The 68,876-nt window shown below is 41.7% G+C and overlaps 7 protein-coding genes across 24 annotated transcripts in view; 4 read left to right on the forward strand and 3 right to left on the reverse strand.

Annotated features, from left to right (window-relative positions):
- The window catches only part of spi2 (Spi-2 proto-oncogene), a 2,449-nt gene extending 1,861 nt beyond the window's left edge, over nt 1–588 (forward strand). Inside the window, exon 5 of the mRNA XM_065951584.1 lies at nt 1–588. This exon is cut by the window's left edge and continues 3 nt beyond it. Coding sequence (XP_065807656.1) covers nt 1–305 — 305 coding nt within the window. The 3' untranslated portion in view covers nt 306–588.
- Nucleotides 589–3,140: 2,552 nt separating this feature from the next.
- mybpc1 (myosin binding protein C1) lies at nt 3,141–30,698 on the forward strand. Of its 17 annotated transcripts, XM_065951450.1 has the most exons (33): nt 3,141–3,428; nt 7,921–7,947; nt 9,837–9,908; nt 10,661–10,885; nt 11,813–11,860; nt 12,413–12,454; nt 13,387–13,428; nt 14,030–14,140; nt 15,003–15,151; nt 15,270–15,387; nt 15,473–15,524; nt 16,186–16,242; nt 18,987–19,153; nt 19,284–19,416; nt 21,083–21,091; nt 21,373–21,497; nt 21,604–21,709; nt 22,268–22,434; nt 22,547–22,712; nt 22,790–22,896; nt 22,979–23,115; nt 23,569–23,728; nt 23,813–24,106; nt 24,671–24,805; nt 25,206–25,373; nt 25,543–25,631; nt 25,711–25,906; nt 26,139–26,278; nt 26,356–26,515; nt 26,857–27,065; nt 27,547–27,733; nt 28,820–28,858; nt 29,910–30,698. In XM_065951450.1, the coding sequence occupies exons 1-32, from the start codon at nt 3,407–3,409 to the stop codon at nt 28,837–28,839; spliced, it is 3,840 nt and encodes a 1,279-aa protein (XP_065807522.1). In that variant the 5' UTR covers nt 3,141–3,406; the 3' UTR covers nt 28,840–28,858; nt 29,910–30,698. The 17 variants fall into 17 exon arrangements, with proteins under 17 accessions (XP_065807522.1, XP_065807516.1, XP_065807517.1 ...); XM_065951444.1 differs by lacking the exon at nt 28,820–28,858; XM_065951448.1 differs by lacking the exon at nt 28,820–28,858 and having other exon boundaries at nt 3,142–3,428; nt 26,929–27,065.
- Nucleotides 30,699–31,868: 1,170 nt separating this feature from the next.
- Nucleotides 31,869–39,888, forward strand: chpt1 (choline phosphotransferase 1). Its single transcript, XM_020646599.3, has 8 exons — nt 31,869–32,326; nt 35,032–35,179; nt 35,283–35,424; nt 35,849–35,933; nt 36,372–36,503; nt 36,599–36,757; nt 37,116–37,241; nt 38,248–39,888. The coding sequence occupies exons 1-8, from the start codon at nt 32,087–32,089 to the stop codon at nt 38,368–38,370; spliced, it is 1,155 nt and encodes a 384-aa protein (XP_020502255.2). The 5' UTR covers nt 31,869–32,086; the 3' UTR covers nt 38,371–39,888.
- A 796-nt stretch (nt 39,889–40,684) lies between these two features.
- On the reverse strand, nt 40,685–60,976 carry gnptab (N-acetylglucosamine-1-phosphate transferase subunits alpha and beta). The gene is made up of 21 exons (XM_065951091.1): nt 60,706–60,976; nt 59,894–59,979; nt 59,495–59,614; nt 59,072–59,122; nt 58,073–58,275; nt 55,976–56,040; nt 55,678–55,812; nt 51,112–51,273; nt 50,473–50,652; nt 50,199–50,369; nt 49,982–50,105; nt 49,668–49,883; nt 47,715–48,751; nt 46,946–47,145; nt 46,644–46,863; nt 46,434–46,547; nt 46,232–46,317; nt 45,740–45,838; nt 45,500–45,667; nt 44,680–44,770; nt 40,685–42,747 (listed from the first exon to the last, which is right to left on the reverse strand). The coding sequence occupies exons 1-21, from the start codon at nt 60,865–60,867 to the stop codon at nt 42,676–42,678; spliced, it is 3,762 nt and encodes a 1,253-aa protein (XP_065807163.1). The 5' UTR covers nt 60,868–60,976; the 3' UTR covers nt 40,685–42,675.
- A 1,824-nt stretch (nt 60,977–62,800) lies between these two features.
- pex26 (peroxisomal biogenesis factor 26) lies at nt 62,801–65,514 on the reverse strand. 2 transcript variants are annotated; one of them, XM_020626400.3, is made up of 6 exons: nt 65,418–65,514; nt 65,136–65,257; nt 63,887–64,027; nt 63,435–63,760; nt 63,196–63,336; nt 62,801–63,096 (listed from the first exon to the last, which is right to left on the reverse strand). In XM_020626400.3, exons 2-6 carry the CDS (start codon nt 65,246–65,248, stop codon nt 62,984–62,986), a joined length of 834 nt encoding a protein of 277 aa, XP_020482056.2. In that variant the 5' UTR covers nt 65,249–65,257; nt 65,418–65,514; the 3' UTR covers nt 62,801–62,983. The 2 variants fall into 2 exon arrangements, with proteins under 2 accessions (XP_020482056.2, XP_020482054.2); XM_020626398.3 differs by having other exon boundaries at nt 65,136–65,508.
- A 30-nt stretch (nt 65,515–65,544) lies between these two features.
- llph (LLP homolog, long-term synaptic facilitation factor) lies at nt 65,545–67,724 on the forward strand. The gene is made up of 3 exons (XM_029281161.2): nt 65,545–65,677; nt 66,691–66,919; nt 67,201–67,724. The coding sequence occupies exons 2-3, from the start codon at nt 66,703–66,705 to the stop codon at nt 67,362–67,364; spliced, it is 381 nt and encodes a 126-aa protein (XP_029136994.1). The 5' UTR covers nt 65,545–65,677; nt 66,691–66,702; the 3' UTR covers nt 67,365–67,724.
- Nucleotides 67,725–68,175: 451 nt separating this feature from the next.
- Nucleotides 68,176–68,876, reverse strand: part of hcls1 (hematopoietic cell-specific Lyn substrate 1) — a 6,958-nt gene continuing 6,257 nt past the window's right edge. Inside the window, exons 14-16 of the mRNA XM_020653774.3 lie at nt 68,744–68,876; nt 68,595–68,663; nt 68,176–68,506 (exon numbers count right to left, since the gene is read on the reverse strand). The exon at nt 68,744–68,876 is cut by the window's right edge and continues 126 nt beyond it. Of these exons, the coding sequence (XP_020509430.2) occupies nt 68,370–68,506; nt 68,595–68,663; nt 68,744–68,876 (339 nt within the window). The 3' untranslated portion in view covers nt 68,176–68,369. The remainder of the gene's footprint in view (nt 68,507–68,594; nt 68,664–68,743) is intronic.

The raw sequence follows: 68,876 nt of genomic DNA on the forward strand, positions 1-68,876 counted from the left end.
GAAAGGTGCGGCTCTTCCACTTTTTGTTTGAGATGCTGGAGGACCCAAACATGGCCCACTGCGTTTCTTGGGTGCCGGCAGCTGCAGGCGTCTTCCGCTTCTCCTCCACCAACAAGGACGAGGTGGCGGCGCTCTGGGGGCAGAGGAAGGGCAACAAGAGGCCGATGACGTACCAGAAGATGTCCCGCGCCCTGAGGAACTACGCCCGCTCCGGGGAGATCTTCAAGGTGAAGAAGAAGCTCACCTACCAGTTCAGCCGTGACACCCTGACCCTCCTGCAGAGGTGTCATAAAAGAGATATGTGAAAAGAACTAAATGTTTCTGTTTAATTTTTGTACTTTTTTAAGTCTTATATAAAACCGTAAATGTAACTTTTGTGAATTTCTTCTACCTTTCATTTTCAACTCAACTGATTTAAAAATCACTTTCCTTGAAGTTAATATGTATTTAGTTTTTGTTGTAAATAAGAAAACAATAAAGAAAAACTTTGGTAACACTGGAGGTCACAATATTCACTATTAACTAGTCACTTAATAGCACGCTAATTACCAGCATAATGGCTCCTTATTGGTCATTATTAAGCTCTTATTAGTACCTTATTCTACATGACCATAGTGGATAGCTTATAGGACATTAACTAAGAGTTTGACTTCCTATTTACTGCTTATTGATAGTGAGTTAGGAAGTTATTGAACTTGAATTATGACCTTAATATGCTTAGCTTACTTCTACCTTATAAAGGCCACACTAAGCTCCATCATCCATCCATCCATCTTTTTTTGATTTCCCTTCTGTCTTTCATCTGTGAAGCCCTTTGCACTGCATGTTTTAAACATTAAAGGTGCGATCTACATACAGTTAAGTCGAGGCTCCAATTTCCCCCTTAAGTCATAGTCATAAGTGTGTGAGTGTGTTTAACTTGATCGTAGATAAAGCCACTTTGCATAGGAACGTCTTGCATCAGCGAATGTACTGTATGTTTAGAGGCTATACAGGTGAGGTCCATTTATCAGTCCAACAGGGGCAATACAACTAACAGAAAAAAGACATGTATGTTATTGTAGCTTTATCTGTGGATTTAAATACAGCCTGAAGGAACAATAGGTGACCAGACTGTGAGCTTTAAAGCCCTGTAAAATACACCAACAGATTTAAGGAGCTGCATGCTTCTTAATCACTTTAAGCTGCTTAAAGTCAGCATACATGACACAGCCATAAACACTCTGAAAGTGGTAGTCTACAGAATAGAGACACAACTGTTAATACTTCTGTAATAAAAGTAGGATAAGAGATAAGGAATGTAAGAGTTAATGTGTGCAACTTTCTAGTTTTTCAACTTTTCCGTCTTCACAAACACTCAAAACATTATTAATAACAAGTATTCTTAGTGGACTTAAAGTGTCTCTACCCCTGTTGACAAGTGTATCTGTGCATGTGCTGTCCTGTGTTTGATGGCTGAGAGGAACCAGAGGGTGTCAGTGTAGTCCATCTCATAGCCCTCCAGCTGCTTCTTTTTTTCCTTTCCTGTGTGGCGTGACCTCATGGCTAAATCGCCTCAGTGATGTGCACTCACGACCGCCCAGGGTAATACCAAATGGTTTTGTGCTCTTTGTAGCAGCCCCACGTGATACCCCCCCTAAGCCTAGTATTTACTGCTGGAGCCCACTCCAGGTTATAAATGGGCTAACTGATCTATGGGTGTCTGTTACCAAGAAAGGCCACATACTTCCAAAACAGAACGGACCAAAACGGTCATTTAGGGAAAGAGAATGCTCTTCAGTAAAAGCTTCCACATTGCATGAAAGGTGTCAGACAGCAGTATGGATCCTACGTTGTTGTGACGTTGACTAATTTCAGGGATTGTCCGAGAAATTTCAGGCAGTCTATCTAAGCTGCATTCCTGCGCACTGACCACATCCCGTCCCTCGGAATAGGCCTTGTGTTTTGTCTTGACTTGCCTTGTTGGGTTGTCTGAGGTATCAATTGTCCATGTTTTTAAGTGTATTTCTATGTCAAGAGCATGACATGCCCAAGCAGTTATGAGTTCCTTAGATTCCCAGCTTTAAGCCTTCCTGTTTATTCTTCACAAATACCTCACACAATGAAAGATTTGTCACTTGTGTTTGACATAATAAAAAGATGAATTAGGACTAAAGCAGGCACATTAATAACACAATTAAACCATCTTTTCCCTGTCCCAATACACATGTCATATGTCAAGGTTTCTTTCCAAGTATAGGCCACATAACCACCGCCAAAGCATCTCTCCAGTATTTATTTGCCCGGTCGGAAAGCCGGCTGTTCTTGGACGCCATTCCCCGTGGATTAAATTGATGTCCGGCAACTGGCATTAAGTCGCTGCTTGTCATCCCAAACCTTTCTTTTATGATAAATCCACAACATGTTGTACATCATTGGACTGAGAGTATTACATCAGCCCCACCTGTGAAAATGAGGACACAGCTTTCTTTAATACCTCCCCTCCTGAGACCCCAGTTCCCCCCGACCCTCCTCCTTCAACTCCTCAACTGTAGTGCATTGAAGAAAGTCACCTCTGATGCCCTAATGACAATCCTCAGCCTGTTACTGAGGGGGGGAAATCTGGTAGTAATGATGGCAAATCATTAACGAATTACTCAACTCACAATAAGATACATGTCACTGTACTGGGTCTATGGTCGACATATGCTATAAGTTAATGAGTGAGATTTGAAAGTGCTGATAGGTAGAGCATAGTTAGCTGCTCTTCTTGCTTACAGTCTTTGTGCTAAGATAAGATAACTTGCTGCTAGCTGTAACTTCTACCCGATCATACACTTCCTTTAATCTGACATAGTGCCTTTGAATTATCACCCTGGCAGCAGAATGTGGACATTAAGGGAATATCTTGTAAAAAAAAAAAAAAAAGTTAATGAATGAAGAAGAAGTCCTCCAGCAATTATAAAAATGTCACTTATTTGTACAGTTTAACATTTCAATTGTATAATAAAGTATAATCATACTTGGTGTTTCCAATCTGGAAACTGGCACAACAGCCAGTGGGTAAGGGACAGTGATGCAACAGTGGGTCTAGGACAGAGCTGCACTGTCCACTACAGAGAGGAGGAGCATGCCACCTCCCTATATAAGGCCTGAAAGCCTGTCCCCCCCAGGATCTGTCACTGGTACCTCCACTCTTCCCCCACTGAGATTTTTCCAAACGGTATCCCCGTGCCCTCCTCATCTCCCATCACTCTGGTCCAAGGGGTCCCAGAGATTTTTATTTTTTTGCTCTTCTACTGTCCTATCATCACCTCCCTCCTGGTCTTCTTCTTACCTGGCCTCCTGCAGGGTCACATAAATCTGAAGGCAGCTACCTACCTGCACCTTTTGACTCCTTGAAGGTTTTCTTGGGACACGGCTCAAGATGCCAGAGCCCACAAAGAAAGGTAGGAATGTTTATCCAAAAGATGGGAATATAATGTTGCCTCTAGCAGTAACAACAAGCCATGTAACAACCACCACAAAATATCCAAAAATAACCTTTCTGCACTGAGTAATTGTATTAATTGATCGCAAACATTCCAGTTTTTATATTTTTGGCTGATTAGAATTCAATAGTTCTGTTAGTATTCCATGAGTGATGGTTTGCTGTCTTTGTTTGAGGAGAGTAGAGTCAGAAATCTCCATCGTTTTAAAGCTCATCTGCCAGCTTCATCATAGGAATCCTCAAAGTGACTTTCACAGTGGTATTGTATTACTGATGCATGCGTTTCGACCATCCCAGAGGGCAGGAGAAGATTTGAGGTTTATGGGCAGATACTATTGTTGCCAGAGGGGGTTGGCACACTGGATTGTTCCCAGTGATCCGGCTGGAGAAAGACACAATGATGAGTCGTAGATAAGGAATGTTGATGAGTGCCTTGTCGGACAAGAGTAAAGACCTGTGGAGGATAATGTGAGGTGTCATGAACTGAGTGTTTGATTTGTGTTTGTCTTCTGTATGATTGATGGGATCCTTTAAACCTTCCACCTGCCGAAAAGTCAGCTTCATGTTGTACTACATGAAGTATAATAACCCATCCCTTGTCCCACACCATAGCTTCACTCATCTGTACCGCCGTGTCCATCAACATTCCCCTTCTAATCCGCCCATGTCTGTCATTACGATATGATATTACCCACTCCCTCCCCATTAGCTCGGCTCGTTGGGGGTCTGCTGTCAACCCAGACATGACCATGTAGAGAAAATGGAACATTTTGTTGGGATCTTGGATGCCTTCCTAATGAGCGCTGATACAAGTTGTTTATATACTCATTATCCTCTGATCTGTCTTGGCAGTGCCGAACACACTCAACATGATATGCGCATGGAAACAATTATCAGTACATGAGACATCTATTTCTTGTATGTCTGTCTCGGACGAGGTGACACTGTTGCATTAACCTAGCAGGTTTTTATTTCAGCCTTTTGTTGAGTTTTTGGTTCCATGTCCAAACAGAAGGATGCTGAACAATTTGCAAGTTGTGAATTCCCTTGAGGCAGAATTGTGATTTCAGGCTAGATCGTTTTATTTCCTGAATAGGTTAACTTTCCTGCGCCTTTCGAAAAAGTGGACATTTCCGAGATTTGGTTTAGAGAAGCTATTTTACTGGCAATGATATCGGAAGATAAACCTTGCAAATTCCAAAATCCTATTCCGAGCATTCAAAGTTTATCCCAATCCTTTGTTGGACCATTTGTGGTCAAAAAGAGTAGGTTCACACCAGTTTCTGAAATAATGTGAAGCCCAGCTTGAGCTTTATCAATATGCCCTTTAGTACTGTAGATGGTGCCCCCAAAGTAATCATACAATGCCATAAACATCCATGAGCCCCTAAGAGACAAAGCTGAGGGGAATAAGAGGCAGCAGATTCCAGTCCGCTACATAAATAGCTCCATAGCCCATAGCAGCAGATAAATGAGGGTAGAAAAGTATTGTTCTTAAAATGAGTCTGAACAGCTGAAGAGAAGGAGGCCAGCTCTGTTGTTTTAGACACCTCACTCTCAAGCCTTTAAAAAAGTTCCAACCAGAGATGACGGGGCTGGCAGAGTCGCCCGCAGATCTTTTGGGACTTGGATTCTTGTCCCTGGAATAGTTCAGAATGAGCGCACTTTTAATCCCCATCCCTTGTTCCCCGCCATCTCCCTACACAGCCGTCCAAATCCTCCCGCCTCTCCCTGTGCCACACGCCAAAACAGACATCTCTCCCCGCCGCCCCTCACCTCATGATGGCTCAGACACCCGTCCATTAAACCTCTGACCCTCTGCCCTCCGCCTTACATTACTGTCCTTACTGCTACTCAGTTTGTCTTCACCTCATGATATTTACTGTCACTAAGACCCATCACTCTCCCTCGGCTCTGTCCTCTATGGCTTTAAGTTACACAATACCCCCTCATAAATCGGAGCCATGGTCAGACACAGGGGGAAGGCCTGTCAGCAGGTAATTGGCAACCAAGTACAGCTCTCACCTTACATCAGACACTTAATTCTGTATGGAAGTTCCTTGTTAAAGTCCTTGTCTGACCAGAACAACCATAACCAAGAGGTCAGATAAAAATAAGGAACCATAACAACAGCATCATTAATGAAGGCTTATGTTTATTAAAGCAATAAAGATCTATATAAGGAAAATGTAGCTGCCGGCAGATTGGCTCACACTGAAGTCTGAATGAGCCCTTCTGTCTGCACGCCAGCAGAGGCAACAGCTGAAAATACCTGCAACCCTGTCAGCTGCACTGGGAGTCCTCAGAGGTAAAACAAAACCCTTTCTCCAGTCTCATTATCTCCATGTTGATGAGACAGAGATGCAATTCTCGGGCCAATGATGTGACACTACAGGACTGTCGCCAATGGCGCATTGTTCTGAAGTGAGGTGGGAGTGGGGCTAAATTTGACAGAGAATGCTCAGAGGGAATCACTACGAATAGAGTTATCTGAAGGTAAGGAGCAATGGGAGATTAGGTCTGTTTAAAACTCTGCAAAGTGAAATGGACAGGTGGGAAATTAGAGCTGCAGTATTCATAGATTGGTTGCAAACAGCTGGCAGTGACAAACTGAGGATTTTTAGGAGTGAACAAATGATTCTCTAAATGTAAAAATGTTTAAGAAACAACTTTTAGGCTCAGGCTATAGACCATTGACTGTATATTAAGATGGACATTGTGTCTCCTTCTGTACAAAAGTGAAGCCATAATATCCTGCAGCAGGCGCTGGCATATGCTGGTGACATAAAAGTTTAAAAAAAAAACAACACAATAACTCCCTAACAGCTGAATCTCTTATTTGGGTGGCAGTAGCTCAGTCTGTAGGGACTTGGGTTGGGAATCAGAGAGTTGCTGGTTCAAGTCCCAGCACAGACCAAGTCCAGAAATTGACCTGGTAGCTGCCAGAGCACTGCCAAGGTGCCCTTGGGCAAGGCATCTAACACCCCCCACCAGCTCAGGAGCACCCACTGTGGGCAGCCCCCTCACTCTGAGACCTCTCCATTAGTGCATGTCCATAGGATCCTGTTTGTGTATTTCAGCCTATGTTTGTGTAGCATGCTAACTGGACAGAGTGTAAAAACTAATTTCGGATTACCTGTAATAGAATCATGATGACATATCATCAGTAGCCAGACACTTCAACGGTAATAATCACAGCATGAGCGACTTGAATTACATGGGTATAGAAGTAATTAATATGTCTTGTAGAGGTGGGGACAGGGACAAAATCCTTCTGCAGACACAGATTATTGGATCCATTCTTTGAGTAACCTCATTCCCAATGGTTTAAATGTGGAGATTTAATTTATCTGTTTCCTATCAACTGATTGTTGTCCCTATTTTTTTCTGCTGTATTTTTGTTTCTCTTGTCTCTTTGTTTGATTTGTTCCCGGAGGTACCTCTGCATTTAAATTGGCATGATAATAACTTTTTTTCCATGTCAGAATTTGGGTTTGACAAGAATGTATTTTGCGTGTCTGTTAGCATTATAGTTTGGCACATGTCCCATCTCTTAACATGGAGGAGGCAGCGTTTATGTGACCAATACTGCAGCCAGTCAGCAGGGGGACCTATAAATAATTTGGCTTCACTCCAGGGCGACTGTTGCTCCGTCTCTCCTCGTGTACTCTCCGTGGTTTAGACTAGTAGATAATCCCTGTATTTGTTGTTTTTCCTATTCTCATTCTTCTCACACATGCAAACCCCAAATTAGTCGTTGACTTAAGTTGTACCACTCCATCAGAGTTTGGTTTCATAGTTTTAAGGATGTACCAAATACGGAGAGATATTGGACAATCTAGTTGCTTTATAAACACCAAATCGCTTCTGTGTGAATTCTGTACATTCAATCGCCATTACCAAGGTACGTGTGTTAAAGTCTAATGATGGATTTAGTTTTCTGACATGAAACATCCCATTTCCTTAAGCATGACCCAACCACTTGAGTTGGGCTGTAGCAACTGCCACATTACTAGACAGCCTCTCATGACTCTTGTGCTCCACTAACCCACTGATAACAAAATAAGTTCATATTTTCACCTCTGTCATTGCATGCAAGGAGTCGTATGGACGCTTTGATCTGCTGAAGCCCTGCATTGAGTCCTGTTACAGACTCTGAATGTCTTATCAAGACACGGTTCTTCCTTACATTGGTTAAGTCTGGACGAGGCAAAGGGCAAACAAATGGTGTTTCATGGGGGCCTTCGTCATAATCAGTTAAGACTACATGGTGTCTGGGAACGAGGAGCCGATCATCCCACTCAAAGATGATATGGCTTAGCTGAGAATGGACATCAATGAAGAAGTCAATGTGCACAAACACAAATAAATGTTTGTTTAGCTGATTAAATGCAGGACATGCAACCTCGTCATGATAAACAGTGATGTGCTTTTGTCTCTGTTTTATTTAGATGAGACGCCAAACGGCCAGCCAGAAGGTGAGTGGACGACTTTACACATCTTATCTACACCTGTCGAGTAGATCAGAGCTGCTCAATGTATGCACAAGAGCAGACATTCATCATGTGTCAAAATGTATCTTGAAAACAAGGGTAGTCTAGTATGTGAGAAGAAACCAACATGGTCGCTTCAAGAAGACAATACCTCTGTCAAAGTGCACAAAGCATGTTTGCACTGAGGTTCACAGGTTAAAGCCGAACATGTCTACACATGTAATGTGCAGTTACAACTCTGAACTCGGCGTCAATGCGCAAACACAGTGTCATAGCAGTGTAAATGTGGAGCCAATAGTCGGCAGTATGGACATGCTGCCATGTTCCAGAGTGATCTGTAGTGAAGACCAAGCTGTCAGCATCTCTGACATTCCTCTAGCCAGCCAGCTGATCCCCCTCTGTTGGTTCAGCTGACGCCTCGGCCGCCCTGGTCGCCCCATGTGAGCAAGGTGCTGGCATGCAATTGGCTTTTTGCCGGGGCTGGGGTTTGACCTTGGAGCGGCAGCATCTTGAGGCTCCGACATGGCAAGGGGGCTGTGTCAGCTTTTTTAAGGGTTTAACTGGAAACAGTCGTATTGAAAACTATGGCTCGTGAGAGAAAATCACTCTTCTGATTTTACGGAGAGGCCGGTCACATTTTGGTGGTCGCTTAGGACAGTGTACTAGCTCATTAATAACAGCATTATCTCCAGAGTTAGGCAGGTAAGTAAAAAAATGTAACCCATCACACATGACACTTTACTTACAAAACAAGTATTTAGGAACAACACAAGTTTCATTATACATGTTGAAAAGGAAAGCAGTTGAGGTACTGAGTCAGTACGTTGACATGAAGGTAAGAAATTGATTTATTGTGTTAGTCCAACTAAAACTGGACTTTTTAAATAAATGTAGACTTAGTAGAACACCTTGGCCAGTTTGGGTCTGATTAAGGTGTTTACGGAATAGATCAACCGGGGGAAGGTCCAACCATAACTAGCTTAAAGGACGCATATTGCCACCTACAGCAGTGGAGTCAGATATACTTCTATCAATACATCTATTCCCCCCCTTTGCTTTTATACTGGGGTACGGACAGTAGTCCAATTAAAAGACCTTCTCAGTCTATAACCGTAGCTCGACTTAACTGTGCATGTAAACGTACTGACTGACAATCTTTAAAGAATTAACTGATTTAAAAAAACTGGACAGCAAACAACCCGGTCTCACAAAAAAGTCTAAGTAACAGCATTATCCAACACCTGTCATGACAAAATAAGCATAATACAATTTAATTGCACTGAGTACTTGCATTACACGATCCGGTAAAGCCATTTTCAGTGCAATTTCGATGCCGATGCAAGCAGAAAAGTTCAATACTTTAGGTGAGAAATTGACTGCCAAACAATTGACTGACAATGCACGACACTTTCAGCAAGTGTTGCGGTGGTGCCCCGACAATCAACATAGAAAATCCTACTTGTTGATGCCTAAGTACCCACAGTGAACGCACCACAACGCCTTGATGGAAGTAAAAAGTACGAGGTGACATCTGGCCTTGGTACTATTTTATGTTAGTGTGCAATTCTAATCTTGACATATTAACAGCACATTTATTCAGTGACTAGCACTACACTACAGTACAGTATAGTACAGTACAGGATGTCTTTGTTGTATGAAATCAGAGTATCTTCTGAAAAATATGATATCTTCTGATAACGTGTGAATTGGAGGAGGTGAGTGAGTCTCTGTTGTACGAGTTGAAAACTGTTTGTGTGTGTTTCATGTGCGTTTGTTTGAGTGTGAGATCGAGAGAGGCATTGCATATGCAGAAGCTTTTTGTGCTTTTAAAAAAGCAGCTGTTCCATCCACAACTATATTTGTCACTTGCTCAGAGAGTGTTGCCCCAGACAGTAATGGTGTCCTGCCCCTCCCCGAGATTTCCCTGAAGGTTTCTCCACCCCCAGGTGGGTAACCCCCTCCCACACTTGGGTCAGAATGTTTCACTCTTTTGCACATCAAACTCAAATCACGTGTTCGTTTGGTGTGTGCTGACACAATTATTATTTTTTTACTTAATTCACTCGGCCTGAAACTGCACTTTTCTTGCACAGGTATGACTCCAAATCACACTGTATGTATGCTCACACAAAATAAAGTTAAGGTTAATAAGGTTAGCTTTTAGGCAAACACACCGCTACAGTGCACACATCCCCATGCCTGCATTGTTTAACATGCATTTGCCTAAGGACTAGGAGCTGTAACTAACTTCTGCTGTGGCTGTCGTTGTATTTGTGTAACTATTGAATCATCATTCAGGAGGCTATAGAGGTATTAAGGAAGTTGGGTTTTCACTGACTCTGTTGCATGTAATGAAAGGCCATCTGTCTAAATTGACCTCTGCAAGAAATCAGATCAATTCATACTTGCTGAGTCGGGACATCCCTGCCTCCTTAAGAACTTCACTGTATAGATATGCAATGATCAGATAGATGCTGAATTGATGCACATGCCCAAAGCATGGAACTGTCCATCAAAATGGAAATGGCACAAATGGGCTTTTTCAAAATATTATTCCTTATTTAAATGTCACCAATCAGCATTGTGGCTATCTGGTCATTTCGCTATTTATACATGCCCAGTTTGCGCAAGCATTGTCTTGCAAGGCTGTTGTGCTTGATGCTTGCTGCTCCAGCCTGGCGCTTTGTCTGCTGTACAGAGGCAGTAGCAGAGGGGCAAGAGCCAGTAGAGACTGATGGGACGCAACCAGAGCATGCAGAGCCTGCAGAGCCTGAGCCAGTTCAGGCTGTGGTGGCTCAGGAGCCCATTCCCGCTGAGAACGGCTCAAATCAGCCACAGCCTGTCGAGGTTGGGGTGAAAGAGCAAGCAGAGTCTGGTAAAACTACCGAAAAGGGAGAGGGCCCTTGCTCTCCCCGACCTCCTGGTAAGTATGTCTTTTAAACATGAATCGGTCCCATGTCTCTCTGACGATGCATTCTTACCCCTTTGGTTTTTTTAAATGCTACTGAAACAAGCCCTGATCGTCCTACAAGTCGTTTTCATGGCTCAGCAGCATGGCAGAAAACTTTATTTTTTATCTGAAATAGTGATATTTCTGAGTTGAAACTTCAAACATTATTTACATTTCTGCTAAGGTGCTATGGACTCCAATTATTAGTTGAAGCCATGCATTGATGTTTTTCTCTGTCTTTGCTTGTTCGGCTTAATTTGCATGCAGACTTCAAAGAAAAAAAGACTACTTTCACCTTTGGATATTATGATGCAGTCTTCAGACATCCAAAGGAATAAAAACTAATATGGACTAATAGATGAAGTAGTCATTAGATTCTGAAATGGCAATCTGAAAGTGATGCAAAGTGTTAGCAAGGTGAGTCGGCAAACTAAATTCTTCATTCAATAATTCAGAAACAATGAATGTAAAAGGCAAAAAGAAAAACACACACATTATGCTTGATAGCTATGGCTTGCTCATGAGCATCTTCTGCAAATACGAGTTGTAAGCTGCTAATAAAGTTGGATTTTATGTTACACCTGTGTGTGTATGAAGACAAGTGAGCTTGTGCTTTTGTTTCTGCAGCTTGAGAAGCTTGCGCCATGTGAGCATAAAGCCTTCATGACCCCACACTTTTAATCAACCAGACATACGGTATTCAAGGTCTTACAGAGCACAAAGTCAAAGATTTTGATCTCATTCCTCAAATCTAAAAGCTGCATGTCATGTTCCATTCATTCAAGTCTTGTCCAGCATGTGTTCGACGGCCTTGTTGGCCTGCCAGTCTTGTGTCTTGTTGGCCTGCCAGTGGAGCTTTTTGATAGGTGGGTCTATTTGTCAATGACACCTTTATTCCAGATGAGGATGATGCTGCAGCCACAACCCCATCCCCAACACCCCGACCAGGTTGGTATCCATAACAACCCTCACTACTTTCCTAATGTATTCCTCTTCACATCACCCATTGAGGACAGTTCATCATGAGTCTGATCTGACTTAACTCCGATGGCCTCCTTAGTGTTTTGAAAGGTTGCTAAAGTACTCTTGAGCTAAAAGTACGGCAAATTGATGGTTGGTCATTGTGGTGTTAATACGAGATCGAAGAATTGTAAAATATAGCGTTTTATTCATTTGTCAATTAAACTCTTTGGTTTGTAATGTGGATTTGAACTTCACAAAATGATAAGGCGCTAAGCTAACTAACCCTCTGCATTTAATACTAATGCTAAGCTAGGCTAAATGCTGTCACCACTGTTTCTGAACATAAACATTTGCTCTTCTAATTTAGATCTGAGTATGACAGCAAATTGGTGAATTTACCAAAATGTCAGAGTATCTTCAATTATTTTATTTTTATCCTTATTTCCCTGCATTTGATCATTTGACTATAAAAGACCAAGCCATAAAAAAGTAGTTGTTTCCTTAATAACCTCAGTCTTAATTGTTCTTTTTTCACAGAAGAGGCCAATACACTCAAGAAACTCTCAATTGAACTGCCTAGTAAGATCCCTCCGTTAAATCCTACCTCCATTTTAGAACCAAACCAGTAGTTTACTCGAAATTACAAAAAAAAAGGACCGTCTGAATGTAGAAACATGTTGAAGACATGTTTATTTCTCAAATTTTTTTTTTGTGTGTTTTTAGAAGTTAGCTTTTCAATAGAAGAAAATTACAATGTTCAAATTATCCATGCTAACATACTAGCATACACCATGCCATACAATACATCTTGATGCTTGTTAGACTTGCTAGACTGGGGTTAGACCGTTGACTGTGTATTAAAATGGACGGAGAAACAACTGCCTGTGAGTGAGGCCAAAATACTTTTGAGCAAATGTAACGGCATGATCAACAGCTCTGTTGACAATAGAGGACGAAAGGTCATAACATTTTCCGAAATATTGAGTTTCTGTTCCGAACCAACACCTGAATTTGTCCTGCTGTTGACTATACCGACCTAAGGGATATTTTACATTTTAGCGGTAAGCTTAATGTGTACGTCATTTAGCGGAAACGTTAAGCTACAACAGCCAGCTCCCAACATATATGAGCATCTGTCCCGCAATCTTTTGGCTTCACTTTTGTACAACAAAGGAGAAAGAGGGGGGCTGTCCATATATATATATATATGTCCATTGATATACAGTCAATTGGTTACACGATCACGCTTTTTTGTTTTCTGTACACATAAATTATAATTTATGTGGTTACATTTGGAATTCTGATCATTTATCTGCTTATCCTAACAGTCATATCAAGTTTAACACACAAAAGAAAAACCATGGCATTTAAAAAAAAAACAGAGCTTTGATTCAGAATTCCTCAAAATATCTGTTGTTGCTTTTACTTTCTATGAGTGTGTGCTTGCTTCAGTGGACTTTACAGTACTATTTTTCACAATATGCTGTAAATTTCTCTCTGTCTTTGTTTAGATGATAGCGTCCCTTTGCCAGAAATGGGGAGAAAGGACTCAGGTAATAAAATAGAAATCTAAAAATGAGACTCATGTGGTAACTATGTTCATTTTTTCATTCAGTCAAGGAGGAATGGCTGTACCAGTTTCCCATTTCTCCGTCATTGCTGGTCAGTAGTTTGTTAGCATAATCCAAATCAATTTATCCCAGGAATATAATCCGCAAGATGAAATCGACGTGTTTATCTGACAAATCATAGCCCTGACCTCTTGTGTCATCCTCACTACATACATGGAAACAATGGGGCTTTCAGAACTCTGATTGCACTTAAGACTGGAGCACCGGAAAATGAAGAAATGCCCAAAACAAAGAGTTGCTGAAAATGGAAATACCGTGTCCTTTTTGTGTTTCATGTTGTCTTTTTCATGCTTTCCATGTTGCTAAATGCTTAAATTCTGCTGCTGTATGAGTTGTGATTGCTGAATGTGAGAAACTGTGTCAGTGTGTCTGTATTACTCTCCTCTGGTACAGTAAGGTTAAAACTTTCAGATCAAAAGTGAAAGGTGGGTGTGCGAATTCCTCAACAGTAATGTTGTTTTTTTTCCTGCATAATGGAAATGTAGAGCCCTGTGTCATGTATGTGTTTCTCCTAACTGACCAGTGTGGTCACTGGGAGAGGGCCAGGCCCCCGAGGACCTGGACAAGCCTATTGATACCCCACCACGGTCCACCCTGCTGATAGAGAGTCCCCAGAGCGCCTCTATGCCTGTGGGTGAGTAAAAGCAGAACGAGGAGGAGTTAACAGATATATACAATGACAGTATATATCATATATGCATAAATGTAAATGTACGGAGCTATAAAGTTGTCCACCGTGTTTTTACCATTAAACATTCAACCAGTTTTCCGCTTTGGAATTTGTTTGTTGATTGTTTGGTAAGAGGTCATCTGGAAAAAGATCCAATAGGACCTAGAAAAATGATTATTCGCTTTCATGTCCAAAATTTGTTTAGAAGCTTGGTGCCACTCTTTCCTTTACAGTAAATACTTAGCTAAATCAAGAGGATGTTAAACTAGCTTAGTTTAGATGGTCTTATTTTAGGTAAAGTAAGGTTAGGTAAGGTTGGATTAGGTTTGCGTAAGGGACGACATTAGCCTAGCTCTGGATAGGAAAGTTACAAAACTCTTTCACCAAAACCTCTAATGCTCACAAACTAACAATATCCCATTACCTCACTTTAAAACCACACTTTGTTTTTATGCTTCAGTTTTGTCGATAAAAAAAGAAGCATTAAAATGTACGCTTTACTGCTGTAAGTATGCAAAATATGTGCCATCAGGAGAGAGTCAAGCTAGCTAATTTGCCCACCTTATACAGTCGTTAGGTAACTAACTAGCTAGTAGCCTTATCTGCATTCTCGCTTTTAGAGGACAGTATTGATCTTCCAATCTAAATCTGCATTGAAGACAATCAGCAAATTCCATAAAATGTTTGATAAGAAAAGTCTAAGAACAGCAATAGATTAATTTAAAGGCCCTTAATACAATAAAAAATGTGCATGTGTGTTTTACTAACCAAATGTGGTGTAGAGTTAATAGTTGATTGATGGGACTTTTGGACTGTTTGGTTTAAGGTGGAGATATATCCTTTGTTGCCAAGGTGGAGGCTAAAGATCTCCTCCGCAAACCAACTGTCAAGTGGTTTAAAGGAAAATGGATGGATCTGGCCAGCAAGACAGGAAAGCACTTACAGCTGAAAGAGACCTTTGAACGCCAGACCAAGGTATTGTCCAGCTAAGCACCCAACCGTCCCAGCCCCCCCTATACCTGCCTGAGCAACAACTAACAGTTACATGCTTATGGCGGTTTTATTTCCATACTTGTGTATCATCCCCTGGTAGATCCACACATTTGAGATGCATATCATCAAAGCCAAAGAAAACTATGCTGGAAACTACAGGTGTGAAGTCACCTATAAGGACAAGTTTGACAGCTGTTCCTTTGACTTGGAAGTGAAAGGTTTGTTGACATGTCAAAGTGCGTTCGATTCATTCCAATATCTCCACAGAATATAGAGCGTATGTGTGTTGTTACTGTCTTACAGAGGCTGAAACGGGCTCACAGAATATTGATATTCGATCGGCTTTCAAAAGAAGGTAAAGAAAGGAGTGTGTGCTGCAGACATGTTGATATTGCAAAGGAGTCAGCAATATATGAATTCAGTATGCAGCAGTACCGTATTTCCTATTTTCCCATCAGCTAAAAAATGTTTGGATGTCAGAACATAGGATCTCTGACGAATTTTTGATACTAATAAAAGATTAAGTGGAACAAATAAAAGTGCAATAAACATTTAATCTTGGAACTATAGCACAGTAAGTGTGACAAGATGGTTGCGATAATGTCATTAACCTTTTTTTGAAGGTAATTACAAATCAACCAACCGACTCAATGTGTAATCAAAGGCCAACTCTTGCCTTTTAAATCTCCCAACAATGTGTCCAGATAGCAATGCAAAGCATCCCGGTTCATCAACGTTGCTGCTTAGTAATGTTGCTTCAACATTACTACGGCAATATTGCCTGGGACCTCTCATGAAGTGTCTTACACAAAACACCTTGTTTTGAGTTTTTATCTGGAAAAGACAAAAAAAAAATGGAAGGGAACTTGTGTAAGAACCAATCGTGTGTTAGCTTAAAGCTAATCAAACGATTGACTTCTGAGCATTTGCTTTGTGTTGCTCCATTAGCATTGTTTCATAGTGTAACTGTTGTACGTCTGATTGAATCTTTATTAATCTCTCCTTGTTAACAACAGCAGTGAAGGACAAGAAGATGCAGGAGAGCTTGACTTTAGTGGTCTCCTTAAACATAGGTGAGAATCACATCCCCACCCTGAGTGGATTTTGTCCTTTTCAGTATGTTTAAGCCCATTTTTGGATGTGCTTCTTTTCTAATTTTTTCAGATATTCTGAACTCTTCATTGTAGGTTACTGTAAGAGTGAAGAGCACATACCTAGAGACACAATATCATACCACACCAGAGGTTTTCAGCTCATAGGCTGTACTTTGTTTTTACATTTTAGGTGAATTGGAACCATTTAAAGGCACTCAAAATAGCCACAGATGAACAGGTTACATTCTCTGGATTTCTTTTAGTCTGATGCTTCTATGGCTTGTTCCATATAGAAAATACATAACTTTCTATGATTTCTTCTTCCATTTGTGGATGTTTATTGTATTGGGACATTTGAGACAAGATTTTCCCTAAATGGAATCTGAAAATATTGGTATAATGTATTTGTTGACAGATTTGACAGTATAACTCTATGGAATGCAAATTTTGCCAAAAGTAGCACCGCCATTGGGCACTTTCTTTGCCTCCTGTTTCTGAGCTTTTCTCGTAAATCACCCTGTGCAGTTTGAAAACCTCTGTGCTATACCAAACTTACCAAGTAGGGTTCCAAATAAACACCATTACACATATTTTAGAGAATACAGTGCAGTGTTTTAGTCGGAGCAAAAATAGTCCTAGGCAGCGACACTGTTCATCAGCTAGCCTACATTACACATTTACTGTCGGCTTGTCTCTTCTCTCCCCTATATATTCAGAAATCAAAGGTTAGTAGAGAGAAACCAATAGGTTTTTAAACGGTTAGACCTTACTGCGGGTGAGTAATCCTGTAGAATCCCCAGCATGACGTGTAGCTTTAGGAACTGGACGAGCAAGAGTGTTGGCCTACTGTAGTACGGTAACACTTCATTTGAAGGCAGCATTCCTGACTGAACTGTGAGCAAACATTAACGATGAAAATGGGCCTGGAATCGTAAATGGTGAAGTAAAACGGCACCATTACGAGGCACCATTTTGGATCATTAATGACGTGCTCAGGGGCCGTGAAGAAATGATGCAGTAAAATAGTGTTATCGCTACATTGTCGTTTTATTTCAGTCTAGAAATACAAGGCAAATACAACCATGTTTATTTCAGCTTTCTCTGTAATTGCCTGAAAATAAACACATGAGAAATACAAACAATGAATAGAGTAAAACTTGACGCTATTTACCTCCAACCTTTCTGACATTTTGGAAAAAATGTCTTTCAAAGGAAAGGGCTGACTGAATGTTCTGTATTTACAGTAATGGATACATTCATGTCAAAGGCGACGTGTTTTTAACTGCTTTCTCACAAACCTAACATGTCTGAGAGACATTTTCATTATCTAACATTGTCGGAGCATTTCTGAAGTAATCACTCAAACCAACAACAAAGGGATGGGCCACTTCTGATGAGGAAAATGATGGAAAAATGATTTGTTTCAGTTTACTGCTAAACTCCTGCATGCTGCATATAAACATTTTAAGAAACTGGATTACGTTTGAACCTGCTTGTGTGATATTTCAGTCGTACATGACAGATCAAACCCTATTTTCTTGTAAAAGTGTCGAAACCATTGTTATGGTTTAATGGCAACCCTAAATATTTGAATACTATAACAGTCAGACTTAGCTCAAAGATTTTCTCACAATATCACTCAGTTTCCTTCCTAATTAAAAACATGTATGAAAGATGTTAGAAATACTCGGTTGATTTAGTTTTAACCAAGTGGCTAACATCAGAACAATAACAATTTACCAGAAGACAATATCTAATGACTTTCAAGAAATACATTTTGTTGGTATTTTTCAAAAATCTCTGCAATGGTAGTTTAACCATTATTTTCCTACTTGAAGTTGAGGACCTCTAGACAGGTCCTCTATAAATTGTAGGGCCTGAATGATACAGGATTTTGGGATCGATACTGATATCGATATTAAGGATTAAAAAGATTCTGATACCGATATATCTGCCGATAACTTTTCTTGGCTTTGTCTTTGATCTGTAGCGATAGACAGATATAGATAAACACATTTATTGTATTGATCTCTCAGTTATCAAAAACTTATGGAAAAGATATTTGATGAAGACAAGATGGTCGCTCAACTGGAATGTACGTTCCTCACCGTTTGACACTCTGGAGAGTGATGATGCTTGTTGTAATCCATGTAGCGAGATAAATTAGCTGATACCGATAGTCACAGGATATGCTTATATCGGCCGAAATTATTGGCTGGTGGATTAATCGGTCGGTTCTCGTAAATTGTGTTTTATTGAAAAATACCTACTTTGACCAGCTGTCCTTATTCTTGCATAACGTTTCTGTATCAAACACCTCTAATTAGACACTGGTGACACATAAGCAATAACGTCCACACATGATTAACCCTCTAAGCAAATACTGGGACATTTGGTTTTAACTGATTAGTGCTTCTACTCATTTAGTGTTCATATTTGTCTCCAGAGCTGACGCAAACACACAAGTCTACAGCTCAAAACGCCCATTCCTTTGTGTGACATGTCCTGAGGAATGCACTGCAAGGAAATAGGACACGCAAATCAAATTTCACAAAGAAATGAAAACGAAATATTGACACCTAAATGCTGATTTGCTTAACCTACCAATGGTTCAATAAGTTCCACTTTTTAGAGGTTAATGAGTTGTTCCTCAAGACACGTTGCAAAACCCCCTGCCTGTGACTCCTACCCTTACAATGTTCCCTCATACCTGGCACCACTAGGGAGCCAAAACAGGAGGACGAAGCACCTGATGTCGATGTGTGGGACATCCTAAAGAACGCTAGACCAGATCAGTATGAGAAGATTGCCTTTATGTACGGCATCACAGATCTGAGGGGTCTGCTGAGGAGGATGAAGAAGATCCCAAAACAGGAGAAGAAAAGCGAAGGTGAATCAGTAGTCGCCAACATTTTTTGATGTGCTACTTAGCAAAAGTTGCATTCTAGGGAAATTTAGAAGGTGAATCTGTGGTCAAATGGGAAATCTTGTCTTTGGTTTTGATGCTTTTCTTTTCAAAGCTTTCGCAAAGAAACTGGAACCAGCATATCAGGTGGACAAAGGTGGAAAGATCCGCTTGGTGGTCGATCTGGCCGACCCGACAGTTGAGCTGAAGTGGTACAAGAACGGGCAGGAAATCAGACCCAGTCCCAAGTATGTGACTACTTTTTCTTCAGTCTATTGTCTGTCGTCTCCCCTTCAACACTGCACAAATGAAAATCATTTTAACCCTGAAAATGCATTTCATTTGTGGTATTGCCATTCTTCACCAGTTGTCTGGTATATTGTGTTTTCATTTTGTCATCAATGAAAAACACAATGGTTCAACATGTTAAAGCTACAAATCATATGCAACATAGACCTATATTTACACAAATGTGCACATAGAAAGTGGCTTAGTGCGACAGTACTTTAATGTATCCATACATCAGGCACACAGTTTAATAGTGCTTTCTTTCTCATGTGCAGCCGGTTAAGTCCACTGAACCATTTCTAGTGAACAAACACAATGCTCTCAACTCTAATGTGGCCCAAATCAGTCCCCTACAGTCTCACACAAACATTTCAGTAACACTGTCAATATTTAGGACTTCATAAACATCCCCATAGCTACATTTGGCTGTAAATGTGGTGTATGATGTAGACTGTTGACTTTAATTGCCATTAACTATTGTATATGTCCTCCTCCGTACAGGAAAAAGGTGGTACCTCCTTCACAGGTCTTTAACTAAGTCTGGCTTTGAAACCAACTAAATAGATGCTAAATGTAAAAATCAAATACAGATAAAGTAAATTACCTTTAACAGGAGACACTTTTCAAAAACAATATGTTATCGTAAAGGTTTAACTTATTTGGGTGGGTTGGATCTACGATGGCTATAAAGGTTATGGGAAGTATTTTTAGTGCAAATCTGAAGCCTTACTGATGCTAAAACGTATACTCATGAATAGACAATGAAAGCAGCTCAACCACAACTTTGGTTTTATGGTTCAGTCAATCCACTTGTCCAAGTTAGTGTGAAAGCAGCAAGAGAGCACCAATAGTCTGTCTTTCCAAAACCAACTTATGGACAAAGAAAACCACTAGCTGTTTAAAAAAGGGACATCAATTTCCTTTAGCATTTGGTGAATACCAAAACAGAGCTAAAAAAAAAGGATATTTAACACATTCATCAGGAGGATGGAAACAGGACTTTGTCTTACCTGTATAAATAAGTTTCTCTTTATGTATATTATATTTTCATAATCTTAAAAGTTGCTCATTTATTTTAACAATATGGTGAAAACTCAGCCACACAATTATAAGGATTTTGTCAGTATGCACACAGACATATCCTATTTTATGATAAGGCGAATGATAGGGCATCTATGAATCTAAATAGAATTATTTGCTGGATGATAAAGCCAAATTATGAGACTATTTTCTGGCAACTAAATATGTTGTAACGGACGTACTGTAGATGGAGATGCTGTTTATATTAATATCCAGTTGAAGGTCTTAACTTACAAACATGCACTGAAACTTCTGTTCAAAGCCATTCAAAGTTAAAGCCATCTGGGAGGTTATTGCTGATTTCTGGTTGTGGTCTGCTTCGGCATTCCTGGCCGCAAGGCTTCCTGTAGTGAAGACTTCGCTGTCAAACACACTCTCTCTCTTTCTCTTTTGATCCTATTGTCGACTACATTTACCCCTCTTGGCATGATTTCTCTCTGTCTTTGTCTGTCTGTCATATCATGGTGCTCCTTCCTGTCTGCCATAATCACTTCCTGTACACTACCTGTGCTCCGGCCCCATTCTGGCTCCTCTGCTGACCTTTAGTCAACGGAAGTAAGTCAACCCATCCAAACAGTCATCTTTTCTCCATGTCAGAGTTTGCTGTGACCCCACTCCTCTTTCTACTCTGACCCTCGGGGTTTTGAAGTGCTTTTGATGCATGTTGAGTATAATAAGGATAGAGCAATTCTTTATAATATAAAAAGTGAACTGTATGACCTTAAGAATGTGTTTTGGGGTTGTTTTCGATTATCATTCATATTTTAGGACTACAGTATTTTGACTCATACCTAGCTTTGGTGACCAGTGATGTGATTAATGGACTCCTTGTCTAGGTATATTTTTGAGCATAAAGGCACACAAAGGATAATGGTCATCAACAACTGCTCCGTGAATGACGATGCAGCTTATTCCGTAGCTGCAGGAGACGAGAAATGTGCTACGGAGCTGTTTGTGAAAGGTATCTTGATTTAACTGGTGACCTTTATTTAAATGATAAAGAACTATTTATGACAAAGATGATTTGTTACTGTAGTTCAGCTTCTTCCCTCCCTCTTGTCTTGCAGAGTTGCCAGTTAAGATTGTCAAAGGTGTTGAGCCTGTGAAGACCACGGTTAATGAGAGGATCGAGCTGGAGTGTGAAGTGTCAGAGGAGGGGGCTCAAGTCAAATGGTAAGACTTTAAAGACTCAAAAACCTGCAAGAAAGCAAAATTTGATATCTTCCTAACGCACTCTCTTTCCACCTGCAAAATGCATTTTCACTTTGTGTCACTTAGTCAGGAGACAATGATGAAAACGATATGAAAAGATAAGAAAAGAAGAGATGGTACAATAGAATCTGGATGATATGAAACAATTGGATGGGATAAATAACGATACTGTAATATGTGACATAATACCATATGAAAAGAGGATGTGATCAAATACAATATTACTCTACAATACAGACAATATATTATGGCAGGGTATCATACGATCCAGACAAAATAATACAATATGAAATATATCAAGGCCACCTAAGAAAAGAACCAATAAAATACTTATGATAAGGTACAATACGATGGTCCTTTATGAGTCCAGCAGCAGGGAAATGTTCATGCTTATTAATGTATCAAGGTAACAATTGATGTAATTGATGTAACAATGATATACTTGAGTCTATGTTTAGCTGTTGATAGCCCATTAACACCAATAAAACGTTGCATTTCAAATGTTTTTTACTCCTTTAGGATGAAGAACGGTGTTGAGGTTCCAACAGGAGTGCGCTCCAGATACCGAGTTAAGAGTGAAGGAACAAAACACTTCTTGGTAATTGATGATGCCTCCAAGGAGGACACTGGGACGTACTCCATCATGGCTTCTGGTGGCACATCTGAGGCTCATGTACAGGTTGACTGTATGTATCGTTCCTGTCTTTTCTCATTATTTCTGCTAGTTTAGGTGCTTTTCAAAAGAATCACTGTTAATTGTTCTACACTGGTCTATACCCTTTCCTAACTCGAAATTAGTGAAACCATTGAAGATCTACCAGGACCTACAGGATATGAAAGTGATGCTGGGCCAACCCCTGAAGCTGCACTGTGAGATTTACCCAGGCAATGTCCCAGGTCGTTGGTACAGGAATGGACAGCTGATCCAGCCCAACGACCGCATCACAATCATACACAGAAATAAGTATGCAACTCCTCTCAAGCTTAAGTTCTTCAGAACCAACTTCACAGGTGCTAACTAGCGTCATATTGATTTTTCAGGGTCCATCGTCTTGAAATTGAATCCAGCTCCCTTCATGATGCAGGAGATTACACTTTTGTACCTGAGGGATATTCACAGAGCCTCTCAGCAAAAATCCACATCATTGGTACACAATTGATGCTTTAATTTATTAAACAATTTAGACAACATGTAGAATTTCTTAAGTAATCTGATTGAACTTTCTGCAGACCCACCAAGAGTGCACTTGGATAGTTTGAACTTCCCGGACAACACGGTCACCATAGTGGCAGGAAACAAACTACGCTTGGAGATCCCCATCAGTGGAGAGCCAGCACCTAGGGTTGTGTGGATGAAGGGAGAACGGGTGAGCTTCAAATCTTTTAAAAGATTAGTAATGGCAAAAGAGTCCAAAAACACATACCTTCTCACTTCCCTTTTCTGTTTCAGGCTCTCAGGCCAAAGCCCACTGTTTTATTTAGTTAAGACAAAAATCTTTAAACATTGGGCACATGTATGCAATGTTGGTTAAAAAAAGGCTAAACTATGTCTTAAACAGCTGGGCACTGACTGTTTATCCACTGTTGCTCAAACAGGATTAAACTGTCCATTTGTTGGGGACTATTTTCAGCTTCGGATTATGCGCATTTGGTGCTCCATTGAGTATTGCTTATAGTACAACACTTTGGCTCATTCATGCTATATGGCAGACAATAATGTTTTAAGAAAGAAATTGTGTTTTAGTTTTCCTGTGACAATCAGAAAATATTTTGGTCATGTTTAAGCCATGAATCCTATTTTTTCACCCTGTTTGCCATAGGTAATTCTTGAGTCTGGCCATCGAGTCCGAGCTGAAACCTACGGTGACCAGACGAGCCTGACAATTGACATCACAGAGCGGGAGGACTCGGGTAACTACAAGATAGTCCTGCAAAATGAGGCTGGTGAGGCCACAGCCAGTGTCAAAATCAAGGTTGTTGGTAAGTGATCACAAAACACAACAAAAGAACACACTGTAATCTGTTTATAGAATAACAAACATGGTTGTTTTCTGTTGTTTACAGACATCCCTGACCCTCCAGAGGCTCCACTGGTCCCAGTGGTGGGTGGAGATTGGTGCTCTATGACATGGGAAGCACCAAAATATGATGGAGGTTCACCAATATTAGGTTACTTCATTGAAAGAAAGAAGAAACAAAGCTCCAGATGGATGAGACTGAACTTTGACCTGATAAAAGAAACATCATTCGAACCCAAGAAGATGATTGAAGGAGTTCCATATGAAGTGCGGATCTTTGCAGTCAATGCCATTGGTGTGTCCAAGCCCAGTGAACCATCCAAAGCCTTTACTCCCCTCGGTGAGTAGCCCGAAAATCTCCATGAGCAGCCACCGACCTGGCCTGTGAACTGTTACTGCCAATACTGTTCAGGAAATCTTTAACAAAGCTTCAGTTTATCAAACAACAACAATAGCGCAGGATATTTCTAAGAATTGACCTCTGATAGTGCGTGTGTGATCTGCCCTTGGTACCCCGGCGACACAGCTGTTCCTCCCTAGACCCCACCATCCCAAGCATTCTGACTGTGACCTCCACTAGACACGCAAGAGCTTTAGAGGATATTAAATATGTCTTTATAATGGCTGCCAAATCATCTGCGGATTAGAGGTTTAGGAGATCAGGTCTGTCAGAGGGTTCAATAGGAGTAAGATATGATTCAGAATACAAGAATAGAAGGCGGGAGCAGGGCCTAATGAGATCTGAAATGGAGATTGATAGCATACCAGTCAGAGAATGAGGCGCCTTGCTCCCATGTTCCTGGCTTGCCAAAATGGATATTTTCCGCTGTGGTTCATACTCCTTGTTGAGAACAATTGAGTAATGATGACACTACTGATATCTAAAACCTTTATCCCCACTCAGCTGTGACCAGTGAGCCCACCATGCTGGTAGTTGACGATGTCACTGACAACACTGTGACTGTAAAGTGGCGTCCTCCAGAAACCATCGGAGCAGCCGGTCTGGATGGATACTTGGTGGAGTACTGCATAGAGGGAGGTGAGACAATCCCAAATCTTCAAAGCATTGTTATCCAACCTGGGGCCTGTATGTTTGACTAGTGTGGGAGCGCCGTACCGGTACACTGCCCTGGCACGGTTGGAAGAGGGGGGCTTCAGCACAGTACAAACAGTGTCTCTACAAACATACAAATTAAAATGAGTTCATGTTGCCAGGCTTACATTTCACAAGTTGTAACCACTTGAATAATTAAATCCTACAGTCTGAAAAAGATTGTGACAAAGATTTTTAAAGCCCATTCCAAACATTTTAAAATCCAAGTCCAATGAACCTCTAAGATTTATGTCCACAAACATTTTATTTGGACAAGAAACAGACAATGAACATACATTTCATTTAACTAGGAACAAATTCATTGGAGGGTGTTTTTCCCCAACAGCTAATGATTGGGTAGTATCCAACAAGGAGCTGACAGAGAAGACCAAGTACACCATCACTGGGCTGACTCCAGGGTCTAAAATTTTAGTTCGAGTTAGAGCCATCAACGCTGCTGGACCCAGCCCTCCACGGACCCTTCAGCACGCCATCTTGGTCAAAGAAGTTATTGGTGAGCTCTAAAAAAATACTGCTAGGATTCTCTTACTGTATTCAAGTGTTCTTATCATTCTATGAAGCTTTTATGGTTTCTTGTTGACCATTTACAAGGAAAAGACGATGCAAAAATGAACTATTAGATATTTCTCACAAACACATCTTGCATTCTATCTCCTCCTCAGAACCACCCAAGATCCGAGTCCCCCGACACTTGAAGCAGACATACACTCGAAGAGTTGGTGAAGCTGTGAACCTTGTAGTGCCATTCATGGTAAAGCAGTCTCTGAATCTATGCTGAATATCTACTGCGTCTCTGAGCAGAATATTAAACTCTTTGGTGATGTATGCAGGGCAAACCCAGGCCGAAGGTCACCTGGCTGAAAGAGGGCAAGCCTATCGAGCCTACACACGTCAGTATCCGCAACACAGACTGTGACAGCATCATCTTCATTCGTAAAGCCGAACGAAGCCACTCTGGAAAGTACGAGATGACTGTGCAGGTTGAGAACCATGTGGACACAGCCATTATTGACATACAGATTGTAGGTAAGTGAATAGATTATGCTTTCTCAGGGTATCTGTACCTGATATTCTCAAGTTAAAAGTCTTAAATATGTTGCAGTCTTTGGACTTATTGGCTCGTCCTTAGTGTGTTGCAAACTAGCTACAAACCTACAAAGCATCCCCTTAATATTTTACTTGCGTTATTGCTACTTCTAAATCTTGAAACGATAATAAGACCGAATTGTCTACTCAAGATCTGTTTTCTGTGTGTTAGACCTACCTGGGCCTCCTCAGTGTGTGACGATTGAAGATGTCTGGGGAGGTAACGTGGCTCTGGTCTGGACTCCTCCAAAAGACAACGGCAACGCCCCAATTACAGGCTACACCATTCAAAAAGCAGACAAAAAGACAATGGTAAAAGATCAGCTAAACAAATGACAAACAAGGAAGTTGGCAAATGATGCATTTACACACTTTGATTTGCTTTATAGGAATGGTTCACATGCATCGAGCAGTACCATCGCACCTGCATCACCATCACAGAGCTGGTAGTAGGGAACGAGTACTTCTTCAGGATTTACTCAGAGAACATGTGTGGCTTAAGTGAAGCCGCCACCGTAACCAAAAAGAGTGCCCTTATCGTCAAAGAAGGTAACCCTGACTGGTCTGTAACAGCGTGAATGTTTGATGTAGCTGTTATCAGTTCTGATGAGGGAAAATGTTTCCAAAGTGAAAACTTTGGAACAAATCACACAGATTTCACAAGTTGAAAATGTCGATTAAGTTCACGTTTCATTTTACTACCATGTCTTTCACAGGTGTTATTTGAAAGGTACTGTCAGTGATGTTTTCCACCCTGAAGTGAGCCTGTATTTACAGTCTCACTTTCAAAGCTAACACGGGTCGGGCAACGACTGACAGGCCTTGAACAGTGGTGTCGTGTACTCAGCCGTTGATAAACCAAAGCACATTGTCTTTCCCTCATCACATAGGGATTTCCCCACATGATACCGCTCAGCACCAGTATCATGCACAACCCCATTCCTTTACCCTTCCCCCCACAGGCATGCAGTTGAAAACACATGAGTTTAACGACCGAGACTTCAAGGAGGCGCCAAAATTCACCCAGCCGCTGATCAACACTTTTGCCATTGCCGGCTACAATGCTACACTCAATTGTAGCGTCCGTGCCAACCCAAGGGTAGGTAGGGGGACACCAGGTAATAGTAAAGATTACTCATTAAACAATGCAGGTAAATATACATGTTGACGAGCTTGCACTTTCATGCACCAATTCTCTTCCTTGTGTTCCAAAATAACAGTTTAAAGACTGCTTTTTATAAAGTTTAAAGCTTAGAGACTAATGTCTTGGTTCAATAATGATCAAATATAACTAAGAATAGGAAGTGAATTAGAATCAAATAATTAAATATTTGGCTGAAAGTGGTTCAGCCATTGGTGTTTTATGCCCTAATTTGGAATATCTACATATCAAACCAGTTATCCCGTTGAGTAATCATTACTGATAGAATTTCTGGTCAAAAGTATGAATTATGATCCAAGATGCATTAGTTTCAAAGAATGCTTGAAAGGTGTTGACTCCAATAAAATAACTAAGAGGGCGTCCCCCCTGCTGGATTATGATCATCATGCAATTTGACGTATCTGTTGTCTGACCACAGCCCAAGGTGATCTGGATGAAGAATAAGATAACCATCCTTGACGACCCGCGCTACCGTATGTTTAGCAACCAGGGAGTATGTACTCTGGAGATCAGGAAGCCCAGCCCCTATGATGGCGGCATGTACACCTGTAAGGCCATCAATGACCTGGGAGAGGCCCAAGTGGACTGCAAGCTGGAAGTCAAAGGTCAGTGTGGAACAGAAGGCAAGCTATATGACTGTATCTGGTTTCCCAAAGCCACTGTAGTTTTTTTTCTCTCTCAATTTCTTGCTTCTTAGAAGTGTTTCTGCTGAAAGATTAAAAAAAATAGAGAAAAAGGCAAAGTAGACTTTGGGAAACCAACTTTTCTGAGGGTTACTGTTGTGTTTGAACTGTGCTACGGTCTACTGAAGGGCTGGCCACATAGGCGGTGGACAAGTAAGTATATGGTTAAGTTTCACCAGCTGTTCATAAATTGACAACTAGCTTATATCTGATGACTTACCAAACTGAGTTGCACCATTAAGATTTATCTAAGAAATATTAGAAATTTAACAATCGGTTACTAAGAATAATCTATAGTCCTTACCAAGCATAAATAATATAACAGGAAGTTACTGTAGCATCATGAGCTGGAAAAGCCTCTACCTGCTTAAAATAACAGCTAAACATTTACATTAAAATTACTTTAGAAACATAAGTACATTTGTGTTTAAATGTCTTTATATCTAACAACACACCATGAAAATGTGTGTCAGGATAAATTGTATAGTTTTCTTAAAAGTTGGAGGGTGTGATATCAGATCATGCTGATTTGTTAAAAACGATGTGGAAAAAAGCATGGGTGGTTTAACACTTATTTGAGCAATGTTTTGATACTGTCTTGTTTTTTCAAAATTGGCTAAATTGGATTTATTAACAGCTGGTGCAAACGTAAACCATTTTAAGAAAATAGATGAAGAGAAATAGTGACATAATAATCTGTGTGTGGTGCACATAATATCTGGTGACAATTTTCCATTACCACCACATGTAAAGTTTTATCCCCCCATGTTCAAGCCATCCTGTTCATCATCACAACACGCCACCTCGACACACAGTCTTAACTTTCAGAGCTGTGTTGTTTTTGTGTCGTCTGAAACTGTTTTACACAGATTCCAGTGTCCCCTTAATGCCCCACAGTTAACTCCTCATATAAAAGAGTTCAGTAATATCTCAACTGTATTCCCTGGTACACACATATAACTCCATGTAAACATTTTGTTTACCCCTCTTCTCTTCTCTCTCCCCCAGTCCAAACTCAAGAATTGTGAATGTATGTTCTCATCTAAGGTAAGCTTTCATATGGTTTTGACATATGAAGCTTATGTCATTCATTATGCATTTTTCAGCCAGCTTGTAACCTCGCTTTCTCAATCGGAAGTTGGCTTTTCTTACTTAGACCCAGAGAACAAATTTGGGAAATCTGGCATTATTAAAACAAGGCTGGCATGACAGCTTCTGCCCAAATTATTCCTCAGTTCTGCTCAGCTGGCTGAATTAAATAATCCTGTGTTGGATGTTGTTTTTGACTGCCACAATGTTTGGTATGGTGTGAATTCAAAGCCTACCTCTCATGTAGTTTGTGCCGCAGACAAGGTAAGTAAAACGTTTCGCAAACTTTCTAACCTTTGCTGAGAAATCCAGAGCAGCACTTCTGAAGCCTGGGAGCTGAGTGTTATTCTATGTTGACAAGACATCTGCAAAGCCTTTTTTAATGCTGATGTTAAAAAAAATGTAAAGCAGCCAAGCAAAGTGAACTAACACTGAATGTTTCCATGTTGTGTTTGGATCTCAGGTTTGTGGTGTGAATGTAAAATTGAGAAAGCACAGTATCCTCATGTATCCTGATCCTGATTAGCTGACTGTTTTGGGAAAATGTAATCAAGTAAATCTTTTCTCATCATGCGAATGGCCGGGGAAACACTGCAATATAGTGAATAAAACTCTAAATGATTTCACTTTGCAAAATGTGTTTTGATAGTTCAAGTACATTTACTTCTTTTAAGTGAAATTTCAAACGCATGGCTGAATGCTTATTTCACAACTGTTAGCATCTTGAGGATGACTGGGCAGTCGTTTGCTTAATTAATCTTGGGTTTGTGATCAATGTTTTAGACCTGCATTGTAATCAGTGGAACCTCTGCTTCTGCAAGCTTGAGCAGATTTAGATACAAACTCTTCTTCTTCTTCTCTCCTCACGGCCTCTTGTCTTTGTATTCTCTTTGTACAAATGATCTCCCTCTTGCTCTGTATCTCCCCTGCTCTTCTTACTCTCTCCACATCTGCCTCTGCTTCTCCCAACAATATTATGATAAGAGTTTTTTTTTCTCTTGCCCCTTAGGAGGCTTCACCTTTTATGAACTCATGCAACGCGGAGTGCCCCTCCACCTGATTGACAAGTACATGAACGAGCATAAGATTGTCGAGCAGGAGAAGTAAAATTGGACAGAACGCAATGAGACACTTTAGTTTTGCAGACATCTGATGCCACGAGTGACCTTTTTCTGTCACCTATGGAGGTTGCCGGCCTGAAGACGGATGGGGGGGTGGGGGGGTGGCGGGAAGGGTTGTGCTGCTCCGTGGTGCGGCATGCTGTGTGCAGTTTTAGAGCTAGCTACCAAAAAAAAAAAAAAATCCTCTTCTTTGTCACCCACTTGTGTTTTAAAGACTGTTTCAGTGTTTTGGTTCTGTCTTTACTGAGTACATGTAGTATTTAAAAAAAAAAAAAAAAACATATAACAGTGACACACGTACAGTATTTACATGTTCATAGTTGGGGCTGTCTGTTAAAAGTGATGTTTTATTTCTGGGTTATAAAAGAGAAAAAGGGAATGTATAAACTAAAGTTTGGTGTTTGTAAGGTGTGTAAGAACTTATTAATGGCAAGAAAAGGGAAACAAGCAGATATATGTTGGATAAGTGAATGTGTAAAACCCTTCAAAGATAATTCACATTAACATTTGTTCATTTCGACAGTTTTTCTGTGAAGGTATTCAGTGAGGGATGTAGATTGTAGAGCATGACAAACTAAGCTTTTTGGATTCATGTTGGACTTGAAGTTTCATAAATCATGCGCATGCCTTAGTAAACATCACCCATGAACAATAAAATTAATGTAAAAAAAATTGCACTCTATGTTGTCGTCAGTACTCTTTGTTTGTGATGTATTATTGAATAGGTGTGAAAGCGTTATTAAAGCATGGACAATTACAATTCACCTGTGCTACTATATTGGACTGACAAAGAATTAACTCTTTAATTGATGGGTCTCTATGTTTTTACAAGACATGGTACTATAACTAATTAATTAAAATATATTTTATTTAATTCAGCCAAACCTGAACCCTAAAGTGCACTCAAGCAAATATTCAAATTAGTGTTGATACATTTAACTTACAATACATACAATTAACTTATTTCATCCTTTTCTCTTTAGGTGGTAGTTAATGTAAAACAAATAAATGCATATTATGGGTAATATCTGGACAAAGATTTGGCAAATTTTAGGTTACATTATTAAATACATTTAGAATTGAAAAACTTTATTCCGCCAAGAGGCAGTTTTCGAGGTTTCGAGGCAACACTGAGACATTGTTATTAGGAAATTAGTTACAGAAAATATATCCATACTTTGAACTACCTTTAAACCAATCAAGAGAAAAATATTGTGAACATTTTAAAATGACAGGAGGTGACAAATCTTGAGAGAATTTCAGGGTGGGTGGGGGGGACTCACGACGTCCACCGTATTTCTTTCTACGTCCCTGAACGCATCATTATTCAACTTAACAATACCAACAAGACATGATGAGCTAAGTTGAGACAAAAATGTTTAATTAAGTACTTACTGTCATTCAAATGCAATGGAACTCTTTAGAGATATTTGCTCCTCATACCTAGCTTTTGGTTTAATTTAATATTTAATATATTTATTTATTTATTTAATATATATATATTTTATTATTTAATTATTATTATTTTATTTTTTTAATATATTTTTTTAATTTAATATATATTTTTTTAATTTAATATTTAATATATATTTTTTAATTTTATATTTAATTATTATTTTTTATTTTATATTTAATATTTTCACGTACACAAACATAATTTATTTTAAATTACGATCTTGTGACTGCCACATTGTAACTACTGTGGTTGATATACTTTAAAACATCAAACTGTGGTTTAAAAATAACATAGCTTGTCGTCGTCAGGTTGTTTACATTTTCTTTGTTGGTTTAGGTTTAAACATCCCGGTCCACCGCTTTATGATTCCCTTCCGGTTCCGTCACTTCCGGCCGACACGCTGAACTCGATCAGAAACGTACAGACTATCGACAACTCATGGTTCCGCTGTGAAAATGGCAGCTAGTCACCTAGCTGTAAATGCCAAATGAGCAGCTATCTTTCGGAGTCGGCGGAGAGAAGATAGCCCGGATTTGAAGCACCACCTGCGGTCATTGAGAAGTTTGTGACGGGGGATTTTGTTTTGAAGGGTGACGAGGCAGAAACACGATGCCACATTTCCTGTGGCCGGAGCCGCTGTCACCCGCTCAGCTGAAGCGGCTGGAGGAGCATAAATACAGCGCCGCTGGTCGGTCCCTGTTCGAGCCGCCGTGTCAGGTCTACTGGAACTGGCTCATCCAGCAAATCCCGACATGGGTCGCACCAAACACCCTGACCATTGTGGGACTGCTGGTCAACATACTCTCCACGATGGTGCTTGTGTATTATTGTCCCACGGCCACGGAGGAGGTGAGTAAAGCGACCTTGGCCAAAAGTTACGACCCCCCCCTGGAAAGTACGCGAAACCCCATTCACAAATTGCGGTAGTTTTAAGTTGCGTTGCCACCTTGTGTTTGACACAACACAAAAAGCTATTTTATTTTACATTTTCTGAAGCCACAAAAGCCACACATGAATTCGTCTTACAATTTACACATCTCAGTTGCTCACGTTTGAAGATAGTTTATTTTTTATTATTGAAGCTAACACGTATGGCGGGGTATTTTGGGACATGTTTAGAGGGGGCAACATGTGACGTATCCGCCCTGAAAGTTAACCTTTTATTGAAGTATTTACTAAATTATGCAAAATAGTATATGCCGAATTAATGACTAATTCATGCAGATTCTGTAAATATAAGAAGTAACAAGGTGGCATGTTTGCACACCTCACCTTGCCGTTATATTGAATAGTTTCTGCTTATAACATGTTTACACTCATGCACTTTAACTTATGTCAATACTGTCCATTTACAACTCTGTTTTTGCACATTTACACTTAATCTTCCTATTTAAGTCTAGTAATGCTAAGTTAAATCCTGGTTGTATATATTCCCATTCTTAGTTTTGATATTTTTAGTGCTTATTTACTTTGTATTTAATATTATATTGTGTTTAGATTTGCTAATATTGTGTTTTTTTTTACTAATAGTGTGTGTTTGATAACCTGCTGCTGTAAGGACACAATTTCCCAGTTTGGGATCAATAAAGTAATTCTACTATATTCTATTTTTTAGGACAGCTAAAATAGTCAGATCTTTAATCTGATAACGTGTTACGTCGCTCACCTGTCCTTTGTCAGTGTGGTCTTTTCGTTTGTGTTCATGGAAAGGTGACAACTTTGCCGTGTTGTTGTGTGGCCAGGCGGTGTTTGAAGGGGAAACATGTTTGGCATTCTTGTTGAGAAATGGCTTCAAAACAAGCTGTAATGTAACCGACGTGCTACAGATTCCTAAAACCTTGCCCTACACTACACCACTGAAATCAACAGCTGGCCTTTGCTCCACTGAATTTGTGTCACCAGGTTCGCTGTTGATCTAGCAGGAAATGCATAGGTGCGTGTGTTTATCAGAGTTACACCTTTGTCCACCGCAGCTATCAGAGCCTTGCAGCTCGGTCCACAGTCTGAGCAGTCATGCTGTTACTGTCAAATTCAACATGTGCAAAGGCCTTTTAGTTCCCCCCATTAATTATTTAGTATGAAATAATGGAAAACTTGGCCTTTGTCCAATCTTGTTCATGGACTGTTTTAAAGTCTCACACATTTGCAAACGAACACATTAGGAAAGGAATTCATGCAACCTCCAATCTGACCTGTCTGATAACCCTGAACAAGCGAACTCTGTCCCCACCAGTCCATGAGGCGTTAAGGACAGCAGGGTATTTAGGACAGCATGGGATTCTTGATCCTTCTGGAAACACAAGACAATCTTTGTCTGTCAAGAACACACACACACACACACACACACACACACACACACACACACACACACACACATTGTAGTGGTTAAAAACACAGCGTTGGCTAGCTCCAGTGTCCAGATGGTCTATAACCTCCAACCTAGTAAGAGGAACTGAGTCACTCGAGTCAGCAGGATTCCCTTCTTCTCCTTGCTTGCAGCACACAGAAATACATGCGACCAGGGACGGCTGACACAGAGGGGTTACAATGCTAAGGCCTCTTCTTGTACGATAAAGATTAGAATATTATTCTTCAAATAAATAACGACAGATTGTTTGACATTTTTGGGAGACACTTAAGAGAAGCAGCCAAACAAAATCATGAAATCCGCTCACTTCCATAGTGTAAGTGAGTTACAGGTGTGATGGCACGCCTTCTTGATTTGCTGGTCATTTGGACTGAATTCATTCAGACCACAGGCTACTGACCTTTGACCCATGACACAACTGTAGAGTTGCTAAGAAACTAACTTGAAAAACAGGAATTGTACTTAACACTTTTTCGTAAAATAGATAGCTTCTTAAGATTAAAATTAAAGCGACCACGATGCTAACTCTGTTACCCTTGTAAAGGTGATTTCCACTATGTGTTAGCACTAAGTTAACCATAATGCACCAGCCGCCACTGCACAGTGTATGATGTTACAAATTACAACAGAAACACATACTTTTTTTAAACTTCTGTACACACATCAACCTCTGCATTTTGATCAAAACATCAATTAATATTTGCTTAAAAAAAAAGATATGTGAAAAAAATTGTAAGCAAAGAAATAAATGTAAAATAAGAGGTCTAATTCATGTGTATACCTGAAGTAGTGAAATGCTGCAGTGGAGTATTTGTGTGAAACAGGTACTGTGGGTTTGCATACAGGGCATGTTACAACGAGTTCATTCTAACTATGTCGCTTCATGTGTTGAAGAAGGTCTGAGGATCCTGAGACTCGCTCTTTGTTTCTTCATTCATCAAGTCCAACATACACTTCCCCCTTACTTATATGTAAAAGCTTTAAAGTACCCACACTACCCTTCATATTATACTAAAATATGACTCAAACATCAAGACTGGGGCTGATGTTTTTTTCTTTTGGTTGCCTCATTGATTTATCCAACATTAGTTTCAGCTTCAATGTTTTGTGCTTCCATAAAGTACGCGGCTGCAGTCCATATTGTGAGATGGGATCCCTAAATAAACTCTTTCTCCTTACCCTGCAGGCTCCATCATGGGCCTTCGTCATGAGCGCCCTGGGCCTCTTCATCTACCAGTCTCTGGACGCCATCGATGGGAAGCAGGCGAGGCGGACAAACAGCAGCTCTCCGCTCGGGGAGCTCTTTGATCACGGCTGCGATGCCGTCTCCACAGGTGACTTTCCTGCACATTAAACACAAATGAGTGTTCTCCTCTAATTTGAAATATTCTGACTCATTCATGATTTTTTTTTTTTTCTCCATCTGTTTATCTTCAGTCTTTGTCGCTGTGGGAACATGCATTTCATGTGGAATAGGAAGATACTCAAACTGGATGTTCTTCTGCGGCTTTATCGGTATGTTTATGTTCTTCTGCGCTCACTGGCAGACCTACGTGTCTGGGACGCTCCGCTTTGGGCTGTAAGTCACATGTTCCTCTAGCTTATAATACAACCCGAAGTCCTACAAAGTTGGGAAGTTGTGTCAAATGTTAAATAATAAAAAAACTGAATGTGAGGATTTGTAAAAACATTGAAACATGTTGCCAGAATCAAATTGGGCTTTAATTTACAAAAACAAATTCACTTTTTGAGATTCAGTATTTGTCTTTGTGCTATTTTCAATCAGATGTGGGGTTCCAGGGGAGCCCCACATGTACAGAGGTTTTAGTCTCTGTCTCTCAAAGGCCAAAAAAAAAAAAAAGAATCTTTAAAAGGGAAGGGGAAGGGTTTAAATGTTTTAAACAACGTCCCAGCTTTTTAGGAATTCCGGGTTGTAACACTGATGATGTTAATGTTCATTACTTTAAGGATCATCTCACTCTTTGCTCTGCTCGTTCTCTCAGGATTGACGTGACAGAGGTGCAGTTGGCCATCATGATCATGTATATGATGACGGCTTTCGGGGGCGTTAGCCTCTGGCAAACGACGGTAACTGACCACTGAATATTTAAAAAGACACCAAACCAACACAGAAAACCTCTCATTTCACCTCGAGTGTATATTCCCCCTATTTTATTCATTTTTTTGACACCTAATTAGCTCGTCCCTTTTTAGTCGTCCTTGTAGTCTTTAAATAGACTTTGTGTTTTACTTTGACTCTGTGCTGCCTTTGGAGGCTTCACTTAACATCACATGAGAGAAGATAGAAGGTAAATATGGATAGCTAACGCCATGGCAACAGGTCATCTATTGGACATGATCTGGCTCAAAAAGCTGATGTCATGCACATTTCTTTTTTTTTTTTTTTATGCTTTGCCCTCCCATCACGCTCGGCATGCCTGCAGCTTCACTGTTTCTATCAACTTCTCCACGAGGGGGAGTGCTGCGCGCCTCATCACTAAATTTGACCTTCCCGTGTTTCTGTAGTTGCCCCTCATTGGACTGAAGATGTACGCCTTCCCCATCATGGGCATCATCGGAGGGGCGCTCTTCTCCTGCTACAACTACTTCCATGTGATCCTGAACGGCGGCGTCGGTAAAAACGGCTCCACTGTGGCAGTAAGTTCACTCACGTCTGAGGATGGCTGTGTTGAATCAGCTTTACGGTGAGTATCGTGTAATAAAGCATGCTCACTGACATCCTCTCTGCGTAGGACACCAGCGTGTTGAGTCCTGGTCTGCACATCGGCCTCATCCTCACCCTGGCCTTCATCATTTTCAAGAAGTCCTCCAGCCACCTGTTCGAGCACCACCCCTGCCTGTACCTGCTCGCCTTTGGCATGGTCATCTCCAAGATCTCCAACAAGCTGGTGGTGCGTTCAAGGATTCCTCTCCTCCGCCTCCGTTCAGATCTAGTTCACATGAAAAGACGTGCGTGAGGGAGGGGTTCAGGAGTACATGATCAAAGACTTGTTGAGAAAAGCTACTTGGGTGTGATTCTGTTTACATGGCAACCAAAAAAAAACATTAGTTTTTGTGGACGCCCTACCTAGTATCAAAAGCAAGGTGCGGATGCATAAAATCAGGATTGTAACTTGAATCAAACTACATGAGTTGTCATGACTACGCTCGTATTGTTGCATCTGTGTGAACTTATTTGAACCCCTTCCTGAATCAGATATTTTGTGATCCATGTTTCCTCCCCCTCGTGTCTCCTTGATCTTTCTTAAGGTCGCACACATGACAAAGAGTGAGCTGCACCTCCCTGACACGGCCTTCATAGGCCCGGGCCTCCTCTTCCTCAACCAGTACTTCAACAGCTTCATCGATGAGCACATAGTCCTCTGGATCGCCATGGTGAGTAATTCACCCAGTTTTAAAAAGAAGACCTGTTTCCTGGTTCTTCTTCTTTTTTTAAAGAGATACGATTACATTTCCAACCCTAGACGAATGGATTTAAGAATATCATGTTCAATATTTAGCTGTAAGGTTCAGGATATTTTAGCCCGGCGTGCATGTCTTTGAGAGAAGCTGCAGTGTTACATAAACTGTACATCGATTCCCCATGCAGCTGCACCCATGACTCAAGCGCACACAAACACAAGCGAAAAGTTTCTCTAAAGCTGTTTAAAAAAGTGCAGTCCAACCAGAAGAACCAAAAAAAAAAATACCCATTTCACAATACTCATCTTGAGAGAGAGCTGTGCAGTAGATGACTTCAAAAAAGGTGTGGAGGGAGGGAAAACCCTGCAGGACAGGTGAGCCCGGATGACTCACAGGTGAATCTGTCGAGTGTCGTAACAAACAGACGCAGAGGATTTCAAGTCTGGGGCTGCGACTTCTGCTGGTTTTCACTTTCACCGTCTAATCAGGGACTCGTCCTGTAGTACAAGGTTCAGAAGAGTCCGTTGAAATGACCCTCTAATAAATCTGACCATAAAAAACCGTTCAGTAATTACACACCTTATGGCAACCCTCTACTAAAGATATGACAGTGAAAGCACTCGCTCACGTACTGAAAGTGACCGCTCACCCTGCGTGCACTGCATGTGACCTCAGTAAAAACTATTTATTTTCATATTTCAACTTTTACTTCAATAAAATTGATAAGAAAGATTGTTTTTTTTAGTCTTTTTTTAGCCCTGTTTCCAGTGAAATAAACAACAAAACACAAAGCAGTTCATATCTGGTAATTACATCCACCCTCTTGCTTCTGATTGGTTGTTTTGGGCCTGGTTCCAAACGACACCAAAGGCCCAGTACCGGTCTGAGCCCCGGTGGTCTGAGATCCCCTGACCTAAAGCAACAGCAGGAGCCTGGCCCCTTCAATGGCCTCCTAATGATCCTCTCCATCTCTCTTCAGGTCATCTCCCTCGTGGATCTTGCACGCTACTGCTCGGGCGTGTGCCTCCAGATCGCCTCACACTTACGCATACGAGTCTTCAGCATCACGCCGCAGCCGCCGAGCCACGCCCACCGAGACTGACGGCCTGCCCGGCGGGAGGAGGCGGGGGGGGACGCAGATCTCTCCCCGCTCCTGAAAGCAGACGACGTAGACGAGGACCGACCCTCGACCCTGAGCCACTGCAGCCTCGACAAAGTGACCACTTCGGAATGAAAACTGCCTCTCCCCACCAGATGGAAAAAAAACAACAACAACGTGAACCTACAAAGTAACCAAAAAAAACAAAAAAAAAAGGAATGGAAAAAGCATGGATCTATTAAGAGTTATCGAGGGCTTCCCGAGTTGGAACCACTTCTTAATTTTAGCTTCCAGTTTAATGCATAATGTCAGAAAATAAAGATTTAACACGATCATGCTTTTTTCAACTCAGATACCAAAATCTTATTCTGAACAGGTTCTAAACAGCTCGGGCAGATAGCGGAGACGTTTGTGAAACCCGTGTGACGATCGTTTACTTACATCTCTGATACCTGCCTGACCTGAAGGAGAACCTGTGAGGAGTTAACTCAATCTTTTGTTGTATTTATGAAATGAATGTGACTAAAAATCTGACAAGAATCAGGGCTTAAAAAAGAAAACAAAGAATCAGATTTTAAACCTCTAAAACCTCGTGATTTCCAATGAAGTGTTCGATGTGGGCTGGCAGGGTGTTCATGGCGCCGTGCAGGGTGTGACGGTCTGTGTTAGTGCTGAAACCAACGACGACATCGTTTTCTATAAGGCTTCTCTTACATCCATTCATCTCTCTATGAATCTTTTTTTTTTTTTATATTCTATGTCGACTCATCTCATCCTACAGTCCTGGAAATAAACAAAAACAAACGGGTGGCCTTTGGAGCGCCGTCGACTGATGAAGCATTAACACACGACTCGTTCTGCTTTCTTCTCTTCTTCTCCCTGAAGGGCTACATGTTAATTATTTTGTGATTGTACAGAGTTCAACTGAAGACGCCTTAAATATTTTTTTTGTTGTAATTACTGTTAAACTTGTGAATATTTAAAAACGGCTTTGTATGTTTTTGTTTTTCCACTGAAGTATCACACCACGCACAGCAAGTAAAAATACACACTACATTTTTTAAATTTTTTTTTTTAACTGTTCACTCATGAAGGTACTTTACTGATAAGACGAACATCTAATGTAAAAGTGAGATGATTTAACCAGGAAATATGTTTAATCATCAACATTTTATTTTAATTATAGATCATTTCTGAACAGTTTTAATCTGCTCCTCATTCAGGTTCAGTGGGATCAAAAGGGAAAACCATGTAAGGGTAAACAAAACCAATAATGTTTTTTTATTTGATCAAATGTTTGTTTGTTTTTCCTGCTCGTGCAGGACGGTGGACACGATAGAGGGGGCATGCCATTCACTGATGATTTTTTGCATAACGTACCATGGACTTTTTAAACTATGCATTGAAGAACTTTGATTTCAACACCATGTTGCACTGTACTATAACACAGAGACAAAAACACCTTTCTACTAACAGATAAGAGTGGAAATGATTGTAATAAAGAAAGTATTTTTCATGCGACTCATCGTCTCTGCCTTTTGTTTGAAGTCTGATCGTCTGCTGAAGGAACAGTCAGAATACAGTGTCCAGACCCGAACCCTCTCAGTAACAAGTGAAACTCCTGTATTTAAAATCATTCTTTGAAAGCACGGAGCGATCAGGGAAACGAGCTTCAAGTGTCAGGAGAGAAAGTCTTTGTTTGCAGAAATATGGCCATCATTTACATGTAACACATAATGTATAGAAGATTGATTTAAGGGTTCAAGAAAGGATTTATGACGCACACCCTCATGTACGGAGGCAGTAGCTCTCAGCGCAGCGGCCGTGGGTTCAAATCCGACCTAGGCCCTTTGCTACATGTCATCCCCTCACTCTCTCCTCCTGTCTCAGCTGTCCCAACTAATAAAGGCAAAAAATATCTTTAAAAACTTAAAAATGGAGGATAGGATTCATCAGGTATGAGGAAAAAAGTAGCTATAATTTTTTCTATTTTCCCTTTTGCTAAACTTAAAAGTTTTGCAAGGTCGACTGGTCAGTCACGAGCTAAAAAAAATAAATAAGATGACTCTCAAAAAGACTAAAAAACAAAAGTCATGCTGGCCACAAGACGAGTCCCATCATCTAAGGTCATCGGTTTTCCACTTGGGGTTCGGGTTAGAATATTTAATCGAGTGAAGAATCAGGATATCGATAAACACATTACATTAGAAATCCCTTACCTGATCTTGCTTTTTAAGACGGTCCGTCTCTGCCAACCTGCTGCACCGTGGGAGAGAGAGAGATCTGATCTACATGAACAAAATGACAGAGAACAAAATTACTGAACCCAATCACATTTTATTTCAGTGAGGAGCCGTTGAACTGATGCATTCGGAGGGATTACAGATATGTGAGTCTTTATCGGGTCGCCTGCTGAGTTCACTGTGTCCACGTTGTGACCACACGGAGCGGCGGGTCTCTTCTGTTTTTATCATTATATCAAAAGAACTGTGTGAAACTGTTCAAGAGAAGAGATGTTTGAAGATGCAACACAGGCTGTGTTTACATTCTGGAGCGTTCATCTTCGGACGCATCAGTCACCAGGCTCATCGTCGAGATTAACACAATGAGAATAAGTTACACAACATGCTGAGGGCGTCTGAATTTCAGACAGTAGCGAGCCTGTTGAGTCCCACAGGGACACACGTACAGGTGGCTGTGAGAGCTGGAGCATCACGTACATGCAGCGCCAACAATCAGTTACATCAGTACCACATTGACAACGATCGTTGAGTATCCCCATTTCCCGTTCATGATTATTTTTTATCAAAAGAAAAGTTTGGCAGACAAAGAAAAAAGGAGATAAAGAAAAACGATCCAACGAGCAGGAATGAAGAACGAAGGCACTTCAAGTTCTCATGTTTTGACGACAACAGAGAAAGATACAACAGCTTTTGTAAATATCAGATTTGTCCTATATGAATTATTTCCTCCTTTGTCCTTTAAAATAAAGCAAGCGGAGTAAAAGAAAACAACAAAAAAGTGGGAGGGGCTGTGAGTACCAATTTCTTTGTCGACTCATAAAGTACCGTTTTGTCAGTAAAAGTCAGAAAAATTCTCATCACAGTTTCCGCGCAACCAAAGTTTCCAAAGTCTTTTTCAACAGACCATCTGAAAAAAAAAATAATAATAATCAAAATCTTAACGATATAAAACAGAGAAAAGCTAAAGAAAATTATTATAATCAAGATGTTACCTTCGGCAGCCCTGAGTGGACACACATCACTACGTTTTATTGACTCACATTCCTGTGATTTTGTAACTTCTGGTTGTTTCCTCCAGAGCCGGATAACAGAGCTTCTTTTCCCCCATCATAAAGAACGAGTTCATCTCATTATTTCAGGATTAAAAAAAAGCTTGTCTTCTCGAGATGAGGGGATACTTTTCTGGCAATCTAATAAACAAAACTTGATCGATCCCTGTGATTGGCCAGATAACGATTTCTGTTTGTATAGTGCCTTTTTCAACTTCCCTCATGAGAGATAAACACGTCGAGAAAACAAGAAGTAATGACTTATATTGACAGGACAATGGAGTAAATAAAAAGCATGGATGCTTGTCTCCTTCGGGCTTCCGTAGGGGAGCAGCTGACGTTGGCATTCTTCCCTTGTAAAGTAACTACAAACTACTGGTTCATTTTCAGTAAAGTTCCAGGTGTTTCTGTCAATCCTCAACTTGATCAATCTGTTCATCGTTTGAGTTTTAAACGAGCGTTTGTTAAACTTTCTCCAGGCTTGTTGAACACTAACACACACACACACACACACACACACACATTAGGAGTCCTGACCCGCTGCTGTCAAATGTTTCACACTTTAACAGCACATCAATCAGCAGGCCTGGTGAGGGCAGGACACGAGGCGGGTGGTGCAGTGTGAGGGAGTGTTTGTTTTTCTACTGGTTAAGTGTGGCGGTCGTACAAAAGTCCCCGGCGGAGGAGAAGAAAAAGAAGATTTACAGGCTTCTTCTTTCTGGCTTTCATTCCTTTCAGCGGACAGCCCCATCCATCATCTTCAGGGAAAAAAATAAAATAAAAAAAAGTTTCATCACCATCTCTCTTGAGTCTGTATCCTCCATCTGTGCTGATGCAACACCAACACCTGAGAGGGGAGGAGGGGGGGGGGGGTAGGGCTTCAGATTCCCGTTTCCACCCAGTCCCCCTGGTCCGAATCCTCCTCCAGGATTCTCGACTGATCAGGAGAGAGAAGGGTTGGGGAGGTGGAAGCGCAGTAAGGAGCGAAGAGAGGGTTTTTTTTCCCCCCCCTTCCTTCACACTCGCTCGGGGTTGCTGTCCGTGTTCCCTCGGCGTCTGGGGAACAGCTTTCGTTTGAGCAGAATCAGCTGCAGGGAGAGGAGATGTCATATTTAGAAGCAGCACACAGCTAAGGGGCGGACAAAAAAAGCTTCATGATGCCTGTTGGCAAGAGGAAGACTGGGATAAAAAAAGAGTGAGGAGAGATAAGAAAATGCTGTAATGGCCATACATGTAAACACACTCAAGGAATTTGGCTGAAGGCATACAGTGTCAAATAATAAAGTAGGTTATGTAACAAATTGCTTTTTATACATGAGCCAGAGGGGAATATGATAAAACATATAGCATGCATAGATTTGTGAGAAGAGAAGATCTATATCTTAGAAACCCCAGGTCGCTTACAAATGAATCGACCTCTGGAGGTAATAACAGAGGCGTTACAGGGGTGAGACAGGATCGGTGCAGCCAGCGAGGGAGAACAGCGCGTGTATGTGTGTGCATGTCCCAGTGCCAATGTGTGTGTATGTGAAGCTCCTGCCTTTTCTTTGCATTCCCACAGCACAATGTGTCTTCACAAACTGGGGGTAATGATGTTAGAGCGCTCTGAACAGGGCTTGTAACACTCGCACATAATTGAACAGAAATTCCATGATTTTGGTTTTCGGCACAAAATATATGAACAAGATTACACACAGACTTGTTGGGGTTAGAGGTGCTGGTATGCCAAATAGTTACCTCATAGATTCCTGCAAAATACTGAACTTTAACTGTCAGATAATGAAGACTTCAAACCTTTTGAAACTCTGGAAGCAAAGATAATCTTAGAGGTAGGACAGCGGATCAAAATCCCCTCCCTCAGAATGGACTTTTGATCCCTCTAATCTAAACTGTACAAAGCTCACTCATGTTTCTCTATCTTAACAATTTGGCCGGCGGGACGGCGAGGCTCATGTGGTGCCAGGAGGGAGGACATCAAGAGAGACACTGGACCAGTGTGACATATGCCGAACTGGTACCAGTGGTCCCTGTGGGCGGTTAGGGTGGAAATTCTCCAAAGGTCACTGCAACTGTTAACCTTTGTTTAGATTTCACGGCGGAGAAACTGGAAACCTTTGGATTAAAGATGTGCCTCTCAACCGCTCAATGCCAAACCAAGGTCCAGAAGCTTTTGTCAAACAATTCCTGACTTTGTGTTGAACTCTTTCCAGCACCACATTTGGAGAAAAAAAAACAAAAGGACAGGACGCTTTGAAAGCTCCTGTGAGCGCTTTAATGTTGTGTTGATTTTTGGCGCCCCCTGTGGACAAAGCCATATTTGTTTTTGCTAATTTTATCCTGTAAATATTTAAGAAGAGTCTTGAATAGAAATGTCATCCGACTTCATTTCACGGTCAAACACATCACTCACTGTGAAAAATGTAAACAAAGTGTGTTTCTGCATCGTGCTGTAAGTCGACTCTTCTGACACCTACTCCCCCAGAAGTGCTTTCAGACATTTAAAATCTCTAGAATGAAACAGCCAATCTTGTGAATGATGGTCTTGTTTGCTTTTGAAGGTCACACTAAGGCAACAATATTAATTTCGGCTCCTTTATTAACCAGTGAAAAACTCCACACAGCAGACTCTAAACACTATCCTTGTTTTTAAAGCCTCTGCTTGGGTGTTCTTTTGACTTTCTTGAAGCTTAAAATCTTGACAGGCATACTCAAGTACGTTAGAACCATGTCAACAAAGACAGACAGGGAGGGGGGGGGTCTTCCATTTCTGTGAAGTCAGATATCCTGGCTCAGCAGGTTACACACTTGAGACAGATGCGCATCATAGCTCGAGTGTGAATCATGGAAACGGTGAGGTGTGTGAGGGAATATCCGGCGTGTCCTGATCTGAATGTGTAAACAAAGTGTGTGTGTGTGAGTGTGAGTGTGTGAGTGTGAGTGTGAGTGTGAGTGTGTGTGTGTGTGTGTGTGTGTGTGTGTGCGTGTGTGCGTGTGTGTGGGTTAAGGAGGAAACACCTGACCTGTTCAGCGAAGAACGACATGACGGTGAAGATGACGAGCGTCACGAGGACACAGTGCGTCCAGAACTTCAGCTTGTCTCGATACACTCGCCTGGTAAAAAAAACAAAAAACACATTTTCAGAAACTTCGTCGTTGTCATCCCGTCGAATACAAAACAACAAAACAGGTACAGACATAAAAACAAATAACTCTGGATTGGGTGACAAATATCAGAGGGTGCACGTCTTTAGCTGTGCATTTATGTAACAAGAAGGATACACAGGACAGCAGGGTGACAAGGTGACATCACCCAACACCTTGTGCCTGCTACTTTGCCGACCCTGAGACTGAAGGGGGGGGGGGGGGGGAGATGAAGTGAAGGAGGCCCAGCTATGTGAGGATCTTCTAAGTATCTTACAGCGAGCGACTGATCTGAAGCGGCTCGCTCTAATTTTAAAGTCTCTCGGTGAGGCTGGCATTCTTAAGCTGAAGCCGCTTGAACACAGGGGCAGGATCTCTGACAAAAGCCCTCTAAAGCCCCCCTGAGGGATTCCCACCGCTCCAACCTGGCAACACTCGGTTCTACGTGGCGACGGACACAGATTCCTAACTTCTAAAGATCTGGATTTATGACCTGCTCACGTGCACCAAGGACTCTGGTACAGTGCTGACATGTGTGCATTTCAAACATTTAGAAATAAACTGTCTGCGATTGGATTTTCACCATATTCTGTATATTAAGATTGGCACAGAAAAAGCCGCCTGAGAGTGAAGCCAAAGTATTTAGAGCTCCCCCTGCTGGCCAGCTGCAGTATAGCTCATTAAAAGAAGTCATCCTACCATTCCTGGAGCTCGTCCATATGCAGGAATCTGTTGCGATACTCTCTGGGCAGTTCAAACTGGGACGGCAGCGGGAACATGGACTCGTAAAAGTCTCTCAGCACGGCTTTCACCGTGGCCGCATCCTTGTGGCTGTGGTCGATGTTATCGTTCAGACAGATGAACTTTCTGTTGGGACACGCGGCCGTTAGTCCGGTTTGACAAAGAACATTACATTAGAAGAAACATGATCCTTCCTACCTGGGGTTCTTCCTGATGTCATCCAACTGGCCGACCACATGGGACACGTTTGTCCGCACCATCTTGAAAGCTATCTCCTCCTCTCCCATGATTTCAAACCTGCACAACACAGGCGGTATTAGCAGCAGCAACCAGGAAGTAGGAATTTACTAAATCTATACAACTGTCAAATTCAATAATTCAAGGTTATAGGGAGGACTTGAAGAGGTGAAAAGAGAAAGGACCATCTAATAAATCCAAAGTCTTATTAGATATTTTATCACATCTGTTCAGAAGTCTCATCATTCAGGTTCTGAACTGTGGACCGCCGTGGTATCTACTCTGAAGCAGGAGCTAAGAGGTTCCTCTAAACGGGGTTCTAGGAACTAAAAGTTCTAGATTTGGAAAAACCTGAAAAGAGGGATCGCCCTGGTCGTTATGTATCCAATGTGGACTGTATAAACATCTGTGAGTCTGTGGGAATCCAAATACAGAGCAAGCGTCGGATCTTACTTGTACTTATTCTGGTCTTTGAAGGCTTTGTGGATGCGTTCAGTGATGGGCTTACAGTGCAGGATGAGACCTTTTGTGACAGGAGGCTGTGGATTCAAAAAGTACTGAATATCAGTCCAGTTATTGAGCTTCTCAAACATTTGAATAAACCTTGTTATATGTGATGGATTCAGCAGAAAACGTTTCGTTTGTTCCAGCTCACCATGCTGGGGTCATAATAAGCCTCCTGAGTTGGATTCACCAGGTGGAGCTGGGTCAGGTTAGTCGGTAAAGACTTTGAGCAGTTTATCAACATCTGCTCCAGGCCGGTCAGGTCCTAAAAAAAATGCAACAGCAAGAAGAAATATTACAGAAAGTTAATTAAAAAAACTCCAGAATCAGTGTACATCTGGACACAAGACCCGAGCTCCACCTGGAGGCTGAGAGGCAGGTCGTTAATCCTCGTCGCAAGAGTTCGGATTTCTCTGTCAGAAAGCACGCCCGAGTGGTCGGTGTCGATCTCATCGAACACCTCGGACACGTTGAGCTGCTGCTGGGCGCTCATCAGGAAGTAGAAATAAGAAAAGGCGAACTGCATGTCCTCAGAGTGACGAACACGGTGGGCTGATGTCTTGTCAAACTCCTCGGGGAATCTGAAGAAAAACAAGAAAGAGTTGAAAAAAAAAAACAACTTTGCTGATGACTTTAAAAAACATGAGGAAAAGGCTCACTCACATGTCTTGCAGCTCCTGCATGACGAGCCGGTCGATCATGTGAGGCATGTGCGCGGGGACTTTGCGGGACGTGAACCCAAACTGGCTGTTCAGCAGCTTGTTGACGTAGCGCAGCGAGTCGGCAAAAGTGTCCCGCAGCCTTCTAGCAGCGGCGGCACCGTCGGCTTCATACGACAGTTCTCTTTGCAGACGCTCCCCCTCCTAGAGACACGAAGAGAGTCATAATTAAAGCTCCTGAAGATGCTGCGAGGTGAAACAAATCGATTTACAGGAACAGCCTTCATTTATTATTAATAATAATAATACATTTTCTTTAAAGGCGCCTTTCAAAACTCTCATGGTCACCTTACAGAGCAGAGATAAAAACAACAAAGTAACAACACAACGATAAAATTAACATTAAAAACACAAAAAACACAAATGTACAGGATGTAGAGGAGTTATGAGAGCGGGTGGAGAATGATCAGACTGAATAAGCCCGTTTAAAAAGATTTTGAGATGAGATTTGAAAATGGAGAGCGAGTCGATATTACGGATTTGTGGTGGGAGGGAGTTCCATGTAAAAAAAAAGACTTGATGAGAGATACATGTGACTGTTAAAATAGAGCAGGATATGATTTTGGGTTAAAAACACACACAGAGGACGGGAATCAGCAAAAAAAAGATAAAAAGGTACCACATTGTCCACAGCTTTAGCCAAATCAACACAAACCAAAACAAAGCTCCTCACAGGAAGAGCCAGGAAAGAAAAGTGAAAAATCCCGCCGTACCTCAAGCAGCTCTTGGAAGTATTTCCTCCTCTCCCACGGCAGGAAGCCTCTGTCCGCGGAGACGAAGTGTTGGAGTCTCCTCATGACCGGACCTCCTCCTCCTCCAGGAGCAGCAGCAGCAGCGTCCGCCGGTTCTGCCTGATTCTCCGCGCTCTTGCCTTTTGAAATGCTGCCCAGCAGTTTGGAAATAGCCGGCCGCTCGATTGCAGTGTTCAGTTTGTATTGTTTGGGGGTTACGGGGTCGTTCATGTGCTGGTCATCGATGTGGAGCGGGATGAGAGGAGTGACAGTTTGCTTCTTCACAGCGTCTTCATTGTTTCCAGTTTGCGGCTGTTTTCCTTCCAATCGCTCTCCCTCTAAGTCTTTATGCGGCTGTGCCTTGACTTTTGCCGCACTTCTGTTTTCTGGAGGTGGATCTTTTGCCTCCGGCTGTTTTTCATACACTTTTAAAATTTCCGCCTTAGTGAGGTTATAACCCTTCATTGTGATGTCACCGATCAGAAGCCTCTCCTCCAGTTTCTGCAGCTCTCTGCGCACCGCAGCAGGGAGCAGCGACACGTTCAGCGCCGGAACTTCTATGACAACTTCAGGGTCACCGGGCTGCCTCTTCAGGACCTTGGGACCCCGCTTGTGCTCGGGAACGTCCGAGAACGGAAACACGGGCTCCGGCGTCGGGGTGGGCGTCGGCTCTTTGCCCGCGTCTTTGCTCTTCGCCTGGGAGACGTTAGCCTGAGGTACGGCGCGGGTGTCGACGGCGACGGTGAAGCTCATCGAGAACTCCGTGTCGTCTTCTCTCTGGAAGGTGAGGTTGTACTGGATCTGCGAGGCGTTGTGGCCCGAGTGGAGGAGCAGGTGGATGGTCCTCCACTTGTTGGCGACGGAGGTGTGGCGTACGGCGCCGCTGTCGCTGACGTGGGCCTCGGACACTCGGCGCGCTAGTTTGGCGAAGCTGAAATACGGCCGCGTCTCGCCAACTGGGAGGGTGTAGAGGCTCTGATTCTTCAGCAGGGTCACCCGGTGCAGCTCGCCAAAGTGCTCTGTCACAGAAATATGTTCAGGTTAGGAATGACGCTTACAATATTCAAACTCTTTTTGTTATTAACAAACAAATCCTATTATAAGATCAAAACCAAAAAGTAATTTAGAGCCTGAGATCGGGTGTTTGAGCTTTTCAGTGAAATGGATAGTGGGTTTATTTCAGCCGTGGATTAATCCTCATTTGGAGCAATAGTGAGAATAGTGCATGTTGGGCAGAGTCAAAAGAAACCATGGACATTAGGGAACATGTCACTCAGTGTAGCTGTGTTTCAAGCTGCTATATTTTAAATGGTTTTTGAATAATAATGGAGCTCAGCGGGCCCAAAGAAAAAAGACTTTAACCTGACGTCTCTCAAATTGTGTATTTTGGGAACTTTTACTCACACATGCATAAAACTGCAGAGTAAGCAGCATGTGTGTACGCAAACGTTTTTTCCCCCCTGACCATTACCCAGACTTTCTTCTGCAAGTAAACATTCAGCGCTAAGTGAGAACGCGGTGGGAAATATTGAGGGGAAATTCACTGCGAGCGTGCCGGAGGGGGGAGGGGACGGCTTTTATATCCTGCAACTGGCCGTGAATTTGTTGAACTGCATATAGCATATATGATATAAAGGCCCACTCTTTTTTATATCATGTCCTACCTCCTGAGACCCGCCCCCACCCCCTCGCCCATAAGGGATGGCCTCCTGCTGTGAGGGACATGTGTGGAAAAAGCAACTCCGGAAGATTTTTAAGGGCAGCCTTCTTGAAATTTCTCGAGAGTGCATGTGTGAAAACGGCTTCATTTCTTGGTTTTAATATCATTTTTGGGACTTTCTGATTTAGTAACATTGTTGGGGCTTTCACTGACATGTTTTTTTATTACAAAGCTACTGAGGGAAGAAGATATCAACATGTTTTAAGTGGACTTACCCGTGCCACAGTCTCCCACATCATACCCACAGGTGAGAACATTGCAGGCTTGGTCACAGAACTTGTCCGCGAGCCAGGAGTTAGCGCAGCCTTGATTACAGTACGACGTCCCTCCTAGACCTCCTAGACCCCCTGCAAACTGCCACACCTGTCCACCAGCTCCACCCGGCCCCCCGCCACCAACCCCAGCTGCAAAGCGACTGTTCCCTGCGGCACCTGTCAGAGAGAAAAAAAAAAAACGAGCGTCTAAGATGTGAAGTAAACAAATGAGCTTGTTTATACAGAAGAGGTGATGCGGTTGATGATGTCATTACCATGGCAGTCTCCACCGTCCCAGTCACAGGCAGAGTTGTTGCAGGCTTTGTCACAGTACCCGTCTTTGATCCAGGATCCGGGGCAGCCCTCAGCACAGTTTGGGACAGGCCAGGTAAGATACACCTGTAAGGAAGTGAGGAAAGTACGGGTTAATGATCCCTTTTGGAGCCCTCAAAAGAACCCAGAATGAGGGGTTTTGGCGTTGCATTTTCACACCTTCTGTCCTTTGGAGTGGCTGTAGAAGTCATCCGGCCAGACCTCCTTACCGAACATCACGTCGTCGTTGAGGTAAATGAACTTTTGGGAGAGCCCCGGGATGCGGTGGATGTGGGTCTCGATGGCAGGCGAGCTGAAAGTGGGAAGGTGGCTGTGGTTCTGGAAGACATCCTGGAAGTCAGAAATGAAAAAATGAGAAATGATGCTGTTTTTTAAGAGCTAATTTAAAAGTCCCAAAGCCTTTAAAAAGACGTTTGTATAACAGAGATGTAACCTGGTGCGTGATGACCGTCACTCTGGGGTTATCCAGGTTTAGCCACGAGGGAATCTGCCCGTTGGTTACTATGAAGATGTGTCGCACCCAGGGGGCGTGTCTCTCCACAGAGCGCAGCGAGTAGCGGAGCTCTTCGTTGTCTTCAAATCGACTGGCGGACACATCTTCATCCTGTTTGGACTGGAGTCAAGAATGAACATTTGCACTGTGTCTCTACCTCGCACTGTAGGGACTCTAACAACATGTTCTTGTTTACGTGTCACAGAGAGGACTTCTGATCCCACACACACACACTTACACAGTTTGCTATTCTTGTGGGGACTTCAACGACACAGAAGTTCTTGTTTGCCTAGCATTGTGTGGACCTTTTAAAACACACACTTTCTGGTTTACAGACAGTGCGGGGACCTTAACTGACACACACGTTCTGGTTTACCCATCGTTTTGGGAGCTTTACTCCAAAATAGTTTCTGTTTTGCCTATCACTGTGGGGACATAAAAACCGCACACAACTTCTGGTTTACCTATCATTGTGGGGCCTTTGAGCCACACACTGACACACACACACATTCAGTAGGTCGCTGACACTGCCAGGATTATTATTTAATAACGGTAAGCGATAATAAGAGCGTGTCATACCTGTGAGATGGCAGTGAGGTCCCAGAACAAGTAGGCAGGGCTGATGGTTAACTCTTTTCCATCCAGGGTCAGGTTCTTCTTCGCCTGCTGGGTCAGGTCGGTGAAGTCCTGCGGGGTTTTCAGGTGAAGCAGGGCGATGCTGGCCTCAGAGTACAACTCAAACTGAGGGACAAATAAAAAAATAAAACATGAGTGTGTTAATTGCTTGATAGAAAACTCAAGTAATTTTCCCTTTATTTGAGATGTTGGACTTACAGGAGACAGCTTCAATAAAAATAAGAATAAAAACGGGCGCTGGTGAAGTTTTTGAAGATTCCCCGACTTTCTAAAGAAGTTCTAAATATGGGGTTAATCTCCAACAGGCTGAATACTACATTTCCCATAATGCAACTCATTATCCACTTTTTTTTTTTTTTTTTTTATGCATTTAACCAGGAAAGCCTTTTTGAGGTTTTATAAGAGTGTCCTGGCCAAAAGGTAAACACACTAAAATGTTGAGTTTGTGATACAACTCTTGACCTTCAGTATGACCCAGATTGCTTCTAATGTTCGTTTCTAAGCCTAAAGTTCAAGCTCCCATCAGCAGATATCATCTCGTCTGCGTGTAGTTAGCCCACCATCGTCTGCATGAGAAAAAAGAAGCCACGTTCAATACACTGTGGGAACGTCTGAAACACCAACTTCTCAGGGTTTAAGTCACTTTTTTAGGGACGTGGATCAGCCGCGGTGCCAAGCTTGTGACAGAAACCTTAGGTCGATCATTGAGCCCAGACGATGTCAACCTTTGGTCCTGCAGCAAAGAGAGGGCATATCCAGCTATGATGCTCGTGTGGAGGCATGCACTGGCTGCTGAAGCACAGGAGTTCATGTGTGTGTGTGTTTGTGTGTTTATGTGTTTGTGTGAGAAGAAGTGAGAGTTTGAATATTTCTGTGATGTCATTTTCTCCATGGAGGTCACATGAGAGTGGCTCCCTGTCTAAAGCCAGGACTGCTATGTGAAGCATTGGTGGACTGTGTGTTGTGTATGTGTATGTGTATGTGTGTGTGTGTGTGTGTGTGTGTGTGTGTGTGTGTGTGTGTGTGTGTGTGTGTGTGTGTGTGTGTGTGTGTGTGTGTGTGTGTGTGTGTGTGTGTGTGTGTGTGTGTGTGTGTGTGTGTGATGCATGAGAGAGAGAGAGAATCCCCTGGCCTTGCCCATTTCAAACCATCTGCCCCTGCCTCTCTCTCATCTTTTAAACTGTAAGCCTGCCAGGAAAAGACTCACCCCATCGCAACCCCCCCCATCATCCAAAAATGAACCCAAGCACGAGCTGTGCCTCCACTCGGTCGTTTTTTGTTTTTAGGTGAGGAGGATTAGCTGTGTCTTATGAACCCAGCGGGGAGCAGCCAGGAGACAGCAAGCCGGGGATCACATTGCTCCTCTTTGTTATAGCTCTCTTTATAGTCCTGATAATGCTCGAACACATGCACACAGAGCAGAGGTGTGCGGTGGCCTCACACAGGCACGTGGCCTTATTAACCGCTAGAAAGAGTAAACAACTATACCCCCCCCCCCCCCCAAACATGACATCAGGCTGATGTCATAAATAATCTGATAAAACTTCACAGATCATAGTTACAGGTAACGAGGATGAACTGACGATATGTGTTAAATACTAAGTGCAGTGTTGATTTTGGCGCCCCCCTGTGGACAAAGCAGTACATCTTCTACATTTCACTTAGCGGACGCTTTTATCCAAAGCGACGTACATCAGAGAGTAAGAACAACACAAGCAAGGATTAAGAGAGGAGGAGACGACGTCAGGAAGTGCAAACGAACAGCTTCAGACGCTCAGAAGAAAGTATCGTTGCATCTGTCCCTCCTTTCAAACTGCATGATATTATTACATTCTCTGACAAGGCAAAAGAAATTGACTGTCCCTTTAACTCTGCCCGCAACTTTTAAAAGAAGAAATAACACCTCCTTCCTCTTACAATTGAATACCTATTTCTGCTGAGTTTGTTTGCCAAAGCGTAAAGCGAAGCGGTTTGTTAACTTTAAACGACCTCGCTTTTCAAGCAGCATAAAAAGAATCTGAAACAGTATGTGAGGCATCAGGACACGAGGAGAGAAAGAGCACCAGGCAGCAGCACATGAACATGTCCCGTGTGAGTTTGACTTTAGTCACGTCCTAATCTGTGGTCACTGTGGCTTTGTGTGTGACTGCAGAGACAACAGAATGCATAACCACTGTAGAAAATAATTGCGATGATACTCTGGGTAAACCAATTCATTCAGCGCTGAGTGATGTTTTTCAGCAGATGGATGGAGATGTTTGGGTGGTGCCGCTGACCGCAGAATCTGTGTACATACAACAACACACGTTTAAACCCGTCAGCAGGGCTCGTACCCAAATCAAGTGAACGGCAGGACTCTGCGGGGCGGCGGTCCGGGCAGGTGATCGAGGTTGTGGGGCAGCTTTCATCACCATGGCGCTCGCTCCAACACCGGCTATAAATACCGACCGCTCTCTCACCGCTGAACCTCTCCCTCCACACTATGCACATCATCCCTCTTTCACAGAATCCGCCCAGCGACACCAGGAAACACCTTGAAATCCAAACTGTGCATTGTGTGGGGGCATGTGTACCTAGAAATCCCTCCATCCAAACACACACACACACACACACACAAACACAAACACACACACACTTTCCATCCCTCACAGACTCACATGTCTCAGAATCACGTCTTCTTTATCACACACATTTTACTTTAATCCTCTTTTCTGGAGTTTTCCACAAAAAGTCAAAAATGGATTCCAGCAGGTGAGGAGAGAAACACACACACACACCACACCACACACACCACACACACACACACACACCACACACACCACACACACCACACACACACACGGTGGAAGGAGGGCGTGTCCAAGAGTGCAGGGAAGGTCAGTCAAATCCTTGTGACCTTTCAGCGTGCCGGCTGGCGCCACGCCACCCCCAAACAGTTGTTCTACTGTTAACCCCCGCACCGCCAGCTAAGGTTACAGCCCTGAATGCCGCCCGTTATTATCACAAGACCTGCCTGGCTTCAGCGCACTCAGCGGAGACCTGGAGACGGGCACAGGGACGGACGGGACAACTGGGTGTGATGATGATATGTAGGTTAAACACTGTTAACCTGCATGTCATCATGAGCAGAGAGTCTGTCTGCCCTCAGGCTGCTTCATCACCTGTCTGTGCTCACACTCCTTCATTATGAAGAGCAGCCTTTTCTGCAACGGCACACTTTGAAATACAAAATTGCACATGACCCCATGAACTGTGAGGGGGAGCGGGGGGGGGGCATCTTCTTTAGATACATTAGAAGAAACACAAACGTATTCATTGTGGGTTACATATCAGTGTATTACATAATTATTAGTATTACTGTTATGTAATTCTAACCACTCAGAGTATTATTTATTCTCCAATTAACTGTTCACACACACACAGACACACACACACCTCAAAAGAACAGCACAACAGAAGCAGGATGAAGGGAATTTGGAGATTTTTTTGCAAAATAAAAACATCTTAAACTGATTCTATTGATCCACTAATGTATTAACAGTCTTATTATCCAGATTCAGACGACTTCATGAAACCTAAAGGGCAATAATTCAACATTTAGCCGTACAGTAAACTCAGGTTTTAAGGACTTTGACTTGAGGACATTTTATTTTCCGTCCCCCCTGAAGAGCTCAGCGACTCTGTAACACCTCTGTGTTGTATTTAGTGAAGACAAAAGAAGTTATCTAATCAGCCGCTCATTAATTCTAATCAGCCATGTGAGTGTATTATTGGAAGACGGGACAAACGGATGACTCACGGCGGCCGTCCTGCACCGTGTGCCTGGGGGAGACGGGGTCACTCCGCTCGGTTTTGTTTTCTTTGATTATTTCAGAGTAATCCGCCCTCGTTAGTGGCATTCCTCGCTCTCAAAATATAAAGCAGAGTTCTGATCAGGGAAAATTATTAGATACACAAGACGCCGGCCCGCCGAGCTAAACAGAGGCCACTTCATCCACATCGCAGCATAACTGATGAAAATAGAAGACGGACGCGTTTAGCAGGACAGTCGGACCTCCTCTCCAAGGAGGATTTGACATTTGGATCTGATGCTAATAGGATTTATAAAAAGATCTAAAAACCTCTATTGTGCACACAGGAATATAAAGTGGAGGTGTGGTGGTAATTATGATCAGAGCGACACCTGGTGGCAAAGACAGGTCTAATAAAGTGTCCTCAATACTTCCTCACTGACAACTTCTTTAACAAACATTCCTCTACTTTTAAGTGGGTAAAACAGTCAACAACCGAAAGCTAAAAGTCAAACATGTATTCACTGTGCAGCTCTGCCCCCTGCTGGTTTGTCACTGTAAGTGTCTGTCTCATCAAACACCTCGAACCAACAACAAAAAGAAGGTGCTAAACATTTTTTTTATTTTTTTTTTACTTGATCGGGACGTTTAAGTTATTAGTAATGATTTTTTGTAAACCATGGCATCCAGGGAAATAAAATAAGACCGTGTGGTTCACCTCTTTGATCTTGCTGGTGATGACAGACGGCAGTTTGACTCTCAGCTGCTCCGTCTCTTTAATGGACGCCGGGAAGCCGCTCAGATAGGCCAGAGACTGCATCCTGATCAGACCCGGAGCTTCTTTATCCGTCGTCTGCAAAAACACACACACACACACACATCAGTCATCCTCAGTTACACACTCCGGTGTTTGAATGAACTCAGCGCTGTGTCGTCGTGGAGTCTCATTAAGACAGCTGAGGGGCTCATTGGTAGAACACTTAGAAAGAGGAGAAGAGGAGGATATGTAAACTCACCAGGTAACATCTGGAGGCAGAGAACTTCTGCTCCTCTTTAGACACGTCTGTGTAAGCTTTATCAGCTGTAAAGGACGATAAATAAAGAGCGGGCATTAGGATTAAACAAGGATAGAAAGATGTAGTGCTACAGATGAAAGGACCAGTGTGTGATGGAGGGAGATCTTCTAGCTGAGGAAAATATTATATCCATAATAATGTGTCTATTTGGGATAAATCACCTAAAATCTGGAGTATTGGGTTTTTACCCTAGCACTTATATTTGACTGGTGGGGTAAAAGGGGTGTGTCCTGTTTAATGTCCATGTTTCTGGCCTCGGAGCCGTCTTTCTACATGTTATACTTTCGTTCTTATGGTTTTCATTCTCCTCCAATGTTTGTCCTGAAAGCCTTGAGAGTGTGGTTTTAATTAACGTTTACTCACTGCTACTCACTAGTGCTCAAACCAGACGAACCAGAACAACGAGAGAAACTGTGGTTGGACCGAAGATTCAATAAAAAGTCAAACACTGAACAGAGGCTTCGTTTGTTCTTTATCAGTTTGTAGAGCTCATCCTGCATCATGATTCAGTTTGATGCTTTACTCTGTGTTTCTCAAATTCAAAGGAGTTTTAGGGACACATTAAGAGGGGGGGGCGGGGCCTGAGATTTGGAGTTTAAGTCATAAATTTCCAAGAATAAAGTATTAAATTTACAAGAATAAAGTCGTAAATTTCCAAAATAAAGTATTACATTAACAAGACTAAATTAGTAAATTTAGAAAAATAAAAGTGTAAATTTACAAGACTAAAATATAAAATTTACAAGAATAAAGTATTACATTTACAAGAATAAAGTATAACATTTACAAGAATAAAATATAAAATTTACAAGAATAAAGTATTAAATTTATAATAATAAAATATTAAATTTACACGAATAAAGTCGTAAATTTCCAAAATAAAGTATTACATTAACAAGACTAAATTAGTAAATTTAGAAAAATAAAAGTGTAAATTTACAAGAATAAAATATAAAATTTACAAGAATAAAGTATTACATTTACAAGAATAAATTAGTAAATTTACAAGAATAAAGTCGTAAATTTCCAAAATAAAGTATTACATTAACAAGACTAAATTAGTAAATTTACAAGAATAAAAGCGTAAATTTACAAGAATAAAGTATTCAATTTACAACGCTAAATTCGTAAATTTAGGTCATTTTTAGTCTATAGTTAAATCAGTAGAGCAGAAGCTGCCTGAAAGTGAGGAATGTGGAGCATCTTGTGAAGTTATACTTTAGTAAAGGTTTCACAAATAAGAAATCTGACTTAGAGGAAATGGAAATCATTTTAACCATAGACTCATTTAAATCGATTCCGACTTTAATCTGGAAACTTTTGATTTTTTTCATCTCTAACGTGGCCCTAATCCTCCGTCACACTCTAACTTGTCATTTAGCTATTTTCTCTTTCTGTCTCCAGCATGTTCAGGTTTTATATTACTGTGAGTTTATTCACTTTCTGTTTTAATATTTTAACTTGAAGTCTGGATTTTTGCTGTTTCAGGGACAGTGTGTCTAACAGACTTCACCTCGGATGACCTTAAACAGAAACATGTGTTTAACCCTTCACTTAAAGAGCCTCATCGTTAAGTCCTAATTATTTCATTTGTTCTTTTTTCATCTTTTTGTGTGAGTTTATTTTGTTGACTTTGAACATTATACTGTTTCATTATTGCAAATAAAATGAAATAAATGATTTGATCTGTGCACTTCAGGCAGATTGTTTGTATAAAAACTCTTCTATAAATAAAGTTGTTGTTAATAATGAAACCTTGCTTCTTCATGTTTTCCCTCCATGCTGCAGCTGTTACTTCTAATGTTGAATTCTTGCCCCCACACTGCAGAATTCCCACGCTCTGGTTATTCATTACTCATTAATCAAACTAAATATTTTCTACTGTAAATACTTTGTTCCTATCTTTGGGATCATGTGTGTTCAGCTACCTGCCCTTTTAAAGCTCACATGCTGCTGCCTAACGTCGCCTTCTCTTCATTGTTTATCTCATTTGACACTAATTCATTCGCATGTGTGTGTTTTTTTTTTATGTTTTACCGTCAGCCTGCAAATGGAAGACGACCACCGAGGCGGCGGTGGACGGTTGGAAAGGTTTGTTCATCAGCAGTAGCTCTTTGGCGTTGGAGAAGGCGGGAGAGAGCGTCGGCAGCTCTTTGAGCGTGACGTTGGCTGGCAGCGCGGGATCCAGGGCCAGCATGGGCGCCAAGATGCAGTGAGACAGCAGGCATTCTGGTTTAACACTAAAAATAACATCACAAGCAGAGAGAGAGAGAGAATTCATCATTTCATTTCTCCTCTACCTCACAGGACCACCTTCTCTCACATGAGGGGGGGGTTTGTGTTGCTAAAAAAAAAAAAAAAAACCTCAAACATGAGCGAGAAATGAGTCATGTTAACACGTTAAGCGGACGCGGCTTCCTCTGTGGAAATGTGTCTGCTGTGAGTCATGAGAGCGCTGTGGTGGTCAACGCAGGAAATACCAAACCTGAAGTCTCCTCTGCAGCTGATCTTTTCAGTCAGTGCAAACAATCGAAACTTTTTTCCAAGATGCTAGCTTTGTCTTTAAAGACGACAGACACACAAGTTCTACACTAAGTTTATGAAATCTGGATTTTCTTGTTTCCTAATATCCATCTTCTTCCACTTGCTGAGAAATGTTTTTTTCCAATTCTGATTCTTCTTTAGCATCAAACAAACAAAGCCCCCCCCCCCCCCCCTCTCTAATTTCTCAAACTGCAAGATAAGAGCGCAAGTCTTTTTTCTTGTGGTAAAACCTTCCTCAACTTCCTATTTCAACAGCTGTTTGAGTGCTCTTACACTGCCGACTCTCTGTTTGACTGCAATGTGTTGCAGAGGTCCTGACAGACGCAGAAGAGACCTCTAAACACTTAGTGACCATGGAGATTTGTTTGCATGGTCTGGCACCTTCTCTGCTGTGTATTATATTCCACGCTACCTTTTAAATTTATGTTCCAACTTTCTTTTTACCCGAAAAACAAAAAAAAATCTTAACACACAAAACATCTTGGGACTCACCTGTCTTTTGGCACTTCAGTCGTCTCACTTGCATTTTTCCCCAGACGTTCCCTGTGCGCAGAAAAACAGATCATTCAGATTATTTTTGATTATAAAATGTGCACGGTTACAACACTGCGAAGCACCATGCTTCAGGGAGACAGCAACAAGATCAGATTAGATAAGATATGTTTCTCCATATAATATCCAGAGGAAAGAAGAGTGAGTGATTCATCTGAGATATTCTAACCTTTGCTCTTAGTTTTTCCGGAGCCGTGTCTGAACAAGTCAACCCGAGTGAGACTGATCATGCTACAGCTGCAGCTTTGTGAAAACTAGAGGTACTCGAGGTGTTTTTTTTCCCCTCCATGAACAAACACTTTGTAAGCAAATAAGCCTCACTGTTCCACTTCTGTTGCACAAACAGCGAGAGCCACAAAATACCTCAGAGCTCTTTGTTCCTCCTCCAGTTGCTCTTTGACCCCCTTCAGTTCCTTCAGCAGAGCCGTGTCTGTGCCGTTCACCCATGTGTACACCACGTCAATGGGCATGGGCAGACAGAGCCTACGAAAAAGGAACAACACAAGCATCACACAAGACAGCACTCAAACTGCAAAGCCGTGACCCCGTCACCATCCCCGGCCCGCCATAAAACTTTCCTCTAGTCTGGATACGAGTTTTGCTCATGCATGGTTACACCTCCAGTCCAGTTCTTTTTAGATTTCTCTCAAGGGAAGGTAAACAGTCTTAAGTGGTGTGGGAGAAGGCTTCTGCAGAAAGTGGGCACAGTTTTTTTTTTGTGGTAATTTCAAGGCAGTGTTTATTAGACGCTTAATTGCTCACCTGCTTTGGAATGATTTCCCACCGACATTGTCTCTATAAGAGTCAAACAGCACATGGTACTGGTCCCGACTCCACTCCACCACCACCTGAACAAAGAGAAAGGGACACTAAATGATGCAAACCCAGTGACACCCCCCCTCCTCCCCTTTAAGATCCACAATCAGAAACAGGGCAGTTTCCTTATACAGGTGAACACCGTCAGACTATTCAATAAACTTTAGACACAGCTCTTTAATTTAATAAAGAAAATACACTCAAATAAATATTTTTTAAAAATGATAATGACGTCCAAACTGAAGTCAACACTGTGCTTGTTTTGTCCCAAACAGAAACTATTTTCTATTATAGTATTTTTTTTTATTTAACTGATGTAAATATGTTTGATTTTTAATTATTATATTCATGTTTTCTTGAGCTGCTGTAACACAAAAATGTAAATAAAAGTTTATCTTTATCTTTAAACTGGTACATTAAGACGATTTAGGTCTGTCATTTCGCAAACAATGAGGAAACAACTTAAAGAAATTTGAGGTTTTTAAATCAAAAGGCGGATAAGTAAGTGTTTTATTTTCATGCCGAATTATTAAGCATACCGTAGTTATTGATAAATCCTTTCAACTAAGAATCTAAAGAAACATTGAGGTGTGTTTGCAGGTATTTGATTTTTAAAGAGCCCGTTTTCTGAGAGGACTCTGGTTGGACTATGAAGGCAATACTTAAAACAGCTGCAAAAAACAACTACTGTCAGCTAAGTAAACAACCAAACTAGCAGGCAGAAAGTGAGCAGAGTTAAGGAAGAAGAAGGACCTCACCTCTCCAAACTGAAAGGCGGAAACTATCATGAGTACGAGCCCCCCAAAGCAGAGGTAGAGCCCGTATCTGTGGGACAGACAGGTGTACGTCTGCCTCTGCAGGAGCTTCAGCACCGAGTTGACGACTACCATGGTTCTCCTCGGCGAAGCATAGCGACGCATTCATTCAAAAGAATCGCACAAAGAAAGTAAACATCGCCAGCGACCCGACTGCGTCAGCTGACCACCAGCCTCGACTGCATGACACATGACAACCATACATTACACGCTTCTTCGGCGGTGGTGACGCCGCTTCAGCCCGGCTGCTTTCCCCGCTTCGGCCGAGTTTGTCGCCCCCTGGTGGGAGGAGGAGTGAGAGGGGGCGGAGGCGGGCCTTGATGCCTCCACGGTCTGCTTTTTGAGGGTTGTAAACAGTGGCGGTTCTAGACCACTTTTACTGAGGGGGCCAAACTGGGGCCAGTTGTCTTTTTTTTTTTTTTTTTTATCAGAGGGGAACATTAAACCCAGGTGACAAATAGACAAAGATGATCGCTTTAGAGTAACTAAACAAAAATAAAGAGAGAGTAACTAAACCCTAAAACCACTTTTTTCAACTATAAACCTCTGTGTTTGAGTATTAAGTAGTGTTATGGAACAATCCAAGTTCCAATCTTGACATTTGAGTACAAAGTATTGAAATATTGTGTTAGAAATGTGCATAGTGGGGGCGCGCTGGTGGCGCAGTGGCAGGGCGCCATGCGTTGAGACTCTCGTCTCAAGCGGTAGGCCTGGGTTCACCTCCACCCGTGGCCCCCCTCTGCATGTCATTCCCTGCTCTCTCTCCCTGGTTTCTGACTCTATCCACTGTCCTCTCTTTGAATTAAAGGCACGAAAAGCCCAAAAATAAATCTTTAAAAAAAAAGAAATGTGCACAGTGTCTGCTCTTCCGTTTGAAAAACTCTAACGGCTGTGTGGAGTACAGTATGACGTAGGAGTGAATTACTACGTCACCAAACCTATAAAAGCCTCGTCACCCGACTCAGCGAACTGTGGGGACTCAAGAGTGTGTGTGTATTTGTATGTGTGGGGCAAACATCATGTATCATGTTGCGGCTGATAACGGCGCGAAAGGAGTGAGTGGGCGAGTTAACCCTAGTTACCCTTTAGAGGTCCCATCTTATGCTTTTTCTGGTTTTATCTGCCCTTTAGTGTGTTTTCCAAGTGTCCTGTGCATGTTTAGGCTCATCTATGTGCAAAAATTCTCCTACGTCCTCCTGTTAGCTGTAGCATTAGCCGCATGTAACGCTCGGTTCTAGCCCCCCTCGATAAAAATTTGTCAGTGCGGAGTCATTGTCAGTGTGAGATCACTGATCTAAGCCCATTGGCTCGTTGTGGCAAGCCCTGCAGCTCATGTTGAAATTTCCGAGACGCGTGCTGAGCAACTGACCAATAACAACAGAGCGGATCGGCAGACCAATCAGAGCAGACTTGGCCCACGTGGGGTCTAACAGTGTGGGCTCAACAGAGTGTAGCTGACGGACTCAGAGTGTAGAGGGAGCAAGGAGGAGCAGTTTTCAGACTTTATCTATTGTGAACGTACAAAAGTAGATACATAGATTAAATATACAAACCCCATAAAAGGGCAGAATATGACCTCTTTAAACAATATATATATATACATATATATATATATATATATATATATATATATTATGAAACAACATTAAATATCATGATTTATATTTGTTTCAGTAACAGAATTGAATACTAGATTGTGAGTCCTGTTGTTGAGTCAAATACTGTGCATGTGTTATTAGGGGGGCTCTTCCTTTTGGAGGGGTGGCCACAGCCTAGAACCGCCCATGGTTGTAAAAGCAGCTTCTGAACTGTAGTGTGTGTGGAGCAGTAGACTGGCAGACATAATAACAAAAATAAAGAGAGATGAACTAATTATTTTATATTAAATCATTTAATCTGGTTTTTGTGTTTTCAGTTACGCATCTTCGAACATATTTCCTAAAGTAAAACATTTTTAGCTCCCTATAATATTGATGCTGGTACCTTCCTTTCCATTAGTTCCAACAGTTGTCCAAAATGTACCTGCCAGTTTGATGTGCCAATTTTGTGACGTGACTTTAGTTTAGAAAGTTTAGAACGTCAGGGGAGTCATGGAGATACAAAGTACACCCACGTTCTGTTTCATTAACTGATGTTTTTAATATTCTTAATCAGACGTTAAAAGCGGGCTATAACATTTCTCTTGCAGGTACAAACATATACATTTACATTTTTCATTCTTTCACAGTCCTGTGCTCTGAGGCAGAGCCTGATAGTACGGTGCAAACATGGCTCTCCACATCTGTTTGAGCAACTGCAGAAGTTTGGAAATCCACATAAAGGACGACGGGAGAGCTGCGGGGAGAGAACAGGATGATTTATTTCAAACTTATAATGTTGTAATGCAACATGACTTGTGATTAAACTGAGCTAGAAAAGGAAAGCTGAGCCAACCTGGATCCAATCGAACAAGAAGCATGTAGAGGAGGACAGCAGCCAGGAAGACTCTCCGCAGAGGGAAGGAGCCAGAGCGGGTCACAAACAGCTTTCTGTACAAAAACCTGAGCATGGTTTCAAGTTTATGGACGACGGACCCTGTGGAAACAAACACAATCAGAAAGACTGTCTGGATTTTGTATTTTTCTGTTATTTCTTATTATGCATTTCATCAGGATTGAACTGAAGAATGAGACCTTGATTTGAGACGGTAGTTCCACAAATCTCGGGGTCTGGACTCAATCTGGGATCTAGAGGTGCTTCTTCAAGCTGTTGTTCTTTTTCTTCTAAGACCTCCAGCGCTGCTTGTCTCTGCCCCTCTGTGAACGCGGCGTTTCCAACCTCGCCCATGATCAGCTCCAGGGCCTCGTCGTTTTGTCCGGTCGGCACAAGGACGTGCAGCAGGTACAGCTCAGCCACCGTGCCGAAGCCCGTCACTCTGCTGTTGGACGGGCAGTGTAGCCAAACTCTGGCTGCTGCATGCATCACAGCCGGCTCTCCCACTTTGGAGTACAGAAGTATGCTGCAAAAAATTAAAGAGAGCATGTTTTCAATATGCTAAAAAAGTGTTGGGTCAGAAACATAATCTGCAACAATTAAGATCATTTTCTAAATATTTACTTTGAGGCAAATAAATATAAATATTCACCACATCTGCATAATTTTAGCAGGTATTTTCTCCTGTTGCTCATAATGCTGCAGGACCCAGGAGAGGACCCCATGCCACTGATTGAGCTCGGCCAGGGCTTGAATCCCTAAGATGCAGAAACCAGCCTTAAACTCTCCACATCTAAAGAAAAACAAACACAGAAACACTCAGACACAATCACGGACGTTGCGTTGAAGGAAAACGTAGGACTGACAATCCAGGTCGCCAACGGAGGAAAGGGCTCTTATAGGGCCTGGAATACATGAGACTTTATACCTTGTGGTATAGTAAAGTATTGGGGACATTGTTGAAGCTGTTAATGTGTCGCATGTGAATATGAAAAAATCTGTGAAGAGTCTCGGTGTGCACTTTAATCATGTTTTTAAATTTGGCAAACAGATATCTACTGTTGTGAGATCTAGTTTTTACCAGCTCAGACTTATAGAAAATAAAATCACACCTCCCTGCCAATGATTTAGAATCAGTAACACATGCATTCACAACATCTCGCCTGGACTACTGCAACTCACTAAATGTGGGCTCGGACCGGTCATCCATCCAAACGCCTGCAGCTTGTCCAAAAAGCGGCTGCTCGCCTCCTAACAGGCACAACAACAAAAAAGAGACCACATTCTGTCCACTGGCTTCCTGTTCGCTACAGGATTGATTTTAAAATGGCTCAACACTTCACTACCTCAGTGAACGACGACATGTTCATGCTCCATCCAGAGCACGAAGGTCCTCCAACATGCTGCTCCTGGACGTGCCCAAAACAAGACTCAAAACGAGGGGCGATCGAGCCTTTTCTGTTGCAGCTCCGACACTTTGGAATAAATGACCATTTAAAATAAGATCTGCTGCCACAGCTGAGCAGTTTAAGTCACTTTTAAAAACCCATTTCTCTAGTTGAGTGTTTTATCCCAGCAGCAGCGTCTACTGGAACTTTTACTATTGTTTTGTGTTTTAATTCACTTTTAATTTGTGCTTTTACGTGTCTTTATGATGTTTTGGATGAAATGTATTTTGCCTGATTCACTGTCCAGCACTTTGGTCTGTTATAAATGTGCTATATAAATAAAGTTGACTTGACTTGTGAAATGGAGATGTGGTTACATCAATATCAGAGGGTTGACTGAGGCTGTGGTGGAGGGGCCAAATGGGGGCCCTGGTCACACTAATCCTTAAGACTGCGGGGGAGGGGGGGGGCATTCAAGTGATAGATACAACAAGTTCTCATTCAGACTCTCACCTGTTGTCCTCTTGCTCCATGTGTGTGAGACTCTGCAGACCTCTGGTGCACGTCTCAAACGCTGCCTGGAAATCTGTGTAGACCATCAGTTGCTCTGCTGCGGTTTCCAACATGCTGGACACCTGTGTGGAAGGAGAAGTCAGCGGAGGGCTGCACAGAGAGCTGAAGTTTGCAGCCGACGACATGCTGGTTGAACAACTCCTTAATGACAAAATAAAAAATAAATAAAGCAAAAAATATATAATAAAATAAACGCTTAAAGATTCTTATTCGTTTGCATACACTTAGTTTTAACCTGGTCGCCAAATGCGCCTGTCTGAAGGACAGTTATCACTTGTTTACCATCCATAATCTCTCGGCACTTCCTGCTTTATCTCGCTAGCCAATCAGACGTAAGCGTCTTTAGATCGTGAAACCGGCCAATCATGTTGCTCCTTCTTTCCTAAACGCGTCATCGTCTTCCAACCGTAAACACGTGTGCAGAGCGGAGAGAGCCTCACTGTCTACGGAGAAATATTTAAACGGTTAAACTCGGTTTTTTTGTAAGTAAATCCTTTTGTATTATGATGAATAATGATTGTTTATGTTTGTTTAATTAGTATGAAGTATATTGCGAGGTTTGTCGTGTATTATTTAAGCCGAATTGTTCCACATTGCTAGTTTGATAGCTAACAAGCTAACACTGTTTACTTGGCATGCTAACGTTCGTATTACCAAGTAATGAAAATATCACAAAATAGTCACATTTGAGTCTTACGTCATCCTAATAACTCACAGCTAAGATTATTAAATGTTAACGTGGATATTTTAGGCCTTTTTTTTTTAGTTAAAACATGTTAAAATACTTAATTAAACATGGACTGTCTTAACCTGTTAGAGCTCATTTCACCCACAAGTCTTTATCAATCAAACTTCAATCAAACTTTATTTATAAAGCACCTTTCAGACAAATTAAATTGCAGTTCAAAGTGCAGAAAAGTTATTGACAAAAAGTAGTTTACAAAAAAAATCATTGAGAGTAATGCACACCAATAAGAATAAAAAAAATATGTATAAAATAAAATAATTGATTAATATTAAATAAATATTAAAATAAATACATAAGCGGAAATTTTTTAAAATTGTAGTAGGATAAAAAAAAAAAAAAAAAAAAAAGACAACACAGTAATGTTAAGATTTTAATTTTTATAAAAGCCAGACTGAATAAATGAGTTTTAAGACTGCGTTTCATGAACTGGTTCATAAACTAAAATCATATCTGATAGGTAGTCTGGTGCAAGGCCATGTAATGCTTTATAAACTAATAAAATAATTTAAAAATCAACACGAAAACTAACAGGCAGCCAGTGTAAAGATTTTAAAACAGGTGTTTATATGTCACCATATTGGTGGGGGATGTCGATACGTTTTATTCAGGGTTTCATGAAGTTGATGAATCAGTGTATTTCTTCTTCTACAGTGTTTGAGCCCTGCGTACGGGGTTACTGTTTGCTGTAAGAATGGGATAATATTTTGGAAAAGCCGTTGTTATTTATCTACTTGTTAATTTTTCCAGATTGTCCTCAAAATGGCAAAAAGCCTCCGGAGCAAATGGAAGAGGAAGATGCGTGCAGAGAAGAGGAAGAAGAATGCCCCCAAAGAGCTGGCCCGTCTGAAGCAAGCTCTGAGCCTGGATAAGAAAGGAGAAGCTGTCATGGCCGACGTGGAGGAGATCGCCACTGTGGTGCCTGCTTCCAAGGTCAAGAAGCAGGCAGATGTAAACATGGCAGAGGTGGAGGGTGATGGTGAGAGAGTGCACAACATGGTTCAACAGTGTTTATAGCAGTACTTTAAAAGGGTTTTATCACCCGTCTACTCTAAAAGGGGGCGGCTCAGGAACCAGACGGCAAGTCCACGTCCAAACCAAATTGTGGAAGTTGATCTGGTTGCTGGGAGTTGCCAGGTCACTCCCTGTAAAGAAAATCTGCTAAAAATAATATTAAGAACATGTAAACTTTCAATGTTTCTCAAGGAAACAGTATTCTTTCTTTCTTTTTAATCTTTTTCTTGTGTGCGTGTGTTACAGATGGAAAGATGGACATGGACAGCAAGCGAAACAAGACGACTCTGTTGGATGAAAATGGCCAGTACCCCTCATGGATGAGTCAACGGCAGGCCAAGAAACTGAAAGGCAGACGGATGGCAAAGAAAGGTGGCCAAGGCAAGAAGAAGAAAGGACTCTCCTGGTGAAATGGGAGAAGAAGAAAAAAAAAAAGAACTTTTGTTTGCCTTGGAGACGATTCATGCAGAAACACAGGATGGCTTCATGAATTCTGTTCCACATGAGATCTGTGTAGTTTCTGCCGTTTGAATCTCATTGTGTTGCATGGATTACAACGCTCATGGTTGTTCCTCAGAGCCTGTTGTTGTTGTTGTTGTAAAGTAATTCACTGCAGGATGAGTTTTTTTTCTTGCGGGAAAGCAGCTTCACCAAATGTTGGGAGAAGTGTTAAGTAACCTTGTGCAAAATGTTGTACCTTTAAGCTCTTTGTCTTTATTGTAGAAACGCAGATGATCTTTGTTGATTAAATCTTTTCATACTCTGATTTTTTTTTAAATCTATACGATGACATATCTATGTTTAAGGAAAACATTGAAGTTTTGAGTGTATATTGTAAACGTGAACCACAATAGCTTCAGTTTGACTCAGCTGTTACTCTTTTCCATACTTTTCTCTCCTCGTTTCTTTTTATATAGGGTCAGAATCTCTCAAATCATAGAAATATTTGTGAGTAAACCCTGCTTTGGAAGATGCATTTAAATACCCTAAGAGTTGACGACCATTACTTGCTGAACAATCCCTTCATGACACACTTATTTTCTGTTTTAAACGTAGCTTGTACTAACTAATATGGAGAGGATTTTGTCAAATGCAGACAAAATATGATCATGATAAAATAGAAATCCAGTGGACGATGAGAAACCTTATATATACATATAACTAAGTTGAAGCTGATGAGAAAAGGACAATAAAAGTTGTGATACAAACTTCACGAGAAGGTCGTCTGTAGAACTTTTATTTTGTTCAATCAGTGCATTGCTACATGATGTACGTCCTCGTTTCTCACGCGGCCTCAGTGATTAAAAGCATTTCATTAGAAGTCATTTGGTACAAATTTGCAGTGATAAATACAGAGTCCAAATAAACGGTTTGAAGAACCTTAAAAATCTGCAGGATTCCACTGAGCATGTATCTCAGTCCTTCATCTGAACATAAGCAGCCGGGAACAGGCCGACGCGTCCGTTACACTCTCCCTTCCACCATCCCTCGTCAATCATCTCGACGTTGGTGATGATGTCATCCGGGTTGAAGGAGATCTCGTCGTCAGCCTCTGAAGAAACAGACGAGAAGGATAAGTCCTCGTAAACATAGAGGGAGGACTACCGAAAGTTAGAAAATGAACTGAAACACTGACACACCTCCTTCATAGTCATAAAGTGCGACGGCCTGCAGGCCACACGTCAGGTCTTCATAGTCGTTATCCGTCTCTGAAAGAAAACGTTTAAATTAATGATGTTTTTAAAAAAAAACTAAAGGTTTTAAGATTAACTGAAAGTCCCACACAAACCTGTCGGCACAGGAGGCGGTTCACAAAGGTCCTCGTACTCTCCCCCTTCCTCCTCCACATATGCTGATCTGCCTGGTAATGGTGGAGCGTCCACTTCCTCCTCTTCCTCCTCCACATACGCTGATCTGCCAGG

The sequence above is a fragment of the Labrus bergylta genome, chromosome 23, assembly GCF_963930695.1.
Source record: "Labrus bergylta chromosome 23, fLabBer1.1, whole genome shotgun sequence".
Classification (NCBI taxonomy): Eukaryota; Metazoa; Chordata; class Actinopteri; order Labriformes; family Labridae; genus Labrus; species Labrus bergylta.

What these genes read in the sequence shown, in the direction of transcription:
- gnptab (XM_065951091.1), bottom strand. Translation starts at nt 60,867, where the DNA reads ATGCGTCGCTATGCTTCGCCGAGGAGAACCATGGTAGTCGTCAACTCG. An exon ending in GGGAAATCATTCCAAAGCAG is followed by an intron (nt 59,615 to 59,893) that starts GTGAGCAATTAA and finishes CCTTTTTCGTAG; the next exon opens with GCTCTGTCTGCCCATGCCCA. An exon ending in ATGCAGGAGCTGCAAGACAT is followed by an intron (nt 46,864 to 46,945) that starts GTGAGTGAGCCT and finishes GTTTTTCTTCAG; the next exon opens with ATTCCCCGAGGAGTTTGACA.
- chpt1 (XM_020646599.3), top strand. Translation starts at nt 32,087, where the DNA reads ATGCCACATTTCCTGTGGCCGGAGCCGCTGTCACCCGCTCAGCTGAAG. An exon ending in CTGCGATGCCGTCTCCACAG is followed by an intron (nt 35,180 to 35,282) that starts GTGACTTTCCTG and finishes GTTTATCTTCAG; the next exon opens with TCTTTGTCGCTGTGGGAACA. An exon ending in TAGTCCTCTGGATCGCCATG is followed by an intron (nt 37,242 to 38,247) that starts GTGAGTAATTCA and finishes ATCTCTCTTCAG; the next exon opens with GTCATCTCCCTCGTGGATCT.
- mybpc1 (XM_065951444.1), top strand. Translation starts at nt 3,407, where the DNA reads ATGCCAGAGCCCACAAAGAAAG. An exon ending in ACTCTCAATTGAACTGCCTA is followed by an intron (nt 12,455 to 13,386) that starts GTAAGATCCCTC and finishes GTCTTTGTTTAG; the next exon opens with ATGATAGCGTCCCTTTGCCA. An exon ending in GGCTCATGTACAGGTTGACT is followed by an intron (nt 22,435 to 22,546) that starts GTATGTATCGTT and finishes ACTCGAAATTAG; the next exon opens with TGAAACCATTGAAGATCTAC.
- pex26 (XM_020626398.3), bottom strand. Translation starts at nt 65,320, where the DNA reads ATGTCGTCGGCTGCAAACTTCAGCTCTCTGTGCAGCCCTCCGCTGACT. An exon ending in GCTAAAATTATGCAGATGTG is followed by an intron (nt 63,761 to 63,886) that starts GTGAATATTTAT and finishes AATTTTTTGCAG; the next exon opens with CATACTTCTGTACTCCAAAG. An exon ending in TCTTGTTCGATTGGATCCAG is followed by an intron (nt 63,097 to 63,195) that starts GTTGGCTCAGCT and finishes CTCTCCCCGCAG; the next exon opens with CTCTCCCGTCGTCCTTTATG.
- llph (XM_029281161.2), top strand. Translation starts at nt 66,703, where the DNA reads ATGGCAAAAAGCCTCCGGAGCAAATGGAAGAGGAAGATGCGTGCAGAG. An exon ending in GGCAGAGGTGGAGGGTGATG is followed by an intron (nt 66,920 to 67,200) that starts GTGAGAGAGTGC and finishes CGTGTGTTACAG; the next exon opens with ATGGAAAGATGGACATGGAC.